Consider the following 71,236-nt stretch of genomic DNA (forward strand, 5'->3'; position numbering starts at 1 on the left):
ATTGGACATTGATTGGGCTAACGGTCGACAAAGCCAGATGAGGGAGAATCGGCTGAATCAGCATACAGGGCATCGGCAAAGTCAAAAGAAGTTTTCATTGATAATAAAATTTCTTACAAGGAGAAGCCGATTGTTCAACAAAAGGGGACGGATTACTACTGCCAACCCTATGCTAGCAAATCCCTACTCTAAGGGCTGTTGCTGTCGGTGCCATCGCTGAGGTAGCTGCAGCCATTGCTGCTGTCGGCGAGGTCTTCGTTGCTGCTACTATGACCTTCAGCAGAGGCCTCCTCCTCGTCATCATCATCGTCCTCGTCTGACCAAGCCCAGCCCCGGATACGCTTTGGTGGTGGTTCGTCGGAGGAGGTGTCGTCCTCCTGTTCCTTCTTCGGGTCGGAGGAGACGTCTTCTTCTTCTTCGTCGTCCTCCTCTTCTTTGGTAACTGAGGTAAATTTACCCCGGAAGGGAGGGTCGTTGTCATCGCTCTCCGCCTCCAGTGCTCCGTCAACCAGGTACCGGAGGTCATCTTCCCCGTCGGTTAGGGGCATGGCTCCATCTGACCAGACAAGGTCCTCACCCTCCGGCACGAAGTCGAAGTCCCACTCCCGCTTGTCCCAATGTTTGGGAGCCCGGCGGTTGTACGCCTCCATCTGGTCGTGCTCTGGAACCAACTCGCTTGAGGAAGAGGATTGGAGAGAGACGGAAGAGGAGGAAGAAGACGACATGGCTATGGAAGAAGAGGGTTTTTTGGGTGCCGGTAGCTAGAACAGAGGAAGGGGATGAAGAGGGCTAATCGGTCGGCACGGATAAATAATGAGAGATCTGGTGGAAATTTAATGCCATTGCAGTTTCCGAGGAAGTGATGCCAAGGCTATCGAATTTTGCAGAGAAGCTGGAAAGACAGGGCGTCATGATGAAGAATACTGCGACAGGTCTGCTCTGCCACGACATGACCCTTCGAAGGAAAAACAGAGTGGTTTTGAAATTATCATTGCCAAAACAAGGGGGGCATGTGTTATCACCAGATTTTGGCCAAATCAGGAGGTGGGCCGTAAGGGAGATGGGCTTGGAAGATTACATGTGGAAGATCTCTGAAGCGGCTTCGCACGAAGAGTTTGGGCTATATTGCCCGTGTATCTTTAATTATAGTAGATTGCATCATAGATTAAAAGTTAGAATTTGTCTCGTGCACGGTTGGGATTATTCCCACGTTAGAAAGTCCGCCGGACTATAAATATGTATCTAGGGTTTATGGAATAAACAACAACCAACGTTCAACCAACCAAATCAATCTCGGCGCATCGCCAACTCCTTCGTCTCGAGGGTTTCTACCGGTAAGCGACATGCTGCCTAGATCGCATCTTGCGATCTAGGCAGCACAAGCTCCACGTTGTTCATGCGTTGCTCGTACTGAAGCCTTTTTGATGGCGAGCAACGTAGTTATCATAGATGTGTTAGGGTTAGCATAGTTCTTCGCGTAACATGCTATCGTAGTGCAACCCTTGCATGTCTAGCCGCCCTTACACCTATCTTAGGTGTAGGGGCGGCACCCCGCTTGATCATTATTTAGTAGATCTAATCCGTTACGGTTGCTCCTTGTTCACCAAGGATTAGTTTAATATCTGCAATAGTTAGGCCTTACAAAGGGCTGGAGGATCCAGCGGCACGTAGGGTGTCGTTTGCTAGTCCTAGACAGGATGTTCCGGGGATCAACCTCGTGTTGGTTTTTAGGCCTTGTCTAGGATCGGCTTACGATCACCGTGCGTGGCCGCGAGGCCCAATCCTGAGTAGGATGATCCGATTATGCGGTGAAAACCCTAAATCGTCGTAGATCTCATTAGCTTTATCTTGATCAAGCAGGACCACCATATATTCGTGCACCCCGTACGAATCATGGGTGGATCGGCTCCTTGAGCCGATTTACAGGATAACCTGAGAGCCGATCGAGGCTCGTATTTAATGTTTACGTGTATGCCATGCAGGAAACTAAGCGAGGCATCTCCATCACCTTCCTGACCAGGTATAGGTCAGGTGGCACGCCCTTGCAATCAGCATCGGACGTGTGACCAGAAGGCTTTGCGGGCCGTCGCTCGGAGGGACCTCGGCCAGCCGCAGCCCTAGGTTGTTCCCGGCTCTACGGTGTTGCCCGTCGCTGCCCGCCGGTGGGTTTCGGACGTCAACACATTCTGGCACGCCCGGTGGGACCTGATCTGGCTGTGAAAGTTCAGCGAACCCTGGATGAAGAGGGTCGTCCACAGAAAATGGAGTGGCGTCCCAAGCAAAGGAAAGCCGACGATGAAACATCGGCTGGTACAAACATGGTGCTCGTCCTTCCGACGGAGCTTAGTGCTCCACGATTCTACGACGCACTCAAGGTGGACGACAGCAGGCGCATCAAGTCAGAGGTTGGGCTGGTTTTATCCACCAGCCTGACCGAGTAGCAAGAACAAACCGATGAGCAAACGGGGCGAGGCTGATCCTTGTGATCGGCCCCAAAAATTATGAAGGAGCATTGCAGAACCTTCAGTCAGCACTTCAATGGATATGGAGGCCGATTCCAGCAATCGGCCAAAATTATCTTCACCACATGTTCTGCCTGTGTTCAGCATCGATCTACTGGGCAGCGGCCACGTCGGCGGATGAAAGTCAGCACGAATCCTCGCGGAGCCGACGTGCAACTACAGTGCCTTGGCTAACCAAAAAGCCGATATCTGCAGTCACCTGGCAGATTCGGCTCGGGGGGCATATAGTCAGATGAACGTATAGGCAGATAAACATGTGTAAACATATGCGTAGTGAAACATTGGGGGCCGATTAGGAAAAATCGGCTAATAAAAAAAAAATTCATAACATACAGCCGATGCGCAGCCATCGACTCTAGTACAGTCACACAAGACCAAGACCTACTGGCTATGTGCTCAGGGCTCACATTGTCGCCAAGTCAGTTAAGGATGGGGGCAAGTCTGGCTGATTCTTCATGGTGGCTGATTCGCCAAGTCAGCCCTTTTGTTTGATCTGTGCATCCATGCCGGTATTCTCGCCTTGATTGAGGCTCGGGGGGCAGCTCGCCCTAAAATTCTTTGTTTTGGAAAGCCGATTTCGTTGGAATCGGCTGGTTCCATATTAATAACTTGGAAGCCAATGGTAACGTGTTCGGCTGATTCGTCACTATTCTCGCCTTGGGTGAGGCTTGGGGGGCAACTCGCCTGAAAGTTTCTTGGCTCTAGAGAGCATATTTGGTTGGAATCGGCTGGCTCTACATCGCAATTGTTCTGAAAAGGGGTGCTTTTGCTACAGAGGTATCAGCTTTAGCATCCAAGCTGATTCAGCGACAGTTCCAGGGTCCTTATAAAGGCACTTGCTCAAGACTAAACCCACGGCTTACTGCGATCGGCAGTGCTATCATCATCGGTAAGACTGGCTAATTTGGAGGGATGATTGAATTGACCTGTCTCGCAGAATATCGTGAGAGACCGGTGCGTTGCCATCAGTCATTGGACATTGATTGGGCTAACGATCGACAAAGCCAGATGAGGGAGAATCGGCTGAATCAGCATACAGGGCATCGGCAAAGTCAAAAGAAGTTTTCATTGATAATAAAATTTCTTACAAGGAGAAGCCGATTGTTCAACAAAAGGGGACGGATTACTACTGCCAACCCTATGCTAGCAAATCCCTACTCTAAGGGCTGTTGCTGTCGGTGCCATCGCTGAGGTAGCTGCAGCCATTGCTGTTGTCGGCGAGGTCTTCGTTGCTGCTACTGTGACCTTCAGCAGAGGCCTCCTCCTCGTCATCATCATCGTCCTCGTCTGACCAAGCCCAGCCCCGGATACGCTTTGGTGGTGGTTCGTCGGAGGAGGTGTCATCCTCCTGTTCCTTCTTCGGGTCGGAGGAGACGTCTTCTTCTTCTTCGTCGTCCTCCTCTTCTTTGGTAACGGAGGTAAATTTACCCCGGAAGGGAGGGTCGTTGTCATCGCTCTCCGCCTCCAGTGCTCCGTCAACCAGGTACCGGAGGTCATCTTCCCCGCCGGTTAGGGGCATGGCTCCATCTGACCAGACAAGGTCCTCACCCTCCGGCATGAAGTCGAAGTCCCACTCCCGCTTGTCCCAATGTTTGGGAGCCCGGCGGTTGTACGCCTCCATCTGGTCGTGCTCTGGAACTAACTCGCTTGAGGAAGAGGATTGGAGAGAGACGGAAGAGGAGGAAGAAGACGACATGGCTATGGAAGAAGAGGGTTTTTTGGGTGCCGGTAGCTAGAACAGAGGAAGGGGATGAAGAGGGCTAATCGGTCGGCACGGATAAATAATGAGAGATCTGGTGGAAATTTAATGCCATTGCAGTTTCCGAGGAAGTGATGCCAAGGCTATCGAATTTTGCAGAGAAGCTGGAAAGACAGGGCGTCATGATGAAGAATACTGCGACAGGTCTGCTCTGCCACGACATGACCCTTCGAAGGAAAAACAGAGTGGTTTTGAAATTATCATTGCCAAAACCAGGGGGGCATGTGTTATCACCAGATTTTGGCCAAATCAGGAGGTGGGCCGTAAGGGAGATGGGCTTGGAAGATTACACGTGGAAGATCTCTGAAGCGGCTTCGCACGAAGAGTTTGGGCTATATTGCCCGTGTATCTTTAATTATAGTAGATTGCATCATAGATTAAAAGTTAGAATTTGTCTCGTGCACGGTTGGGATTATTCCCACGTTAGAAAGTCCGCCGGACTATAAATATGTATCTAGGGTTTATGGAATAAACAACAACCAACGTTCAACCAACCAAATCAATCTCGGCGCATCGCCAACTCCTTCGTCTCGAGGGTTTCTACCGGTAAGCAACATGCTGCCTAGATCGCATCTTGCGATCTAGGCAGCACAAGCTCCACGTTGTTCATGCGTTGCTCGTACTGAAGCCTTTTTGATGGCGAGCAACGTAGTTATCATAGATGTGTTAGGGTTAGCATAGTTCTTCGCGTAACATGCTATCGTAGTGCAACCCTTGCATGTCTAGCCGCCCTTACACCTATCTTAGGTGTAGGGGCGGCACCCCGCTTGATCATTATTTAGTAGATCTGATCCGTTACGGTTGCTCCTTGTTCATCAAGGATTAGTTTAATATCTGCAATAGTTAGGCCTTACAAAGGGCTGGAGGATCCAGCGGCACGTAGGGTGTCGTTTGCTAGTCCTAGACAGGATGTTCCGGGGATCAACCTCGTGTTGGTTTTTAGGCCTTGTCTAGGATCGGCTTACGATCACCGTGCGTGGCCGCGAGGCCCAATCCTGAGTAGGATGATCCGATTATGCGGTGAAAACCCTAAATCGTCGTAGATCTCATTAGCTTTATCTTGATCAAGCAGGACCACCATATATTCGTGCACCCCGTACGAATCATGGGTGGATCGGCTCCTTGAGCCGATTCACAGGATAACCTGAGAGCCGATCGAGGCTCGTATTTAATGTTTACGTGTATGCCATGCAGGAAACTAAGCGAGGCATCTCCATCACCTTCCTGACCAGGTATAGGTCAGGTGGCACGCCCTTGCAATCAGCATCGGACGTGTGACCAGAAGGCTTTGCGGGCCGTCGCTCGGAGGGACCTCGGCCAGCCGCAGCCCTAGGTTGTTCTCGGCTCTATGGTGTTGCCCGTCGCTGCCCGCCGGTGGGTTTCGGACGTCAACACCGGCCACCCTCCCTCAAGGAAAGGTGGGAATCCCACCTAGAGTGGGACTCCCATCTTGAGTAGGTTTCCCACCAAAGGTAGGTTTTGGTGTTGGGGTCTTATTCGAAGACTTGGGATACAACTCTTGGGGCTTCCACCTATATAATGAGGGGCATAGGGGAGGGGCCGGCCACACCCTTGCCACCCTTGGCCGCAGCCCTAGTTGGCCGGCGCCCAAGCCCCCTCTCCCCAAACCCTAGCTACCTCTCCTCCACATACAACTCCCGCATACGCTTAGGCGAAGCCCTGCCGGAGTTCTCCACCATCACCGCCACCATGCCGTCGTGCTGCCAGGATTCCGAGGAGGATCTACTACTTCCGCTGCCCGCTGGAACAGGGAGAAGGACGTCGTCTTCATCAACACCGAACGTGTGACCGAGTACGGAGGTGCTGCCCAATTGTGGCACCGTCAAGATCTTCTACGCGCTTTTGAAAGCGGCAAGTGATCGTCTACCGCAGCAACGAGAGCCTCCTCTTGTAGGCTTTGGAAAATCTTCAAGGGTTAGTCTCGTTCATCCCCTCGTTGCTCCCATCTTCTAGATTGCATCTTGGCTTGGATTGCGTTCTCGCGGTAGGAAATTTTTTGTTTTCTATGCTACGAATCCCTACAGTGGTATAAGAGCCAGGTCTATGCATAGATGGTTGCACGAGTAGAACACAATTGTTTTGTGGGTGTTGATGCTTATGTTGTCTTTAGTTTGAGTACTTTGCATCTTTGTGGCATAGTGGGATGAAGCGGCTCGGGCTAACTTTACATGACCGCGTTCATGAGACTTGCTCCACGTTCGACATGCAACTTGTATTGCATAAGTGGCTTTGCGGGTGTCTGTCTCTCCTACTATAGTGAAGATTCAATTTACTCTTCTATTGACAACACTAGTATCACCGTTGTGGTTCATGTTCGTAGGTAGATTAGATCTCACTCGAAAACCCTAAACCACGTAAAATATGCAAACCAAATTAGAGACGTCTAACTTGTTTTTGTAGGGTTTGGTGATGTGATATGGCCATAATGTGATGATGAATATGTATGAAATGATCATTATTGTATTGTGGCAACCGGCAGGAGCCTTATGGTTGTCTTTAAATTTCATGTTGAGTAGTATTTCAAAGTAGTTGTAATAGTTGCTACATGAGGTGAACAACCATGAAGACGGCGCCATGGACCTTGACGCTACGCCGACAATGATGGGGATCATGCCCATTAATGATGGAGATCATGTCCGTGCTTTGGAGATGAAGATCGAAGGCGCAAAGACTAAAGGGCCATATCATATCACATATGAATTGCATGTGATGTTAATCCTTTATGCATCTTATTTTGCTTAGAACGCGACGGTAGCATTATAATATGATCCCTCACATTAATATCAAGATAATAAAGTGTTCTCCCCTCGTATGCACCGTTGCTAGAGTTCATCGTTTCAAAGCATCTCGTGATGATCGGATGTGATAGACTCAACGTTCACATACAACGGGTGTAAGCCATGTTGCACACGCGGAATACTTGGGTTTGCTTGATGAGCCTAGCATGTACATACATGGCCTCGGGACAACGGAAACCGAAAGGTTGAACACGAGTCATATGGATGATATGATCAACATGTTGATGTTCACCATTGAAGCTACATCATCTCACGTGATGATTGGTTTTAGTGTAGTGGATTTGGATCGTGTACCACTTAACAACTATGAGGGATGTTGTATTAAGTGGGAGTTCATTAGTAATTAGATTAAAACATGAACTAATTATCATAAACATAGTCTGAGTAGTATTTTGAATTAATTTTGTAGTATTGGCATCCGTTTTTTCTACCATGCGCTAGTCTTGTAATTGAGATAGAAATACTGTTAAAATCTGACAAGAAACTTTACGGACTGGTACCGTGTTGTTAAAGAATCAAGAAATGATTAAGTCCTATTGCAAACTTTTAGTAAACCTCACATTGTTGATTCAAAGAGCTATGGTTTCAATTAGTACCTAAAGTCATCTTGTCTCCGTGAAACTTGAAGTTCAAATCTGTTTGAAAAGTAAGGAGCTGAAAATTTTGTTTTCAGAAATAAGCGAGGTATAAGATATATGTGATATCTAAGACCTTGTTGCAAGGTGATAGAATATAATTTGGTGAGACTACATAAACTCATAAGTTTTATGGGAATGTATGAAGGTTGAAGACGCCAGGCGTCCCAATCCTCCAACTAATGGGGCACTAACGATATTCGCATATCCATGAAGTGATCGTCCTTAGTATGCACCGTTGCTAAGACTCGTAGTTTCAAAGCAGCACGTGATGATCGGGTGTTATAGATTCTACGTGTGCATACAATGGGTGCAAGCCAGATTTGCACATGCGAATACTGAGGTTAAACTTTACAAGCCTAGCATGTACAGACATGGTCTCGAAAAGTCGTCATGATATGATGGATAAAGTTATGAGTGAAATTGTTCATCATATTAAAAGGTTACTAATAGTGAAATCTGGAACACTTGTCATATGATGATCAACTTCAAAAGTAAGAACCTCAAGGTTATTGGTATTTGACCAACAAATCTAGAAGTTATTGATGTTGAAGTGTTTTTCTGAATAATGAGGAAAGCTAAAAGAGAAACTACAAAAGATTATTGGCAGAAAGAAAGAAAATACTAGAAAGTCTAGCTCAGGTGTATATAAATGATATACATGTTATGGATGTATTCCTTATTTGGTCACATAATGAAATTCTTGGGTATTTGTACCAGGTTGGTTGGTATGAGATGTCATACAATACAACGCAATACAAGAATATAATGGCCTAAGTGACTAATAAGGAATATGGTAATAATGCACGTCTGAACATAATAAAGTGTTATCATGTTTGTCGTTGGCATTCTACCTAGCCCTTAGAATTTATAATAAAGAACTTAATAATTATTATTTTGCTCTGGTCAAATGAAAACAATGAGTTGTTCAAATTATGACATTACTCCATGTACGATGGATAAGTTATTATAAATCTTAAGGGTGAAACACACACACATAATACTGACGCTAAAATGCCATAAGGCAAATGATTTGAATTCCACTTATTTGTGGAACCGCCATTTAGGTCATGTTAGAAAGGAACGCATGAAGGAACTCCATGCAAATGGATTTTTGGAGTCATTTGATTTTTGAATAGTTTGGCGCTTGCAAATCTTTTCTAAAGAGAATGACTAAAATACTGTTCATAGGCCAAGAGTTGAACGGGCAACTAACTTTGTGAAAACATACATGATGATATATGTGGTTCACTGGGCATAGTTGTGTGCGGGAGATTCTTCTACTTCATGAAAACTTCCAACAATGAATTGAGTATATATATGTGGATATATTCGATAAGGAAGAAGTTTGAAACATTTGAATGGATTCAAATAAATTTCAGCATGAAGTGGAAATCATCGTAATAGAAAAGTCAAATATCTATGATTGGATCATTGGGAAAATATTTGAATTACGAGTTTTAGCAAACATCTAAGAGAGTTATGAAATTGTTCTACAACTCACATTTCTTGGAGTATCATAGTGATGATATAGTATCCGAGAGATGTATCCAAACCTTGTTGGGTTAATGATGAGATAAAAATAAAATGATGCCATTATATTTTTGTGGATTATGCTTTAGTGACTACCGCTTTTACACTAAATAGAGCATCATCATGATCCGTTGAAATGACACCATACGAGTTATGGCATGGGTATAAACCCTAATAGTCCTTTCTTTAAATTTTGGTCTAAGAGTTTACAACCAAAATCGGATGAATGTCTTTGTTGGTTATCCCAAAGTATTGATTGGAAATTCTTTCCACTATGGATACAAAGACAAAAGTGTTTGTCGATGTTTCTTATTTATTTCCAAGAAATTGTTTCTAGCGAAGTATTAGAGTGGGAGGACAATAGAATTTGATAAGGTTTATGAACCTGAGCATAATGATCAAAGTAGCACAGCATCGAAATTGGTTCCGGAAGCAGCCACGACGATCATGGCTCCCATGACTACAAAGTGTTTTAGCCATGGAGATCGAAGTACATATTGAAGCTTGTAGGTATGGTTTACTTTGTGATCAAATAAATGATTTGTGGACAAAGGATTGATTTTGAACAATGATAAACCAACTACAAACAAAGAAGTTATGATGGGCCCTGACTCTGTTAAAATGGCTATACGCCATGAAATCCAAGACAGATGAATACTTATTGAAAGTAAATGGATCTATAAAATTGATGAAGCTTGACTTGTCGAAAAATTGTTTACGACAAAGTTCAAAGAGTTGACTACGATAAGATTAGATCTTCCGTAGAAATGCTTATAGTCTATGTGGATTATTCTAGTAATCACTACATATTTATTATATGAGATGTGCTAGTAGGATGGCAAAATACATTACTTAACAGACGTGTGTATTAAAGGTGTATACAAGATACAACCAAGAGTTTTTGCTAGTCCGTGAAATACTAGATAGGTATACGAACTTCAATTGGATGAAATGAGCATCGCAGAGTTGGAATCTTCACCGGATGAAATAGTCAAACAGTTTTTGATTTCATCAGAGACAATGAAGAGACTTGCATTTGCAAGAAATTAAGTGGGAGCTCTGAGACATATTTATAATACTTATGTAGATGACATATAGTTGGTTATAAATGATGTAATTATATACTTGATTAAAAGGTTTCATTGAGAATTAACTTTAATGAAAGGATATGGACTGAAACAAATTTAGTGTCAAGATCTATAAAGATAGATTGAAACACATAATAAGTTTAAGTCAAAGTACATAGAATGGATATTGGAATAGTTCAATATAGAAATATTAAGAAAATGTTCTTGTCATGTGAAGGTTTAACAAGACTTGAGTGTATCTGACACTCAATGAGTAAAAACACATGAGTGATTATAGATCACGAATAATATGTAAAAAATCAGATGTCCTATGCTCTAAAATGTTAGGAGCATATACCAGAATGATTCATGTGATGATCATTGGACAAACAGTAAGAATATCCATGTGTACTTTAGAAGAACCAAGGATATATATTTTTTTGTATGGAGAAATGACAAACAAATCGCTGTAAGGTGTTGCACCGATATTAGTTTTGTCACATATAAAAATAAAAATTTCAATCTCAAATTAGGCTAAGTGTTGTTTGAAAGGTAGCACAATGATCTAGAAGTTGTCTATGCTAGATTTAGATGAGTTCTAAATGTTGTGATGGATTCTACAAACAAAGGCAGAGTATGTCATTGTTTTGACAATGACTGAGGATGTTAAGTCAAGAAGTTCTTTGAGAACTTGGTGTAGTTCCGATAGTGTCAGAACTTTGAAGCTATATTGTGTGTGACAATATTAGTGACATATTTCAGACCACGAAATTAAGGTTCCACCAGAAGACTAAACATATTTTATGCCGACTCATTTGGAAAATGAATGATGCGTTAAGACGCAAATGAATTGCAAATACATACGTTTCTGAGCATGTCAGATCCGTTGACTAAAACAACTCCCGTGAGCAAAACATGATAAAACACCGGAAGGCCAAGGTGTTATATCTTTACAAATGTAAACTAGATTATTGACTCTAGTGCAAGTGGGAGACTGTTGGAGATATGCCCAAGAGGCAATAATAAATGGTTATTATAATATATCTTTGAGTTTATGATAATGTTTACATACCATGCTATAATTGTATTAACCGAAACATTGATACATGTGTGTTATGTGAACAACAAGGAGTCCCTAGTAAAGCCTCTTGTATAACTAGCTTGTTGATTAATAGATGATCATCGTTTCATGATCATGAACATTGGATGTTATTAATAACAAGGTTATGTCATTATGTGAATGATATAATGGACACACCCAATTAAGCGTAGCATAAGATCACGTCATTAAGTTATTTGCTATAAGCTTTCGATACATAGTTACCTAGTCCTTCGATCATGAGATCATGTAAATCACTTATACCAGAAGGGTACTTTGATTACATCAAACGCCACTGCGTAAATGGGTGGTTATAAAGGTGGGATTAAGTATCTGGAAAGTATGAGTTGAGGCATATGGATCAACAGTGAGATTTGTCCATCCCGATGACGGATAGATATACTCTGGGCCCTCTCGGTGGAATGTCGTCTAATTAGCTTGCAAGCATATGAATGGTTCATAAGAGACCACATACCACAATACGAGTAAAGAGTACTTGTCAGGAGACGAGGTTGAACGAGGTATAGAGATACCGATGATCAAACCTCGGACAAGTAAAATATCGCGTGTCAAAGGGAATCGATATCGTATGTGAATGGTTCAGTCGATCACTAAAGTCATCGTTGAATATGTGGGAGCCATTATGGATCTCCAGATCCCGCTATTGGTTATTGGTCGGAGAGAAGTCTCAACCATGTCTACATAGTTCGCGTACCGTAGGGTGACACACTTAAGGTTTCCACCGCCGTCTCCACCGCCATCTTCACCGCCATCGCTGTCTCCATGATGAGGATGGAGTAATTCACCCCCGGGGCTGAGGGCTCCGCTATAGCTATGTGGTTCATCTCTCTCTCTATGTGATCTAGTTGAATATCATCTATGTGCTACTCTAGTGATGTTATTAAAGTACTCTATTCCTCCTGCACGGTGTAATGGTGAAAGTGTGTGCATCGTGTAGTACTTGGCGTAGGCTATGATTGTGATCTCTTGTAGATTATGAAGTTAACTATTACTATGATGGTATTGATGCAATTTATTCCTCCTTTCATAGTGTGATGGTAATGGTGTGCTTGCTATGTTAGTACTTGGTTTGGTTGTGTTGATCTATCTTGCACTCTAAGGTTATTTAAATACGAATATCGAATATTGTGGAGCTTGTTAACTCCGGCATTGAGGGTTCGTGTAATCCTACACAATTAGTGGTGTTCATCATCCAACAAGAGGGTGTAGAGTAGTCCTATTATGTGATCATTGTTGAGAGTGTCCACTAGTGAAAGCAGGATCCCTGGGCCTTGCTTCCAAGAATCGAATCTCCGTTTGTTTACTGTTTTGTTGCATGTTTACTCGCTGCCATATTTTATTCAGATTGCTATTACCACTCATACTCATCCATATTACTTGCATCTCACTATCTCTTCGCCGAACTAGTGCACCTATACATCTGACAAGTGTATTAGGTGTGTTGGGGACACAAGAGACTTCTTGCTTTGTGGTTGCAGGGTTGCTTGAGAGGGATATCTTTGACCTCTTCCTCCCTGAGATCGATAAACCTTGGGTGACCCACTTAAGGGAAACTTGCTGCTGTTCTACAACCCTCTGCTCTTGGAGGCCCAACACTGTCTACAAGAATAGAAGCTCCCGTAGACATCAAGCACTTTTCTGGCGCCGTTGCCGGGGAGGAAAGGTAAAAGGCACTCATACTCCGGTTCCAGGTAACTGAGTACTTTTCTGGCGCCATTGTGTGTGTGTTCGAAGCTATTTCCTTTAGATCCTGCAATTGCATCTTTTTGTTTCTTGTTTACACTAGTAAGGCATAATGGACAACAATGAGCTTCTTATTCTATTTCCTGATTTAAGACATGAATTGTGTGATGCGAAAATTAAAGAACCTATGGAACCTCATTTGCATGCTAGTAGCAATGTTATTGGTATGAACGCAATCACTGCTAATGCTATGGATAAGTCTAAGCTTGGGGAAGCTAGTTTATATAAAAATAATCTTTTTTGCTCCTCAGCTTTGGAAGAAATATTTTGCTTTGATAATACTTTATCTCCCATATGCGATAACTCTAATGATGCTTCTGATATTTTAAATCCACCTGCTGAAAGTATTCCGTATAAAATACCTATGAAAATTATTGAACGTGTTATGGATAACCGCTATGAAGGGGATGGAACTGTCCATCCTGGAGATCATTTACTGTTTTTGCATGAATTATGCGGGTTATTCAAGTGTGCAGGTATCTCTATGGATGAAGTGAGGAAGAAGCTATTCTCTGTTTCATGCCCTGGGTAAAGCGGCGCATTGGTATAAATTGTTGAAGAATAGTCATTCTCTTGGTTGGGAGGAAATTTTACCTCTCTTTTATTCTAAATTTTATCCTCCTCATGAAGTGCATATTGATAGGAATTATATTTATAACTTTTATCCTCGTGATGGAGAGAGTATTTCTCAAGCGTGGGGGAGATTGAAGTCACTAATGCTCAAATGTCCCATTCATGAGCTCCCCCGTAATGTTACTGTTAACAATTTTTATGCGAGGCTTTCAGGACAACACAAGGATTATCTAGACGCCTGTTCGGAGGGATCTTTCACAAGCAAGGAGGTTGAAGCTAAGTGGGATCTTCTTGATCGGATTGAGGAGAACGATGAAGGATGGGAGAACAACAAAGGTGAAGAGTCAGGTATAAATTATGATTATGAATGCATTGAAGCTTTTGTGGATACTGATAAATTTTGAGATATGAGTGCTACTTATGGTCTTGACTCTCAAGTTGCTGCAAATCTTTATAAAGCCTTTGCTTCTCATTTTGAATTGCCTAAGAAGAATTTTGATAAGTATCATGAACCTTTTAAAGAGGCTTGCATGATGAATGAAATTGTTGTTAATGATTGCAATAAGCATGCTCAAACTCCTAAGAATGTTATTTCCTATAAGCATGTTAATTTTTGTGGAATGCATAGACCTTGTGGAATTAATCAAATCAAAGATGAATATTGTATCCATCATATTAATGAAAAAACTAGAAAGTGGTTTAGGGCTCTAGATGATCTTGGAAAAAAAGTGTGTGCCCTCTATCCTTTTATTTGTGAACTTTGCCATGGAGTGGGTCATTTTAATTTTCAATGCTCCTCCAATGATAATTTGAACCCCATGAGTGCTACAAATTGGTATTGTGATGATGAAATTACTCCTAATCAACATGATGAACTTACTTTATTTTTGTGGTGTGAAGAGCTCTCAAGAAAAATCTCTTTGTTACATATGAGTGATCTCGATATTGATGACGTCCTGCATGGGTGTTTTTCTTATTGCATTGATAATAGCCATACAAATACTTACATACAAAATATTTTAGAAGATGACACCTTGCCAAAATATGATAGGACCACTGTGTGTTTTGAACTAATCAATGAAAAGGAGGAATCCTCCCAAGTTTCTTCTATTGTTTCTGAAAGTAAATCAGGTTATGCGGACAAGCGACCCTTCAAGCCTCTTCCTCCTAAAGAAGGGAACGAGGAGAAGGAAGATAAGAAGAAGAAGAAGGGAACGAAGAAGAAGAAGAAGAAGAAGAAGAAGAATAAGAAGAAGAAGAAGAAGAAGGAGAATAAAGAGAAAGAGGTAACGGCATATCCCCGCGTGAATGAGATAACGCTAGGTAACCGTAAGTATGTTGCTCCTAATGATTATTATGATAATGAATCTGAATACAATGATCTTCCTATGCCCTTTACATACATTAGTGATCATGATTTGAATGAGCACACTACTTTTGATATTGCAAATCTCTGGGAAACTAATTCTGAAAATGATGATGATAATAATTGCCATAGTATCAGTGCTATCCATGCTTCCTCCCATAATGATATAGAAAGCTCTAAGCTTGGGGAAGAGGTGTTTGAAAATCCTTTTGCTACTGATCATTATGTGTTTGATACATCTCCTTCTAATAACAATGATGGTATGGTCACAGATAAACCGACTGTGAAAGATAACTATTCTATTTCTTATGATGACACTGTGCCTCCGACCTTTGATGATTATTATAAAGAATGCTATGATATAGGTTATAACTATCCTTATGAAACTTGTCATAGTCATGATTGGATTACCAAAAACAATTCCCTTAATATGCAACTTGTTTACCATGTTCAAATTCTTGATAATAATCTTGCTCCAATTACTATTAATGAGAAGAACTCTTCTTATGCCAAAATTAATGATACTTCTATGCATATGAACCATGATAAGAATGTTTTAAGTGATGGGTATATTGTGGATTTCATCAATGATGCTACTGAAAGTTATTATGAGAGAGGGAAACATGGTTATATGCATCTTAATAATATTAATTTTCCCCTCTTTATGTTGAGAATCTTGAAGTTACTCATGTTTTATCCTCTTATGCTTGTCACTTTGTTCGTCATGAATTCATTTGTGTACAAGATTCCTTTGCATAGGAAGTGGGTTAGACTTAAATGTGTTTTGAATTTGCTTCTTGATGCTTTCTTTTGCTTCAAATACTATTTCTTGCGAGTGCATCATTTAAACTGCTGAGCCCATCTTAACGGCTATAAAGAAAGAACTTCTTGGGAGATAACCCATGTGTTTATTTTGCTACAGTACTCTTGTTTTATATTTGAGTCTTGGAAGTTGTTACTACTGTAGCAACCTCTCCTTATCTTAGTTTTGTTGCATTGTTGTGCCAAGTAAAGTCTTTGATAGTAAGGTTCATACTAGATTTGGATTACTGCGCAGAAACAGATTTCTGTCTGTCACGAATCTGGGCCTAATTCCCTGTAGGTAACTCAGAAAATTCTGCCAATTTACGTGAGTGATCCTCAGATATGTACGAAACTTTCATTCAATTTGAGCATTTTCATTTGAGCAAGTCTGGTGCCTCAATAAAATTCGTCTTTACGGACTGTTCTGTTTTGACAGATTCTGCCTTTTATTTCGCATTGCTTCTTTGGCTATATGGGATGGATTTCTTTGTTCCATTAACTTCCAGTAGCTTTGAGCAATGTCCAGAAGTGTTAAGAATGATTGTGTCACCTCTGAACATGTGAATTTTTATTGTGCACTAAATCTCTAATGAGTTGTTTTGAGTTTGGTGTGGAGGAAGTTTTCAAGGGTCAAGAGAGGGAGATGATACAATATGATCAAGGAGAGTGAAAGCTCTAAGCTTGGGGATGCCCCGGTGGTTCATCCCTGCATATTTCAAGAAGACTCAAGCATCTAAGCTTGGGGATGCCCAAGGAATCCCCTTCTTCATTGACAAATTATCAGGTTCCTTCTCTTGAAACTATATTTTTATTCGGACACATCTTATGTACTTTGCTTGGAGCGTCTGTGTGCTTTTGTTTTTGTTTTTGTTTGAATAAATGCTTGTGTGGGAGAGAGACACGCTCCGCTGGTTCATATGAACACATGTGTTCTTAGCTTTTAATTTTCATGGCGAAGGTTGAAACTGCTTCGTTAATTGTTATATGGTTGGAAACGGAAAATGCTACATGTAGTAATTGGTACGATGTCTTGAATAACCTGATACTTGGCAATTGTTGTGCTCATGTTTAAGCTCTTGCATCATATACTTTGCACCTATTAATGAATAAATACGTAGAGCTTGCTAAAATTTGGTTTGCATAATTGGTCTCTCTAAAGGTCTAGATAATTTCTAGTATTGGGTTGAACAACAAGGAAGACGGTGTAGAGTCTTATAATGTTTACAATATGTCTTTTATGTAAGTTTTGCTGCACCGGTTCATCCTTGTGTTTGTTTCAAATAACCTTGCTAGCCTAAGCCTTGTATCGAGAGGGAATACTTCTCATGCATCCAAAATCCTTGAGCCAACCACTATGCCATTTGTGTCCACCATACCTACCTACTACATGGTATTTCTCCGCCATTCCAAAGTAAATTGCTTGAGTGCTACCTTTAAATTTCTATCCTTCACCTTTACAATATATAGCTCATGGGACAAATAGCCTAAAAACTATTGTGGTATTGAATATGTACTTATGCACTTTATCTCTTATTAAGTTGCTTGTTGTGCGATAACCATGTTCCTGGGGACGCCATCAACTACTCTTTGTTGAATTTCATGTGAGTTGCTATGCATGTCCGTCTTGTCTGAAGTAAGGGAGATTTACCGCTAGAATGGTTAGAGCATGCATAATGTTAGAGAAGAACATTGGGCCGCTAACTAAAGCCATGATCCATGGTGGAAGCTTCATTTTTGGACAAATATCCTCAATCTCATATGAGAAAATTAATTGTTGTTGAATGCTTATGCATTAAAAAGGAGTCCATTATCTGTTGTCTATGTTGTCCCGGTATGGATGTCTAAGTTGAGAATAATCAATAGCGAGAAATCCAATGCGAGCTTTCTCCTTAGACCTTTGTACAGGCGGCATAGAGGTACCCCTTTGTGACACTTGGTTAAAACATATGCATTGCGATGATAATCCAGGTAATCCGAGCAAATTAGGACAAGGTGCGGGCACTATTAGTATACTATGCATGAGGCTTGCAACTTGTAGGATATAATTTACATAACACATATGCTTTATTACTACCGTTGACAAAATTGTTTCTTGTTTTCAAAACCAAAGCTCTAGCACAAATATAGCAATCGATGCTTCCCTCTGGGAAGGGCCATTCTTCTACTTTTATGTTGAGTCAGTTCACCTATTTCTCTCTATCTCAAGAAGCAAACACTTGTGTGAACTGTTCATTGATTCTTACATACTTGCATATTGCACTTATTATATTACTCTATGTTGACAATATCCATGAGATATACATGTTATAAGTTTAAAGCAACCGCTGAAACTTAATCTTCCGTTGTGTTGCTTCAATGCCTTTACTTTGAATTATTGCTTTATGAGTTAACTCTTATGCAAGACTTATTGATGCTTGTCTTGAAGTACTATTCATGAAAAGTCTTTGCTATATGATTCAGTTGTTTACTCATGTCATTTACATTGTTTTGATCGCCGCATTCATTACATATGCATACAATAGTATGATCAAGGTTATGATGGCATGTCACTCCAGAAATTATCTTTGTTATCGTTTACCTGCTCGGGACGAGCAGAAACTAAGCTTGGGGATGCTGATACGTCTCCGACGTATCGATAATTTCTTATGTTCCATGCCACATTATTGATGATATCTACATGTTTTATGCACACTTTATATCGTTTTTATACGTTTTCCGGAACTAACCTGTTGACGAGATGCCGAAGGGCCAGTTGCGGTTTTCTGCTGTTTTTGGTTTCAGAAATCCTAGTAAGGAAATATTCTCGGAATCGGACGAAATCAACACCGAAGATCTTAGAATTCCCGGAAGCTTCCAGAGCACCGAAGAAGGGCCAGAGGGGAGCCAGGGGGGCCCACCCCACAGGGCGGCGTGGCCAAGGGGGGGGCGCCCCCCTAGTGTGTGGGCCCCCTGTGGCCCCTCCGACTCTGACTCTTCGCCTATTTAGTCGTCTGATGCGCGTGGTTGACGTATTGTCTTTCCGTTCGACACGCGTCCGTTGGGAACCCCAAGAGGAAGGTGTGATGCGCACAGCGGCAAGTTTCCCTCAGTAAGAAACCAAGGTTTATCGAACCAGTAGGAGTCAAGAAGCACGTGAAGGTTGATCGCGGCGAGATTTAGTGCGGCGCAACACCAGGGATTCTGGCGCCAACGTGGAACCTGCACAACACAAACCAAGTACTTTGCCCCAACGAAACAACGAGGTTGCCAATCTCACCGGCTTGCTGTAACAAAGGATTAGATGTATAGTGTGGAAGATGATTGTTTGCAGAAAGAAGTAGAACAAGTATTGCAGTAGATTGTATTTCAGTATAGAGAATTCGACCGGGGTCCACAGTTCACTAGAGGTGTCTCTCCCATAAGATAAATAGCATGTTGGGTGAACAAATTATAGTTGGGCAATTGACAAATAGAGAGGGCATGACCATGCACATACATATTATGATGAGTATTGTGAGATTTAATTGGGCATTACGACAAAGTACATAGACCGCTATCCAGCATGCATCTATGCCTAAAAAGTCCACCTTCAGGTTATCATCCGAACCCCTTCCAGTATTAAGTTGCTAACAACAGACAATTGCATTAAGTATTGCACGTAATGTAATCAATAACTACATCCTCGGACATAGCATCAATGTTTTATCCCTAGTGGCAACAGCACATCCATAACCTTAGAGGTTTCTGTCACTCCCCCAGATTCACAGAGACATGAACCCACTATCGAGCATAAATACTCCCTCTTGGAGTTACTAGCAAAAACTTGGCCAGAGCCTCTACTAATAACGGAGAGCATGCAAGATCATAAACAACACATAGACATGAATTGATAATCAACATAACATAGTATTCTCTATCCATCGGATCCCAACAAACACAACATATAGCATTACAGATAGATGATCTTGATCATGTTAGGTAGCTCACAAGATCCGACAATTAAGCACAATGAGGAGAAGACAACCATCTAGCTACTGCTATGGACCCATAGTCCAGGGGTGAACTACTCACACATCACTCCGGAGGCGACCATGGCGGCGTAGAGTCCTCCGGGAGATGATTCCCCTCTCCGGCAGGGTGCCGGAGGCGATCTCCTGAATCCCCCGAGATGGGATTGGCGGCGGCGGCGTCTCTGGAAGGTTTTCCGTATCGTGGCTCTCGGTACTGGGGGTTTCGCGACGAAGGCTATTTGTAGGCGGAAGGGCAGGTCAGGGGGCCACACGAGGGGCCCAGGAAACAGGGTGGCGCGGCCAGGACCTGGGCCGCGCCGCCCTATCATCTGGCCGCCTCGTGGCCCCACTTCGTTGACTCTCCGGTCTTCTGGAAGCTTCGTGGCAAAATAGGCCCCTGGGTGTTGATTTCGTCCAATTCCGAGAATATTTCCTTACTAGGATTTCTGAAACCAAAAACAGCAGAAAATAGCAACTGGCTCTTCGGCATCTTGTTAATAGGTTAGTTCCAGAAAATGCATAAATATGATGTAAAGTATGCATAAAACATGTAGATTTCATCAATAATGTGGCATGGAACATAAGAAATTATCGATACGTCAGAGACGTATCATCGTCCCTGACCTAAAACCTCGACCCCGTTCGACGAAACCAGAGAAAACCATCCAGAGCCGCCGCCATCGCGAAACTCCAATTTGGGGGACAGAAGTCTCTGTTCCGGCACGCTGCCGGGATGGGGAATTGCCCCCGGAGTCATCTCCACCGCCGTCTCCACCGCCATCTTCACCGCCATCGCTGTCTCCATGATGAGGAGGGAGTAATTCACCCCCGGGGCTGAGGGCTCCGCTGTAGCTATGTGGTTCATCTCTCTCTCTATGTGATCTAGTTGAATATCATCTATGTGCTACTCTAGTGATGTTATTAAAGTACTCTATTCCTCCTGCACGGTGTAACGGTGAAAGTGTGTGCATCGTGTAGTACTTGGCGTAGGATATGATTGTGATCTCTTGTAGATTATGAAGTTAACTATTACTATGATGGTATTGATGCAATTTATTCCTCCTTTCATAGTGTGATGGTAACGGTGTGCATGCTATGTTAGTACTTGGTTTGGTTGTGTTGATCTATCTTGCACTCTAAGGTTATTTAAATACGAATATCGAATATTGTGGAGCTTGTTAACTCCGGCATTGAGGGTTCGTGTAATCCTACACAATTAGTGGTGTTCATCATCCAACAAGAGGGTGTAGAGTAGTCCTATTATGTGATCATTGTTGAGAGTGTCCACTAGTGAAAGCAGGATCCCTGGGCCTTGCTTCCAAGCATCGAATCTCCATTTGTTTACTGTTTTGTTGCATGTTTACTCGCTGCCATATTTTATTCAGATTGCTATTACCACTCATACTCATCCATATTACTTGCATCTCACTATCTCTTCGCCGAACTAGTGCACCTATACATCTGACAAATGTATTAGGTGTGTTGGGGACACAAGAGACTTCTTGCTTTGTGGTTGCAGGGTTGCTTGAGACGGATATCTTTGACCTCTTCCTCCCTGAGATCGATAAACCTTGGGTGATTCACTTAAGGGAAACTTGCTGCTTTTCTACAACCCTCTGCTCTTGGAGGCCCAACACTGTCTACAAGAATAGAAGCTCCCGTAGACATCACTGCACATCGTCACCGCCATAACAATTCGGGTTGGATCTTGATTGTTTGATAGGGGAAACTCTCCCGGTGTTGATTTCTACTTGTTATTGATGCTATTGAGTGAAACCATTGAACCAAGGTTTATGTTCAGATTGTTATTCATCATCATATCACCTCTGATCATGTTCCATATGATGTCTCATGAGTAGTTCGTTTAGTTCTTGAGGACATGGGTGAAGTCTAAATGTTAGTAGTGAATTATGGTTGAGTAATATTCAATGTTATGATATTTAAGTTGTGGTGTTATTCTTCTAGTGGTGTCATGTGAACGTCGACTACATGACACTTCACCTTTATGGGCCTAGGGGAGTGCATCTTGTATTCGTTTGCCAATTGCGGGGTTGCCGGAGTGACAGAAACCTGAACCCCCGTTGGTATATCGGTGTAGGAGGGATAGCAGGATCTTAGAGTTTAAGGCTGTGGTTAGATTTATCTTAATTACTTTCTTGTAGTTGCGGATGCTTGCAAGGGGTATAATCACAAGTATGTATTAGTCCTAGGAAGGGCGGTACATTAGCATAGGTTCACCCACACAACACTTATCAAAACAATGAAGATTAATTAGCCATATGTAGCGAAAGCACTAGACTAAAATCCCGTGTGTCCTCAAGAACGTTTGGTCATTATAAGTAAACAAACCGGTTTGTCCTTTGTGCTAAAAAGGATTGGGCCACTCGCTGCAATTATTACTCTCGCACTTTACTTACTCGTACTTTATTCATCTGCTACATCAAAACCCCCTGAATACTTGTCTGTGAGCATTTACAGTGAATCCTTCATCGAAACTGCTTGTCAACACCTTCTGCTCCTCGTTGGGATCGACATTCTTACTTATCGAAAATACTACGATACACCCCCTATAATTGTGGGTCATCAAGACTATTTTCTGGCGCCGTTGCCGGGGAGTGAAGCGCTATTGGTAAGTGGAATTGGTAAGGGAAACTTTTACTGTTTGTGCTGATTTTATTTCTGCCTGCTGCCATAATTCATTATGGAGAGATCTTCTCTTGAATTTTTATTTGGAAAATCTACTACTACTGCAAAGGTAGTGGATGAGGCACCAGGTGAGGAAGAAATACCATACAAAATACCTATGAAAATTATTGAACGTGTTGTGGATAACCGTTATACAGGGGATGGAACTGTCCACCCTGGAGATCATTTACTGTTCTTACATGAATTATGCGGTTTATTCAAGTGTGCAGGTATTGCTATGGATGAAGTGAGTAAGAAACTATTCTCTATATCGCTGTCTGGTAAAGCGGCGCATTGGTATAAATTACTGGATAATGGGGATTCTCTTGAATGGAATGATATTGTGCCCCGGTTTTATTCTAAGTTCTATCCTCCAAGTGAAATTCACAAGGATCGGAACCGCATATATAATTTTTGGCCTCATGATGGAGAGAGTATTGCCCAAGCGTGGGGGAGATTGAAGTCTTTAATGCTCAAATGCCCCATTCATGAGCTTCCTGGTAATATTATTATTGATAATTTCTATGCAAGACTTTCTCTTCAAGACAAGACCTTGCTGGATACTTCTTGTTCTGGATCATTTACACACAACAAAGAAGAGTTTAAAAGGGACCTTCTTAATCGGATCCAGGAGAATACTGAAGGATGGGAGAATGACAAAGGTAGAGAATCAGGTATAAATTATGATTATAAATGCATTGAAGCTTTTATGGATACTGATAAATTTCGTAATATTAGTGCTACTTATGGTCTTGATTCTCAAGTTGTTGCAAATCTTAATAAAGCTTTTGCCTCTCATTATGAATTGCCTAAGAAGAATTTTGATAAGTATCATGAACCGTATAAAGATAAAATTGATTCATCTATAAATAAATGTGTTGTAGTTGAAACTGTTGATCATGTTATTTGATACGTCTCCAACGTATCGATAATTTCTTATGTTCCATGCCACATTATTGATGTTATCTACATGTTTTATGCACACTTTATGTCATATTCGTGCATTTTCTAGAACTAACCTATTAACAAGATGCCGAAGTGCGATTCTTTGTTCTGCTGTTTTTGGTTTCAGAAATCCTAGTAACGAAATATTCTCGGAATTGGACGAAATCAACGCCCAGGGTCCTATTTTGCCACGAAGCTTCCAGAAGACCGAAGAGGAGACGAAGTGGGGCCACAAGGTGGCCAGACTACAGGGCGGCGCGGCCCAAGCCCTGGCCGCGCCGGCCTGTAGTGTGGGCCCCTCGTGCCGCCTCCTGACCTGCCCTTCCGCCTACTTAAAGCCTCCGTCGCGAAACCCCCAGTACCGAGAGCCACGATACGGAAAACCTTCCAGAGACGCCACCGCCGCCGATCCCATCTCGGGGGATTCAGGAGATCGCCTCCGGCACCCTGCCGGAGAGGGGAGTCATCTCCCGGAGGACTCTACGCCGCCATGGTCGCCTCCGGAGTGATGTGTGAGTAGTCTACCCCTGGACTATGGGTCCATAGCAGTAGCTAGATGGTTGTCTTCTCCCCATTGTGCTTCATTGTCGGATCTTGTGAGCTGCCTAACATGATCAAGATCATCTATCTGTAATTCTATATGTTGCGTTTGTTGGGATCCGATGAATAGAGAATACTTGTTATGTTGATTATCAAAGTTATGTCTATGTGTTGTTTATGATCTTGCATGCTCTCCGTTACTAGTAGATGCTCTGGCCAAGTAGATGCTTGTAACTCCAAGAGGGAGTATTTATGCTCGATAGTGGGTTCATGTCTCCGTGAATGCAGGGAAGTGACAGAAATCTCTAAGATTATGGATGTCTTTGTTGCCACTAGGGATAAAACATTAGTGCTATGTTCAAGGATATAGTCACTGATTACATTACGCGCAATACTTAATGCAATTGTCTGTTGTTAGCAACTTAATACTGGAGGGGGTTCGGATGATAACCTGAAGGTGGACTTTTTAGGCATAGATGCATGCTGGATAGCGGTCTATGTACTTTGTCGTAATGCCCAATTAAATCTCACAATACTCATCATAATATGTATGTGCATGGTCATGCCCTCTTTATTTGTCAATTGCCCAACTGTAATTTGTTCACCCAACATGTTGTTTATCTTATGGGAGAGACACCTCTAGTGAACTGTGGACCCCGGTCCAATTCTCTATCTTGAAATACAATCATCTTGCAATACTGTTCTCTTTTTTTCTCGCAAACAATCATCTTCCACACAATACGGTTAATCCTTTGTTACAGCAAGCCGGTGAGATTGACAACCTCACTGTTTCGTTGGGGCAAAGTACTTTGGTTGTGTTGTGCAGGTTCCACGTTGGCGCCGGAATCCCTGGTGTTGCGCCGCACTACATCCCGCCGCCATCAACCTTCAACGTGCTTCTTGGCTCCTCCTGGTTCGATAAACCTTGGTTTCTTTCTGAGGGAAAACTTGCTGCTGTGCGCATCATACCTTCCTCTTGGGGTTCCCAACGAACGTGTGAGTTACACGCCATCATTATTCCTGAAGCGTATATTGAAAAAACTCCTTTTCCTGCTAAAATGAAGGAGTACTCTGTTATAAATAGTGCGGTTAATAAAAGTGAAAAGAAACCTATAGAACCTGAAGAACAAATAAAGGTTGAACCTGCTGTTGCAATAGTTAAAGATCTTGTGACTGAAAATGTGGAGGATGGTCATATTATTTTTTGTGAAGATGCTTCTAATATTGTTTCACATCCTAATAAGTCCAAGAAAACTAGTGTTCCTATGCTATCTGTTAGAATTGGTGATCATTGTTATTATGGTTTATGTGATATTGGTGCAAGTATTAGTGCTATTCCTTATGAGCTTTACACGGAGATTATGCACGAAATTGGTTCTTGTGAACTTGAAGATATTGATGTGGTTATTCGGCTGGCTAATAGAGAAACTATCTCTCCAATTGGTATTGTTCGAGATGTGGAAGTTCTATGCGGTAAGATTAAATATCCTGCTGACTTTTTGGTACTTGGTTCTGCTGCTAGTAAATATTGTCCTATCATTTTTGGTAGACCTTTTCTAAATACTTGTGGAGCTGTTATAGATTGCAAGAAATAGAAAATTTTGACTAAATTTGCTGGTGAATCTTATGAGTTTAACTTCTCTAAATTTGCCAAAACTCCTTATAAAGCTGATTCGCCTAATAATGATTTTAGAGTTGAACAGTATGCATCTATTGCTCTTGCTCCTAATAATCCTTTGCAGCAACATTTGGAGAATAGTGAGAGTGAAGTTTTTAGGGAAGAAAGAAATGAGCTTGATGAAATTTTCCTTCGTCAACCTATTCTTAAGCATGATTTACCGGTAGAAGATCTGGGTACAACGCCACCACCAAAGGAAGATCCTGTCTTTGATTTAAAACCATTGCCTGATAATCTTAAATATGCTCATGTTGATGATAAGAAAATATATCCTGTTATTATTAGTTCTAAGCTTTCAGAGTTTGAAGAAGAAAGGTTATTGGAAATATTGAAGAAACACCGAGGAGCTATTGGCTACACTCTTGATGACTTGAAGGGGATTTCTCCCTCTATTTGCCAACATGCCATTAATATGGAAGATGATGCAAAGCCTGTTGTTGAACATCAACGTCGTCTAATTCCTAAGATGAAGGATGTGGTAAGAAATGAGGTATTAAGACTTCTTGAAGCTGGTATTATATATCCTATTGCTGATAGTAGATGGGTTAGTCCTGTGCATTGTCTTCCTAAGAAAGGAGGAATGACTGTTGTGCCTAATGATAATGATGAGCTCATACCTCAAAGAGTAGTTGTAGGGTATAGAATGTGCAATGATTATCGAAAAATTAATAAGGTTACTAAGAAAGATCATTACCCTTTGCCTTTTATTGATCAAATGTTAGAAAGGTTATCCAAAAATACTCATTTTTGCTTTCTTGATGGTTATTCTGGGTTTTCACAAATTGCTGTTAAAACTAAGGATCAAGAGAAAACCACTTTCACTTGTCCCTATGGAACTTATGCTTATAGACGCATGCCTTTTGGTTTATGTAATGCCCCTGCTACTTTTCAAAGATGCATGTCTGCTATTTTTCATGGCTTTTGCGAGAATATTGTGGAGGTATTCATGGACGATTTTTCCATCTATGGGAATTCTTTTGATAATTGCTTGCGAAACCTTGATAAAGTTTTGCAGAGATGTGAAGAAACTAACCTTGTTCTTAATTGGGAGAAATGCCACTTTATGGTTAATAAAGGAATTGTATTGGGACATAAAATTTCTGAGAGAGGTATTGAAGTTGATAGAGCTAAAGTTGAAGCAATTGAGAAGATGCCCTATCCTAGGGATGTTAAAGGTATTCGTAGTGTTCTTGGTCATGCTGGGTTTTATAGGAGGTTTATTAAAGACTTCTCCAAAATTTCAAAACCTCTTACTAATCTTCTTCAAAAAGATGTACCTTTTGTTTTTGATGATGATTGTAAGGAAGCTTTTAAAACTCTAAAGAAAGCCCTAACAACTGCTCCTATAGTTGAACCTCCTGATTGGAACTTACCATTTGAAATTATGTGTGATGCTAGTGATTTTGCTGTAGGCGCTGTTCTTGGACAGCGAGTAAATAAAAAATTGAATGTTATTCATTATGCTAGTAAAACCCTTGATGCTGCTCAAAGAAATTATGCTACTACTGAAAAACATTTGTTAGCTGTAGTCTTTGCTTGTGATAAGTTTAGATCTTATATTGTTGATTCAAAAGTTACAATTCATACTGATCATGCTGCAATTAGATACCTTATGCAAAAGAAAGATGCTAAGCCAAGGCTTATTAGATGGGTACTTCTGTTGCAAGAATTTGATTTACATATTGTAGATAGGAAAGGTGCTGGTAATCCTGTTGCTGATAATTTGTCTAGATTGGAAAATATTGCTTATGATCCTGTTCCTGTTAATGATAGTTTTCCAAATGAACAATTGGCTGTAATAAAGGTGAGCTCGCGAGACAGTCCTTGGTACGCTGATTATGCTAACTTTATTGTTTCCAAGTACTTGCCTCCAACCTTTTCAGCCCAGCAAAGGAGGAAATTCTTTTATGACTTGAGGCATTATTTCTGGGATGACCCACACTTATATAAAGAAGGAGTGGATGGTATTCTGCGAAGATGTGTTCCCGAATATGAACAGCAAGAGATATTAAGTAAATGTCATGGTAGTGCTTATGGAGGACATCACGCCGGAGATAGAACCGCGCAAAAGGTTCTACAATCATGTTTTTATTGGCCAACTCTCTTCAAAGATGCAAGGAAGTTTATTTTATCTTGTGATGAATGTCAAAGGGTTGGTAATATCTCCAGACGCAATGAAATGCCTATGAATTATACTCTTGTTATTGAACCGTTTGATTGTTGGGGATTTGACTTCATGGGACCCTTTCCCTCTTCAGAAGGTAACACTCATATACTTGTTGTTGTTGATTATGTTACTAAATGGGTGGAAGCCATACCTACAAAAAGTGATGATGGTGAGACCTCTTTAAGAATGCTTTTAGATATTATTTTTCCTCGATTTGGAGTTCCTAGATATATTATGACTGATGGAGGTTCTCATTTTATTCATGGTGGTTTTAGGAAAACTCTTGCTAAATATGGTATTAATCATAGAATTGCTTCCGCTTATCATCCTCAAACTAGTGGGCAAGTAGAATTATCAAATAGAGAGATTAAAGCTATCTTGCAAAAGACTGTTAATAAAACTAGAAAGAATTGGGCTAGTAAATTGAAGGAAGCACTATGGGAACTGCTTATAAAAATCCCATGGGTATGTCACCTTATAAAATGGTTTATGGAAAAGCTTGTCATTTACCTTTAGAACTAGAGCACAAAGCTTATTGGGCTGTAAGAGAACTAAATAAAGATCCTAAACTAGCCGGTAAGAAGAGATTGCTACAATTGAGTTCTCTAGATGAATGGAGAAGTGAAGCTTATGAAAATGCTAAACTCTTTAAAGAGAAAGTTAAGAAATGGCATGATAGAAGGATTATCAAAAGAGAATTTAATATTGGGGATAAAGTCCTATTGTATCGGTCTCGTCTCAGATTCTTTGTAGGGAAATTACTCTCGAAATGGGAAGGACCATATGTTGTTGAGGAGGTGTATCGTTCAGGAGCAATTAAAATTAGCTCTCTCCAAGGCAATGCCACACAAGTGGTGAATGGACAAAGACTCAAGCATTATATCTCAGGTGATTCTTATAATGAAGATGTTGATGTTATTCAAGTGGAAACACCGGAGGCTTTCATCAAAGGTCAAATTGACAGTCCGCCAGAACTCGACTTTGAATAGGTAACAGTACTGGTAATAAAAAGTTTGCGATTTACTTTCCGAACAATGTTTTTGCTGTTTTTGGAAAATATGAAGAATTACGAGATCGAAACGGAGTGGAGGAGACGCACGAGGGCGTGCCCCCATAGGCCGGCGCGGGCCCCAGCCTGGCCGCGCCGCCCTATGAGGTGGCCACCTCGTCGCCCCTCTCCGACTCTGGTTCGACCTGGTACTTTCCTTTTGTCGTGAAAATTCCTGCTATATAATCCCCCGGACCCCTGGAGGTCCGTATATCGTTTTCTCGACGTGTTTTGTTTCGAGCTGTTTCTGCCAGGATCTGTTTTCAATCTAGAAGCACCATGGTCTCCAAGAACAAGGGCAAGGGGCTTCCGGATGAGGATATTCAAGATCCCGAGTGGGAAGAGGTGGACGAGAGCGTCAAGGAAGAAGATGAAGAAGAAGTGGAGGAAGACTCGCGCGCATACCCGCGTGCTACCATCGCAAGCATCGAGGTGGTGGATAACCCTCTTAGTGCAAAGAGGAGCGCAAGAATTCACACCGGAGGAAGGGTTCCACGTCATTACCTAGCTCCAAAGACTTCTTCTTCAGGCACTTACCACCCCTTCCGCAATCTAATTTACAATAGTCAAATTGAAAGGACTCCCAAGGCAGCATTGCCTAGCAATTGGGATATAGATCGTTCTAACACTGCAGGAAGGATGAAGCCTGAGGTTGAAGAGTGGGGAAATAACTCCAAGAGTTGGGACTCGCCATCGGACATACTTCTTAACCGCGTTGAGCACAATTCGGAGATGATCCGCAACCTCATATACAAGATTGATGAGCTTCAGGAGCTTGTTGAGAAGCTTGTCAAGAATTCATCACCACCATCGCCGAAGGAGTAATTCATCATCGGTATTGGCATCCCCTTGGTTTGTTCCAAGCTTGGGGGAGTGCCGCGGTATCACATCATCACTATCTTTTACTTTTTACTATCAAGTAGTGTCATATCATGAGTAGGGAAGTTATCAAATAAGATGGGTTGCAGTGTGGAAGTATCTCTCCTTTAGTTGGTTGTCTATGTATCCCTTGGTGTGAGTTATCGTTATGGAATATTAATGAGAAGTCTTATCATTTACATATTGCACATCTTATTTTAGTTTCCAATTCCTATTATATGATTGATCTTGTTATTAGTATTGGTGTCACTTTGGGAGCATTGAATAAATCTATTTGGTTTTGGCAAACTTAGCATTGGTCAATAGCAATAACACTTTGAGGTTTAAGTAGAAAAGAGAAATACATGTAGTTGTTTCATTGTCTTTCTTTCTTGTTAGCTCCTTAGCTTATTATTCTGAAGTTAAAATTGTTTGTGCTTACAAGGAAGATGCATGATTGTTTCTATCACATGTATATTTGTTTGTTTCCCTGAACTCTTGTGCTTGCTAATTAACCTTGCTAGCCAAAAACCTGTACTGAGAGGGAATGCTTCTCGTGCATCCAAACCTTAACCCGAACCTATGCCATTTGTGTCCACCATAACTACCTACTATATGGTATTTCCTGCCATTCCAAGTAAATACTTCGTGTGCTACCTTTAAACAATTCAAAATTTACTATCTCTTATTTGTGTCAATGTTTTATAGCTCATGAGGAAGTATGTGGTGTTTTATCTTTCAATCTTGTTGGGCAACTTTCACCAATGTACTAGTGGCTTCATCCGCTTATCCAATAATTTTGCAAAAAGAGCTGGCAATGGGATTCCCAGTCCCAAGTTAATTAACCATCATAATGTTACAAAAATAGACACTCCTCCATGGTATGTGATTGTTGGACGGCACCCGAGGATTCGGTTAGCCATGGCTTGAGAAAGCAAAGGTGGGGAGGAGTGTCATCTAAATAAAACTAAAAGAAAAAGGCACTCCTTCATGGTATGAGGTTGTTGGCAGGCACCCGAGGATTCGGTTAGCCATGGTTTGTGAAAGAAAGGTTGGAAGGAGTGTCAACCAAAAATAAAACTTTGTGGGAGCCGCTCTTTGAGAGTTTGTCTGGCAAGGGGGTTAGAGTACCCGCTACCAGTCGTTGACAACAACAAACACCTCTCAAAATGTTACTTTTATTCTCTTTATATGATTTCAAAACTGAAAAAGCTCTAGCACATGATTTAATCCCTGCTTCCCTCTGCGAAGGGCCTGTCTTTTACTTTATGTTGAGTCAGTAAACCTATTTCCCTCCATCTTAAGCAAGCATTTGAGTTGTTGTGATCAAACCATCTATATTGTGATTTACTTCATCATGTCTCTTACTCTTCCTTGTTTAGTACAAGTTTTATCCGAATGAATATAGCTTTGAAAGTTATCAATGATTATGAGGAGATTATTATGATTGAGTATGCAAGTTGTGCCATATAAACTTTAACATGAGAGCGCTGCTCGATAGATAAATATAACCTGTTAAATGTTCTTTGACCAAGAACGAAGTTTGCCATCACCAATTATGATTTCTTATGCACCTTTATTTGTGATTACCTTCTACTTGTTTCAAGTTGAATTATATGAGGAAGTTGTTTACTAGAATGTCTTGTGTGAATGAATATGATGCTTCTTGTCCGTATTTTATTTATCGACTCTTCACTCCATAAACATGTGGTCTTGTTGACCGAGTTCAGTTTCGCTTGGGGACAAGCGAAGTCTAAGCTTGGGGGGAGTTGATACGTCCAATTTGCATCACTATTTTATATCATAATTTGCTGTTATTCATTGATATATTTCATATTTGGAGATGATGCTTATGTTATTTCATCTATTTTGCATGTTTCATGATTATTGGAGGATCGCGCACCGGAGTCAGGTTTCTGCTGGAAAAAGCACCGTCATAATGCAATATTTCGGAAGATCAACAATTGACGGAAATTATATGAAAATTCCTATTTTTCCAGAAGACGAAGGGAGCCATAAGGGGGAGCTGAGGAGGGCCGCCATGGGCCCACCCCACAGGCCGGCGCGGGCCAAGGCCTGGCCGCGCCGCCCTGTGAGGAGGGGGCCCACAGCCCCCTCTGGCCTCCTCTCCTTCGCGTATTTCTTCATCCCGAAAACCTAAGCTCCAGGGGGACAGTCGCGAAGAGTCACAGCCGCCTCTGCGGGGCGGAGAACACCAGAGAGAAAAGAGCTCTCCTGCAGGCTGAGATCCGCCGGGGAAATTCCCTCCCGGAGGGGGAAATCGACGCCATCGTCACCGTCATCGAGCTGGACATCATCTCCATCACCATCGTCATCATCTACATCATCATCACCGTCGTCTCCACCGCTGCACATCGTCACCGCCATAACAATTCGGGTTGGATCTTGATTGTTTGATAGGGGAAACTCTCCCGGTGTTGATTTCTACTTGTTATTGATGCTATTGAGTGAAACCATTGAACCAAGGTTTATGTTCAGATTGTTATTCATCATCATATCACCTCTGATCATGTTCCATATGATGTCTCGTGAGTAGTTCGTTTAGTTCTTGAGGACATGGGTGAAGTCTAAATGTTAGTAGTGAATTATGGTTGAGTAATATTCAATGTTATGATATTTAAGTTGTGGTGTTATTCTTCTAGTGGTGTCATGTGAACGTCGACTACATGACACTTCACCTTTATGGGCCTAGGGGAGTGCATCTTGTATTCGTTTGCCAATTGCGGGGTTGCCGGAGTGACAGAAACCTGAACCCCCGTTGGTATATCGGTGCAGGAGGGATAGCAGGATCTCAGAGTTTAAGGCTGTGGTTAGATTTATCTTAATTACTTTCTTGTAGTTGCGAATGCTTGCAAGGGGTATAATCACAAGTATGTATTAGTCCTAGGAAGGGCGGTACATTAGCATAGGTTCACCCACACAACACTTATCAAAACAATGAAGATTAATTAGCCATATGTAGCGAAAGCACTAGACTAAAATCCCGTGTGTCCTCAAGAACGTTTGGTCATTATAAGTAAACAAACCGGCTTGTCCTTTGTGCTAAAAAGGATTGGGCCACTCGCTGCAATTATTACTCTCGCACTTTACTTACTCGTACTTTATTCATCTGCTACATCAAAACCCCCTGAATACTTGTCTGTGAGCATTTACAGTGAATCCTTCATCGAAACTGCTTGTCAACACCTTCTGCTCCTCGTTGGGATCGACATTCTTACTTATCGAAAATACTACGATACACCCCCTATACTTGTGGGTCATCAGCCGGCCAAACCCTAAGGGAGGAGTCCCAGGTGGGCTCCACCTGAGGTGGCCGGCCACCCTCCCTCAAGGAAAGGTGGGAATCCCACCTAGAGTGGGACTCCCACCTAGAGTGGAACTCCCATCTTGAGTAGGTTTCCCACCAAAGGTAGGTTTTGGTGTTGGGGTCTTATTCGAAGACTTAGGATACAACTCTTGGGGCTTCCACCTATATAATGAGGGGCATAGGGGAGGGGCCGGCCACACCCTTGCCACCCTTGGCCGCAGCCCTAGTTGGCCGGCGCCCAAGCCCCCTCTCCCAAACCCTAGCTACCTCTCCTCCACATACAACTCCCGCATACGCTTAGGCGAAGCCCTACCGGAGTTCTCCACCATCACCGCCACCACGCCGTCGTGCTGCCGGGATTCCGAGGAGGATCTACTACTTCCGCAGCCCGCTAGAACGGGGAGAAGGACGCCGTCTTCATCAACACCGAACGTGTGACCGAGTACGGAGGTGCTGCCCGATTGTGGCACCGTCAAGATCTTCTACGCGCTTTTGAAAGCGGCAAGTGATCGTCTACCGCAGCAACGAGAGCCTCCTCTTGTAGGCTTTGGAAAATCTTCAAGGGTTAGTCTCGTTCATCCCCTCGTTGCTCCCATCTTCTAGATTGCATCTTGGCTTGGATTGCGTTCTCGCGGTAGGAAAATTTTTGTTTTCTATGCTACGAATCCCTACATACACATAGTTCTTCAAATGTTGAGACGATCAACATGGCTATTGTAGCCAACTAGCTTCCAATAACTCCTAGCCATCTCGAAGCCCAGACGAGGGTCCAGGACGGCATAGCGCACTTCTCGTAGCTCAATGGAACATTGGCCCACCCAAATATCAGTTCCTCTTCTTTTTCTTCCGCGACGTCCTTCTTCTTGTACTTCTTCCTCTTATTCTTCTCAAGATTTGTCCTAATGATAGAATTCGCCAGATCATATAGACTCAGAATTGGATTGTTGGTGGAATTCTGGAGTATCTTCTGGAGGTCGAACACAGAAGTAATATGAATATCGTGGTGACTCAGCATTTCCACATCCTTGCCGATAGCCGCGCCAAAGAATTTTATGGTCTCGTCCTGCAAGAACTCCTTGAGAACTTGTGGCACTTCATCAACCCGACAAATCTGGAATACCAAATTCTCGGACGTCACCGAGAGTTGAAGGACGGAGGCGCGCTGATTACCTTCGCGAGGGTCGGTGAACTCGTAGCCCAAGCCGACGCACTTCTTTGGTGCGTTGTTGAGGTAGTCCCTCTTCACGGTGCGGATCCACTTCTCCACCCTTCTTGCACGAAGGGCGACCGTGATCTTGAAAGACATCCCTTCATCCATGAGGTTGTATACCCGAGTTCGAGGAGCCGGGTCGCGCGGTAGGTACTCCATTGAGTCCTAAACGTCGACGGAGAGGAGAGCTATTTGGTAGAGGAGATGAGATGGAGATGTGAAAAATGTGTGTGGCAATGGTGGAGAAGATGTGAGGCATATAAAGGAGAGGAAGATGAAATTGAACGGGCATCCACCGGGTGATCAATTCCCATGGTTGGCCGCCGGCGCCAGCGACCCAGATTCTGTCGTGCGACGCTTGATTTCGAGCCTAGTGATGGCGACGCGACGATCGGCGTCCGCTCGGGGAAAGAACTGTTTGACTTTAAGTCCCGGTTCCTGCCACCAGCCGGGACTAAAGGGGGTGCGAGGAGGCGCAGCGGCCGCAAAACCCTTTAGTCCCGATTTGGGATACAAACCGGGACAAATGGTTCCTAACAAACCGGGACCGATGGGTGCCATACGATTGGACGGATTTGGGACGACGTGGCCAGACCTTTAGTCCCGGCCCATGACACGGCCGGGACCAAAGGGGCCTGACGAAAGGGTTGTTTCTACTAGTGCGATTTGCCTGTGCTCTTACTCACGATTTTGTATAGTATGGTCAAATTAATATCGTTTGAGTACTTTTTTTTTGTATTTTTTAGTCTTTCAAGCATAACCAACTATAAAAGTTGTATTTGACAAAATAAATATGTAGTTTTATATTTCTATTGTTGATTTTTTTAACTTGACCTCTTTTTGACCATTTTGTTTTTGAAAATTACAACGCAACGTGAGCCGATGCAACTTTGAATTTTCGCCTTGCCACTCGTCAGCACCGGGAAATCGTCGCATGCCACCGATCTTCTTTGTTTTATGTGTTTTTCATAATTCTTAAATGATCGTTTATCGGACTATTGGATTGTGTGCTAATTTGTGGTTCTCGTGATTTTTAGTTGCATGTGGGTTGCAACTAACATTTTTTCTGCTACACATAGGTTGCAACTTGGATTTTCTCAATTGTACATGGGTTAGAATTTCACAGTTGCAACTGTGGTGTAGCACATACACATGGGTTGTAAGTAGGATTTTTCTTTTGCACATAGGTTGCAGTTGAGTTTTTTTTTCAGCTGGAAGTAATGTTGCAACTGAGAGTTTCTAGTTACAAGTGGGGTTGCAACTGATATTTTCCAAATTGCAAGTGCAGTTATAACTAATATCTTGAGATTTTTTTAATTGCAAGTGGAGTTACAACTGCGTTTTGTCAGTTGCAAGTGGGGTTGCAACTGATATTTTCTCAATTGCAAGTAGAGTTCCAACTAAGTTTTTTTCAGTTGCAGTCGACTTTTATCAGTTACAAGTGAAGTTGCAACTAAGGGTTGCAAGTGCAATTTTAACTAAATATTTTTTAGTTGTAAGTAGAGTTGCAACTAATTTATTTTTCCACCATTTCTATTATGTCCACCGTAGATGAAGATGCAAGTAAGAAATATACTACAACTGTCTATAAAAGGATGTCGTAAATATATGTAAATTTAGGTACATCTGACACTTTTTAGTATGTAGATATATCCAAATTTAGAAAAATCTTTGACAACTTTTTGTAGACGGATGGAGTAGATAATCGTGTGCCTCTTGTTCTTTCCTTTTTTGTGACAATGGGCATGTCACTCTGGACGTCTAGGCAAAGAATTGTTTGTGCTCAACCAGCGCAGCGCGGTAGAGAAAACCTAGCACATACCTACAAAACATGAAGAAGCTATATGTGCTGGCCAATCGAACCAACCTATCACATGGGCGGACACACGGGGTGGGCCTGGTGTGCCGTGGCCCACCCCAAAATTTGAGGATTTTTTGTACTAACCCCAAGAAAAAGAGCGTGGCCCAACTGGCTAAGTGAGTTTTTTTTTTACTACCCCCAAGAAAAAGAGCGTGGTCCAACTGCCTAAGTGACTTTTTTTTTTGTTTGCATGGAAAGCAAAACTCCTAAGAGCATCTCCACCCGTAGCCCCAAATAGACGTCGGCAGGGGCGCCGACACCTCCGTTTGGGGGGCACCAGCGCTGCATCCTCTATTTGGGGGAGCTGTTTCCACACCGGCGCCCCCAAAATGGCGGTCCGGATAGATATTTTGAATTAAATTCGTAAGTAAATGCATAGAAAATTAAATAAGAAATATTTTATTCCATAAACTAATACATAATTGGGAACCGTGGTTTACATGAAGATATAGTTTGGAACATGGTTTTCCACAAACTAATACATAGAAATGGTTGACACAAATATAAAACATTGCAAAAAAAAAACTAAACCTAACTAGGTCGGTCATCGCAGGTTTCGTGTGTTCGCTGCCAAGAAAGAACACTCGAGGGCACATCCAGTCACCCAAACTGAAAAATCCAGCTGGCGAGGGTGCCCCTGTTGGTTCTTTCGATGAAGAACATCCGAAAACATGCGAGCCAATATTCGCTGCGAAGAAACAACAGTTGTCAGTCGTCCTCCTTGGTGCTGTCGACGTGGTAGTTCCAGCGGCAACGCGTGTCGTTGAACACCTTGACGCTCATGTCCCTGTCGCCGAAGTAGGAGAACACGAGCACGAAGCCGGCTTGGAGGCTATGGTGGCGTGCGAACTTCTCCCAGCCGATGTGGAGGTACATCTTGTTGCGTGCATCGTAGATCACGTCCACGATCCACCGGTAGTAGCCGCACGAATCCTCTCGCAGATGCAGCGTGCCCGGGCGGCCGTCACCGGCGACGAAGTCGGAGAAGGTGTTCAGCAGCCTCTGGATGCCGCGTGGGTCACCCTTGAGGACGAGGACGAACTCGAATAGCACGGGCCCCTCCTCGTCCATCTCCGACGATGAAGACAACAGCGTCGCAGGCGACGGAGTGTGTGCACCACTATCGCGGCCACGACCACGGCCGCGACCTCGGCCTCGACCAGACATGACGTCGTATTTTCAGATGGCGACGGCTAGGGTTGGGGAGAGAGACGCTAGGGTTTGTGTGTGAGAGGCACGATGAGAGGCGGCCCTTTTATAGGCCGGAGGGAGGCGGGGGAGCGGTGGCGCTCATTAACGGCGGCACGAAGAGAAAGGCGCGTCCGACGGGACGGTTCGTTGCGCGTCTGCGGAAACTGCACCGCCGCTGCGCCCCAATTAACTCCCGTCGCGAGGTAGGCGACGGTTAGGTTAAAATTGAATGAGCCGCTGACGCGTCGGCCCCGCCACTCTCGCTGGCGTCGACTTTTGGGATGTGTGGCTGACAGGCGGCTCCCATGCCCAAAACATTCAGCATCGCGAGGCGCTGGCGCGCCCGATTCACGCCCTTGGCGAAGGGGCCGGCACGGGGTTGCCGTCGATTCTATTGGGCTCCAAAATTGTCCGGCGCCGTATAGAGCCGCCGGTGCGAGCCTATCTTCGCTCCCGGTTCCCAAAATGCTATCGGGACCGGTATGGAGGGCCCTGGTGAATATGCTCTAAGTAGCCTTTTCCGTGAGTGAAGACGGCGCCCAATCCACACCAACTGACTATGTCCAAAGAGTGTGCTAAACTATTGGCAGGGGTAGAAACTGCTGCGGTTAAGAAATTACAACCTTCCAAATAGGAACTAGCCAATCCATGGGTATACCAAGAAGTTACAAAAGTTGTCCCTGTAAACCAACCCCCTAAAGCGAAATAAGCGATACAGTTGCTTGTTCTCTGATCTAATAAGAATACAGAAGAAAGATAAATGAGGTTCCTCCATGGTGATCTAAAAAAAATCCTGAAGATTGGTCATCATAAAGGAAGGGGGTTGTAAGAAAAAAAAACTAGAATTTTATTAGCTCAATGTATTTCTATTTAAATAAGCATGTGAAAAATTACCAGTACCAAGATCTGACCTCCGTTCTGGTTTTACAAGTATTGGCTATATATACTGTATTACTCATTGCAAACTTTTAACACTGTTAGGGGAGCGCAAAAAAATTAAAGGTGTGCCACCCTCTAGTTTTTTTCTGTGTCCCCCACTGACCTATCGATTAAACTAACGAAAAAGGATTGTATGTAACACGCTGATGTCAGCTGATTAACTTTCTTAGTCAGCTAAGCCTAGTCGAACACTCGGACCTTTGGCTGAACTGCCTAGACTTCTTGATTCTAGTGGCTAATGCCATTTGAGAATTTGAGATTGATCCGGTCCTTTGGCTGAACTGTCTGCTCAGAATTAGGAACCTGCTTTCTAATACTCCCTTCGACCCATAATACTTGCCATTAAAATAGATGTATTTAAAATTAAAATATATATAGATACATCAATATTAGTGTCATGTAACATGAATCGGAGTACCATTTCATACTTGTTAGAAATAGAATATATTTGATACTAAGCTAACTAGGCAGTTATTAAGATTAGCTTAGATCCTAAGCTATGTAAGCAATTAATTTTGTCTGTAATACCCAAGAGTTGCCTTTGTAACCCTCTTATTGGCGGATAATATACACAAGAGATTTTCAAGAGACGGCGTTGTCCAAGGAAAGTGTTAGAAATAGGATAGTTTTGATACTAAGCTAACTAGACAATTATTAAGATTAGCTTAGGTTCTAAGCTAAGTAGGTAGCTAGTTTTATCCAAATGTTGTAATATCTAAGAGATGTCTTTGTAACCGCTTTATTGATGTCTCTTCGGTAAATATGTATGTACATCAATGAAACATCACTTGATCATTCTTTCTCAAACAAACAAGACTTTTGAGAGATTGATCGATGCGCTACAGAATAGGAACAGATGTACACTAGGCACCAGCCGCACCACCACACGTACCATGCCCAAAAGCAAATACAGACACCCTCGCACACTCTGCCGGGTTTGTCAGACCAAAAAACCAACGGATTTGTAGCGCAACGAGAAAATCAACGGATTTGTATAGCACGAACTCTGGCGGCAAGCGAACGCTTTTCTTGCGTGGCCATCGGTCCATGGCGCTCCGTTGACTGTTCCATGTCCTTGTGTTTCTGGTCATGGTTATGGCCGGCCGGTCGGCGGCTCACGCGGACTGGGCGGGAGCGAACGTGAACCCCGTACCTTGCAGCGCGTCCTCGACGATCTTGTCCAGACGCTTCGCCATGGCCGGCGTCATGTGGTTGCTCCAGTCCCCGGAGACCCCCTTCCGGAAGAAGGATTCATTCTTGACGTATTCCTGAGCTCCATTCTTGTTCACCTCCATGGCTCCATGTTCTTCAGGGCGTCGATGCTGCACAGCTCCACACGATGTTCTCCACCACCCCTGCCGCCTCGTCCTCGCCGGAGAACGCGCACCCCATGAACTCCGCGAGCTTCCTCACGTTGCCCACGGGGTCCTGGAGCATCTCCTCGTACCGGAGGAAGAGCACCTTGTCGGGGAGCTTCTGGCTGCCCTCCCAGTAGCCGGCGACGTGGCGCATGTGATCGACGTGGAGCAAAGATGCATCAATACTCATACAAATGAAACCTGCGGGTGGTGGAGACCAGGATGAAGCATGAGAACTGGAATCACACATATAACTTATGCTAGTTAACAGCAGCGCAACAGCCCACGCCACATGATTCATGACGGGGAATGACAAGGTTGAGCAGATGGCCAGAACGATGCAGAGGAGAGGAGAGTGTACCACACGTGGTTGTTGCCAACGAGATTCAAATAGCTTGATCTAACGGTGGGTGGCTGGGGTACTTGTTCTCTTTTCTGAGACTCAACAGTGGTATCTACCCAGTTATAGAACTCTGGTAGAATTCACATCGATCCCTTTTGTGAAATGGGTTGCACATTTCCCCATTTATTAACGAAGGGAATACAGTTCAAAAGAAGTTACATCACCCACAAGCGCAAGCCGGGATCTGTCAAGAGATATACAAGGAGATACATGTCTGAAAGCGTAGTGGACTTATTGTACATGCTCTCCAGCTGAGAGGCTTGAACCTCTGTAAAACAGCCTTTTCTGTTGAGAACCTTGCCCTGCTATATATATGCACTCCATCCAACCTTTTCATTTATTTGAACCGCATGTAAAATCTGGGTCTTCTACTAAGTTGATAGTATGCTCAGGATTTGGACCGTGCAGTTCAAATATAACCTGCCAAGATAATAAAGCATAAGGGCGTAACACTTGACAAACAACAAATCATAAGCATCCCTTTAGACATATCTCCGAATAATAATAAGAAGATGCCGTATATGAATTCTAAGCTTAGTAGTTAAACCTTCTTCTCCGCCGTATAAGAAACGGAGAAAGCACATACCACAACGTTGTCGCCAGCTCTGAGAATTGGCGCAGGAACATAAAGAGCACATTGTGGTCCCATCGCCTACCAAAACAGTCCATTTTCAGCTTTACTTGAGAAAAACAAAAGTATTTATAGAACTGGAATTGGTAAATAATTTGTCATGTGGGAGTGGAGGTCTCAGTATTTTACCGGCCAGAACCTTCCAATGTTGAAGTTGTTCACAAAAGCAACCCCTTTGTTCCAACCACGAAATGATATGAATGTATCCTTTACTTCACTATCGGAGTCAATGTGGAAATGGCCTTCATAAAATTCTGGCCCTTCCGAAAGGCCTTACATAGCATGCAAGGATCAGTGAGTTTTGGGAGAAGGAATAGCTCTACTATTAGACTTCCCTAGTCTAAGCATCCAGACAATACACAGATTTAACAAGGAGTATGCAGCATATTTGTTCAAAACAGCAACCGGATATGAAATGCAAGTACAAATGCAACAAGGGAACATGTACGTTGCCAATTATGAAAAGCTACAGTTCAGAGAGCCAAGTGCTAGCTTGGTGGCTTGTGCTCTGGTGGTGAGCCGAGCCACCCGGTTCGAATCCCCTCCATAGCGTAATTCACTGGATGGGCGGACTAAACGGGTTATCATCTGTAGCGGCAATTCGCTGGACAGTCATCCTACCTAACAACGTATAGCCAAGGGAGGGATCATTCCCCTGTTGGTCAACATTTTAAAAGGTACAGTTCAGTTGGAAGCAACGAAATAACTTGATATTTGAGAAGGTTCGGCCATCTTTTGAAGCCTGCAGAGCAGTGTTCAAAAAGGATCTCGTTCTGATCACTCACAAAGTTAAACCAAAGCACAAGGAAGACTGAGGTGGATTGAGTTCTTTTGATTTATAGTCCCGACTTACATCTTTTCGCTTTTTTTTCTCTGTAACCCCTCCCCCTGTTTGTTTTGCTTTGCTACCTGTGTACATTCTACCTCACCCTCTAGGGCCTAGTCTTGTACATTGTTTTCCCTTATAATTAAAAATACTGTAGAGGCCAGTTTATTGTTCCCAGTTCATGCATAATTCATCAAGAATGAAACTCAAGATACATGCAAAGGAGAAAAAGCATAATAGTACATATCTTCAAGAATAAAGAAGATATCATCACTAAAAACCAATTCGGTTTTATGCCCCGGAGATCAACTATAGAGGCGATTTATTACTTCGCCAACATATGGGGATATATAGGGAGCAGAAGAAGGACCTACATATGGTCTTCATCGACTTGGAGAAGGCATATGACAAGATACCAAGGACGGTCATGTGGTCGGCACCGGAGAAACACAAAGTACATTACTCTCATAAGAGATATGTACGATAATGTTGTGACAAGTGTTTGCGCAGGCAATAGTGAGACCGATACCTTTCCAATCACGATAGGACTACATCAAGGGTCAACCTTGAGCCCATACTTGTTTTCCTTAGTGATGGATGAGGTGATGAAGGAAATAGAAGGAGATATTCCTAGGTGTATGCTCTTTGCTAATGATGTGGTGCTAGTGGATGAAACCAGGGTTGGCGCAAATATGAAGTTAGAGCTATGAAGGGAGACTTTGGAATCAAATGGGTTTAGACTTAGTAGGGCCAAGACCAAGTACTTGTGATGCGACTTTAGTGGTATTAGGTGTGAAGACGGAGATGTTAGTTTAGAAGGACAAATAGTACCTAAGAGGGTCACCTTCCGATACTTGGGATCAATGCAGCAAAGCAATGGTCATATCAATGAACAAGTTTGCTATAGGATCAAGGTAGGATGGATGAAGTGGCGATAAGCATCTGGCATCCTATGTGACAAAAAAAAGTCCCACAAAAGCTAAAAGGTAAGTTCTATAAGAAGGCAATCAAACCAACGATGCTATATGGAGTAGAATGTCGGCCCATTAAAAGACAACACATCTAACAAATGATTGTTGCGGAGATGCGCATGCTACGGTGGATGTGTGGCCATACAAGAAAGTACCGGATTAGGAATGAGGTAATAAGTGATCGGCTAGAGGTGGCACCGGTTGACGAGAAGCTAGTCCAACACCGACTAAGGTGGTTTGGTCATATCCAACAGAGGCCTCCAGAAGCACTAGTTAATAGTGGAATTCTAAGGAGCATGGAAAATACAAGGAGGGGCATAGGACGACCAAAGTTGACATTGGCGGAGGCGGTAAAAAGAGGCTTGCGGGCCTGGAATGTCCCTAAAGATTTGGCTTGATAGGACTGCATGGAAATCACCGATACATGTGTTGGAATCTTAGTTTACTTGTTCTTTTCTCTCTCCTTGTTTTGGTTTTCTTATGTTTCCGTTGGGTTTCATATCTAGCTTACCCCAACTAGCTGCAAACATTCAGTTACAACATGTTCAAAGTTTTCAACTACACCGCTTATTGGTACAAGAGCCGGCAATGATTGGCTAAATTTTCCTTTCTGTTTGTGATGATCGACTTTTTTTTTCTGACCTAGCATTAACAACAAAGATTAAGAAGTATGATTTTCACAGAACCGAGCATTTCTTCTATTTACATTACTTGGTACGAAACTATATATGATACTCATGTTATCACAGCTCAATAGGATCAACCAGAAATATCCTAGAAGGAAGGTCTTGAGTTATGCTATTTAACCATGACTGCATGGGAATTATTTATGCCTGACTATTTATCACAAGTGCGTCATGGGCTTACCATTTCGATAGAATGACGAAGCACGTAACTTATTTTTTGCATCGCCATGAATGAGAACTTTATTATTCCTGCCATTTGTGATTTGCTGGATTGGTTGGAATTTTGAAAGGACGCCCAGTGCATCAAATGACAGAGGATACATTTTCCAGTGAAGGAGAGTAATGCCATCCATTTCAACAGAAGATAGTATTCCCTGCATTTGGAAATTGGGTACTGATCAGTATAAGAAGTTCACAACCATGGTCCATGTGGATGCTACAATGTGAGAGAGGTTACGTGGGACTTGCCTTCTTGTCAAAAATATATTGACCGTAATTTACGCGGCCCATATTTTCTACCTGTAGAAAAATTGCAAATATATGCAGGTAAGGCACAAAATATGAAGGTCTATTTGATTATGTAAAAAGAAAGTCGTCGAACTAATTGCTAATAGTACTCTGATACTGTGTATAGATATACCAAATAAAGTAGTTTAATGTGTTCTCTCTTTTTGCCAGGCTAGTACTTTCACATGGACAGATTGCTAAATAAGCTATACAGAGAAAAATTATCTAGTCATGGATGTATACAAGGTTTGAATTTGATCTCAAGGTAGTCTTCTTTTACCAAGTTCTTGTCATGCCAATTGTTGTGAGGCTATAATAACTAAATGGCACAGACAATGTCGGTCTTCTATCAATAAGGTTTAGGAGTCTCTTCCAATCTATTACAACATCTTCACATTTACTCAGTTTTATTTCTACTAAGTAGAGTACCATTAATAGATTTTGCAGACATATTCTCAAGAGTTTATGAATAGTAGCAGGGCTATAAAATTGCAATGTCATTAACTCATATCAGTTAGCATCAATTTTTACATATGTGGAAACAAGAAGATTTCCTATTTCATACTTTACAGAAGTAAAATGCATGGATATTACCAGGATATATAAGCTAGTGTTAGATGAGCAGCTTAAGCTTGGTATCTGAAGGGGTTTATTAGACCATCTCTCAATAGTTCCAGCATATCTTCGATTTCTGACACCATCAAGTGAGCAGGACACAAAAACCTGGGCTCTGTCATGTACCTGCAGCATAATTTACATCTTAAGAGTAATGAACTTAAATTCATGCCAACTAAAGAAATAATGGGTGTAAGAACCTTTGGAATTGATAGAATGTTGTAAGGACCTATTCCTTGGTATTCCGAGAAGTACAGTAGAAACCCAAACATCTGGAACAAAAGAAACATAACCATGGATATACAAACAACTTCTGTAATGGAAAAGGAACCGGAAATTATTATACTTGGACAAGTTCCTACCTGCCCCGACTGTTCCATAGAAAGTGGCTGCTCTGAAACAGCCACTTTCGGTGGATCACAGATCTTATCAAGTATGTCAAACAAAGAAGCAACCTTTTGCAACTTCACAAGACCATAATTTCCTCTTTCAATGTTGTCAGGGAGAGGGCGAAGAGGAGTGCCAGTGCATTCATGTATTACTCTTCTCAGTGCTGCTTGATACCACCAGTTGTAACGAGAAACAAAAAAAGTAGTTTAAAAATACATCTCAAGCATAAAATTGCTCTACAAGACTTATGTATACATTCATAGCATAGCTTAAAACTGGTGATCTTATATCTGCTCATCAACGTTGGCATACAGATGATCTAATATTATGGCATTCCAAATCCATTTAGCATTTTTATTTTAAGTAATGGTGATAGCAGAAAAAGCGGAGCTAAAAAATGCATGCAAGATAATTCTATTTTCATATCAGACAAATAAGATTTTTTGAGTGAATACGCATGCTTCAAACAGAAATTTCAAATATAATATAGCATGCCTTTGTATTTAGGATTCTGCACATCTCCATGCTCCTTAATAGGCGCATCCTGATGAAGGATATCACATAAATAAGTACATGTGCAGAAATGGTTCAAGAAATGATAGGTTTTATTTGGAAAAATACTTACATAATCATAAGAAGTGAGGTCAGCCTTGTACTCGGACTCGTCTTGACCCGTATTCGCCCCATTGTAAAACCCAAAATTGGTCCCACCATGAGCCATCTGAAAACATATCTCATGAGAAAAAAAATAAGCTGAGCCAAGTTGCAAATGAAATACACTAATAAAAAGGTTCCAATGACAGACATAAAGTACAGCAGAACCATTGCGGCACAAAATATCTTTCAGTGCTTTAGCTGTGCTCCTAGCATCTGTTGTTGCAATACTTTCACCCCAGTGCGTTAGCCATCCGGTATAAAATTCCCTGAAAAGTATGAGTTCAGTATTAATAGATGTTACAAAAAAAAGTATATGTGACAAAAGGAATATTAATTTACGGAGTATCAAATGTGTGGTGCACAGACCACTTACGCGGTTAACGGGGCTGATTTTCCTGGAAAGTTGTATTGCTTCTGTAATCTGAATATTGGCCATGGGTTATCACCAGTAGAAAAATCAACAGCTGCAATTGAACCATATAATTATTTGCAAAAGTGATGACTGAGGAGCCAAAGGCATATTACAAGTCTATGACAGTTACGAAGCTAGGAAGATCAAATTATTTCTGACTCAAATGAACCATACTGAGGTTGGTATCGAATATTCTTCAGTTTAAGTACAATGAATGTTGTTTAAGTAGAATCCCCACAAAATAGTCATCAAAGAGTCTAGTGTAACACCATGCATAGAGAAACTAAAAGAAGATCATGCAACTTTATGTGAGGTATCCAGAAGATAGGATTTATTCATTGCTATAAGAAACATGTCTGTAACACCCTAACCCGACATTTAGCGCCACATTGCCAGTTTATGTTGCATTATATTAGCATAATCATGTTGTCCCAAATCATGGCACATCCGGATTGACCTTTTTAAGCAAAGTGAGACAAAAGCCCAAGTGATGACTGTCAAACATGAGGGTAACACATGACATCCTTTTCACAGAAAGAGCATCCAAATCATCAGACAAGTTCGTTTGATAGTCTACCAGCAAAAACATCATCTTGAGGAATAGAGCCATTCTTTAAGGTACCAATGGTGCCCCCATCAGTTGTATACCTGAAAGATGATTTTTTAGAAATCATAAAGGCTTTCATAACCACTGTTTACAAACAGACAGACACGTCGATTGTAATATATTGACGTAACTTTTGGTCTGAACCATTATTAAATTAAATAATTACATAAAAATAAATCAACCGAATGGGAGTATCCTGATGATTTTATCATCAACAATGTAACGGTGAAGCTTAAATATCTCTTGACTCTCTTTTCCCCTTTCTGGTTTGTCAATGCAAAACCAGTTGTTCTGGTTGATTGTAAAGTGTCAACAAAGACTAGACATTCTATTGAACAGCTTCATACAAAGTGTTTCATGACATGCAATGTGTAACCATATATATCTGATTTTCCCTATGTTACGTGAAAGCACAAAGAGAGTATTAGCCTGCTCCTGGACATGAAATTCAAACAGCACAAAAGTCTAATATGAAAACAAATACACTGCTGATAAGTGATATTTGTGCACCGACAACAAGGCCAGTTCTAGTTGTGGTTATACTATGCTGATGCCTATCTCTATGCTGCTGCACCAAACTTAAATACCATCCATACGACCATACCTAGTCAGTATGCAAAGTTCCAATTATACCCTAAGATGGCCATATGAATAATCTGTAAAATCAGTTATAAATTGCAGCAGGTTATACTAAAAGTGAACTGCACACATTTCAACAGTGAAAATTATGAGCACAGAAACTGCATACAGAATAACGTCATTCCCCAGATATCGTCTGGCCAGTAGGACAAGGTTATGAAGGTATCTCTTATCATTTCCAAATGAACCAAATTCATTTTCAATCTGCAATATCATTCGTAATATTAGTTTTGTTGTTAGCTGCATAAACTAGAAGGTACGAATTAGTAAAACAATTTAAACAGTGACGAACTTGCCTGCACCATGATAATTGGACCTCCATTGACGTATAATAGTGGTGCTACTTTTGGGAGTAATACACTCCACCATCTCTCCACCTTGAGAATTGATGAAAACTTTGGTCAACATATCTCCAGAAAATATCAAAGTAATGAGTTGGGAATCATACATAAAACCATAAAATTGGTGAAAGTTTTGGGCAGCATACCAAGGAAAGATAGGCTGAATCTGATGATCGCAGTTTAAGGGCCGGTTCTATACTGAGCAACCAAGGTGGAAATCCCCCTAGATCCCATTCTGCAATGCACAGCTTACAGATTTATAGACGTATAGGAAGCCAGCACAACTGAAATGCATACACTACCAAAGTCTATCACAACCCAATCAGCTCCGAAGTCTGAAACCATAATGACATGTACTAAGAAAACGAACTTCTGAACTGAGTATGGTATTAATTGTAAAATTTACAAGATAACATAAATTGTAGCATAAGAAAACTATGTCATACTATGTTTATAAAGTTAAGGCATTCTACTCTATGAAAAGTCATCAGGGAAGAACGATTGAATACATCCTACAAAGGATGACATGGTGACTCTTTCAGCTAATGTAGTTATCAGAATTCTGTAGATTCATCTTTAATCCTACTTTCTCTCTTCTTTATATAGAAATATTCCTTGGTTAGTCACAGCAGGCATGCTAGAGTAAAATTTCAACACAAAATGAAATTACCTCCACAAATATATGGACCAACACGAAGCATGACCAGCATTTCTAATTCATGAGCAAGTCTTAGATACGATTCAATGTCAGCAAATCCCCTGAATTCCCAGCTCCGCGGTTCCGGCTCATGCAAATTCCAAGGAACATATGTTTGAATTGTGTTCAAGCCTAGTGCCTTAGCCCTTAAGAGGCGGTCTTTCCAATACTGCAGGCATAATAATACAATGTAGATGTAAGGTTTCGGTAAGAATATGTAGAAGGCGTACCATCATAAACTAATACATGGGCCATGATCAATAGATACAGACCTAATCAGATAGATATGCAATTAGTACTTTTACCAACAACAGAAATTCGTTTGCAGAGCCTCTTTAGTCAATGTGTAAACTGGATGCAGCACAAAACAGTCCGTGGGTATGACAAAATGCTAAAAATTTGATATTTATAGTAGGAATCAAAATTTTATCAATCTAGAAGAGGCATGCTCAAGGCACCCCAATTTGTTGAATACAGACAAATTTCAGATAGTAACATCTTACAAAATCGTAGGCCTGAAATATGTGCAGAACTGACTGAATCTGTGATTACTAATATTTTCGAATGTGCCAAAACCACTTTCTTTTAGATGGATACTCTACAGCCTTTCCACATACACAAGTCTACCTCATTATCACAAATTTACAGAGTCAACCACTCCACTCCAGAAGAACCAAATGCTGCAATGTCACGTAAACTAGTCGGAAAAGGATTCACCTCTGGGATAATGCGGAAGTAGTGCACGTCGCCGCCGACGATCTGGAACTGCTCCCCGTCCTTCCAGAACGCATCGTTCTCGATCCAGAACCTTCTCGAGGTCTCGCCGTCCACCTACCACACACGCACGCACGCCGACACAGACGAATCAGTGCCAGTAAATCAAGCCCGGACAACCGACCCGGAATGGCCCGGTCATCGCCTTGCCGAATCAGCGAGAGAGAGAGAGAGAGAGAGAGCGTACGCACTTACCGAGGAGGCGAGCGCGGAGCACAGGGCCAGCGCGAGAAGGAGAGAGAGCTCCCGGAAGCTTCTGGCGGACGCCGCCATTGCTTATCCCCGGGTGGCCGTCTCTCACCCACTTCAGCTGCTTCTAGATTCCTCTCTTTGTACCGCGGGGAGCGTGGCTTACGGGCTACGGCCCCAATTCGAAGCTAGACTGCGTTTGCGGGGGGAGATCGACGCCGTGAGCTGGAGGCCGCCTCTCTGATTGGGTGGGGGAATTCGGGGGGATGGTTGACTACGGAGGCGGCGGGGTTTGACGACGGAAACTCCACCGGAGAGTTGGGCGGCACGGCGGCCGGAGTGCTCTGTGTAGGTGTATCCTTTGCTGGGAGTACTGACGTGCCTGACAGTCACGGTGGTGAGTGTTGACTGGTGGACGAAGACGACGACAGGAGCCAGGTCATTTTGTTCATTCCTTCGGCGTTCTTTTCTTCTCCGGATATGTCCTTTTATTTTTACTAGTTAAAATGCCCGTGCGTTGTCACGGAAAAACAATACATGAAGAGACCTGATTTCATTTTGTTGGGTGCCACAAACAATGATTTGTAGTATTTGATCCAACGCTATGTTGCCATTTTTATCCCTCCTCATGACCCCTTTAAGTACCAGCAACATGTGTTCTATCAGTGTCATTTTACAACTCCTGTCTCTTCTATAATGTGCATTCTACCGATTTGCAACCATGTTAGCCACTTTGCTTAAGTCAATTAGCGAAACTTTCATTTTATAAGCACATCAATAATAAGATTAGTTTTTTTTTCATTTTATAAGCACGTCAATAATAAGATTAGTTTTTTTATCTTAAATCAATTCCAAAAACTGTAACAATCTTAAATCAGAACACAACATGCAAAACAACAAGAAAAAAAGTATAGTGCATCTTATTTTCTATAAAACGACAATATTTTTAATAAGAAAGTATTATATAGATAGTGTATACAAAACTATATCAAAAATTTCATGCAATGCATACAACTGTCTATTATAAAATACCATCATCATTCCTCATTCATATCTCTCGTAAACGGTCCATTCACATGGCATTAGTTAAAATCCATGACCACCTTATCACCTAGCTCCTCATTCTCTACCTCCGCGCACTCTGCTCTCCTCTGTAATCAAGAGTCCGTCCCCTGCCTCCCCACCGCTGCCGACCATACCACCCACACTCCTACCTCCGTGTTGCTGGCCTCAACGAGCGGCCTCTGCCCGCCTCTGCCAGCATTACCTCGCCCCAACAGCATGCCCCTATTCTTCTCCGCCGCTCATCGACAATGCTCACACTCACAGGAAGAGGTTATCGATAGGCCTACGACCAAAGTGGCGGAGTTGTCTCCACTGGATCTGCAGTCACGGCCAGTGTGTTCATTTCCTGCACAATGCAGCCTCCTCCCTGTTGGAGCTAACCCGAGCAGCTCAAGTATTAATATTGTGTAAAATTAGGATTTTGTTACTTCTATATAGTTGGTCTAACTATTGGAACATCTAACATGAAATTTCTATATTGATACTTTGTGCAAGTCTTCAACAATGTGCTTCAAACTAAACCGAGTACCAAATTTCAATATTGTATTATTGCACTTTGGATTTGGTCTACATGTCAGCTCAACATGTTAAATAATTAACACACGTTATCGGAAAAACCATTGGATGCCGAAAGATAAGCCTTAAATAACACATGTTAACAACAATTTCATATATCTCGTCGCAGTATAACCAAGAACCTAGTGGTGCAAACAAGCTGCAATACCAAGGACCCAAAACGGGTTTTATGGTATCAGGCCCAATATACTCAACATATTTTCCTTCACATCTATGTACTCACGCGACCTTCCATGAGATGTCTTATTATTTGCAGTTTCTGAACTTCTCTGTCAGAACTCTGACAGGCACACCCTATGATGCACATTGATTGTTCAGCGTCCATGGCTAGAACAAACTGGGTATACAAACAAATCCTGCACTTTTTGATCGAGTACTCCAAGGATGCTTAGGTTGTTAGAATATCCCAATATAGGTGGAACAGTTTTTGTTGGTCAGCAAGAAGATTTGTCCGAACCACTTCTCCATTGCCATTAGTCAGGTATCTGTCTGAACCATTAGGAAGAATTAGGATCCCATAAACAGCAGTCAATATATCTTTTCTAAACTATCTTTGTCCAAAACCAGCAACATATTATGAATGTACATTTTTCCACATTAAAACACCCCATTTAGCATAGTTAAATACGAATGACTAACACAATGGTTATTCAGGCTAGAGTAATTGATCATTAGGACTATCGAACACTTGCCATGTTTTATAAGGTTCACGCTAAGTATGGTAGACAACAAGTAACCAACTCTCATAGATCATGCAAAGGGTTCAGATAATGTATGCTGTGAAACAAATAACCAACTCTCATAGACAACAAGTAACACAATGATTATGTCGAGGCTCTAGCTCTAGATCTAGTTTGACTAAAAGATTCATCCCGTGAAGCAATGGTGTTCTTTCCCTATAACCACATCTTAACTTGGAGGGCATAGCAAAACTTAAAAGCAACTGAGGTTCAAGGTATTTACTCTGCTACTCCATGTAGCTCAATTTATTGCCAAGAATTCAAAATATGACTCCTGATAATATGTGTTTGCATGAAAGAGGTTGCACAGGAAACATGGTTGATGTTTCAAACTAAATTAAGCTTCTAGTGTTCCAAACTGAATTACTGTATCTGAAAGAAGCTATGGTAGGTTCTGTGATCACTGAATTAATCTTCTAGTGGTGCAATAATATATGATTTGCAGTATCATTACTTGTCAGGTCACTTGTCGCTGGTGAAAATGAAAGAGGACAGAGGAAACTACGATCACAAGTGAAGCAAGTTGGTTGAGGCGGAAAAAACGATGAATTTTGCATATACTGCATAATGATACTCCACGGGATACATCATAATGATACTGCATGGGAAGGCTATAATCTGAGACTTAGTGACACAACACATGGTGTAATAGCAAAAGAAGATTTCATAAAATAAGTAGCATGAACCGGAGAAATTGCTGAAACAAATAAAGTGAGGAGTAAGAGGTACTGTGTTTATACATTCATAAAATTCATTAAACATGGGACTCAAATAATACATGACAAATTCACATGCTTTAATATTAATATAATTTCAATCAGGCACGACCAAGAAATGACATGTATCCAGCGACATCAAGGCGGGCATCAATGAAAAATGTTGAGGAACATAGACACACCAGAGGAGCTTTCATACCGCGGCCGTAGTGCCACTCAGACCAGTCGGCGACGAGCAGGCACAGTCGACCAGCACCACAACAGAGTGCCGCAATTAGAGTATGCATATCTTGGACAAAACCAGGGAATATAAGTCGGATGGCCTAATTAACAACCAAATCAAGTTGTTCTCGCCATGAAAAAAAACCTTCCCACTCAAGGAGTTGTAGGTGGTATGATCCGAGAAACTATCTTTGGTAAATACATGTTATATCTCAGCTCTAAACTAATCTTCACAAAATAGAAGGTTCAGAACTTCTCCGCTGTATTATAACATGGGGTTAGAGTGGGTAATTAATATATGCATGGTTAGGGAGGTAAACAAAAAAGAGTGCTACTTGTGAATATTTACAGAAAACAATATTATACTGTACGGAAGCAAATAACTGCATGGACATATAAAATGCAAAAGCACTTCACTTATCTATATGTACGTCACATTTTATTTAATGTTGAAACTCTTTATTCCATCAGGTGATCTTTAGCTAGCCATCAGGTATCTTGTACCATACATGATTATGGATCCAGCTGCTTTGCTTGCACGATAGATGGAATCACATGGCTAGCTCTTGACCTTGAATGAATATAGTGTATTGCGGGAAGCACTACAGTGTATTGCGGGAAGCATCTCATAAATATAGCTATTTCCTTTGCCAGAACTCCTACTCCACATGTACCAGCCAGGTGAGAAAAGATGAACAGGTTGAAGGCTATGCACTCAAACTTAGTCACAAAATCTCACAAATATTTGTTTGACTTCTTATAACTACCACCTCTCGCACTCACTTTCCAGCACAACATATATACAAAAAAGTTGTATGCAAAAATGCAAAATAGCATCTCGCCCCTCTCAAATGGCTGCTCCCAAACAATCAATAGGACGCAATCAAAGCAACATCAGCTGCAATCTATCCACGCCCACTCTCTTTCTCCTCAAACAAGTTGTACAAATGTAGCAGATTCTCTATGTCATCCCTCACTATCTCTCTGCAGTCCCCTCAAACCTTTGTACACACAATTCTCAAAAATTCTCCCCCACAATTCCATTATCATTTGCATGCAACAATTAACAAAGTAAGAAGATGTGCATAATACAGAATCTATGAAGAAAGTAGTTCATCAACCAAATCTACATGCCATATACTGAGAATTCTATCAATGGAGGATAATTCTTGAAAATTTCAAAGAGATTAGTCAATAACAGTGAGGATAGAAATGTAAAACAAATAGTGTAAATCTACCACAAGAAATTTGATTACACTTTTTTTTATGACAAAAAGAATATTAAAAGGCTTTATGCATGAAATTAGGAAATAACCAGCAAAGATAACTTCTAGTTCAAATCTACAAAACATACTGGAGAATAGCAAAGATAATATGTGGATGCTATTTTACTTCAGACGGCCCAGAGTGTACCAAGGGAAATGTACTTCCATATCTTGTCTCCACACCATAGACAAATGGAATCCATATGGTAAGTCATCAGGTGGAAGGACATCTCCACACCCAAAACTGAAAATTACTTGTCGATCATGATGATATACTTAATGGTGTGCATGACCTCTGATGATAAACGGGAAAACAAGAAATCCATTAGTATGCAAAAAATATTCCTAGATGTTAAGTAAGGCATGTGTTTTATATTTCTGGAAACATATTAAATCTTATATTCCAGTAAGAATATGTAATCAATGTGCCATCTCGATTAATAAATCTACCAGGAAAAAAATATACACAATCAAATAATTCTCATGCTCAGTTTGCTTGGCTTGAAAGTTCAGCGAAATAATTGTTTACAGCCTTTTCTTCATTACCTTCTGATAAATCTGTCATTTTGAGGGAAGCGCATCCATTTCAGCTGAACTGCTTCTGATGGCATAGCCAAGGTGTTGAGAGTATAGGACATTGAAGCTGCACCACACAACGAATTGCCCCCTGACCAAGTTTACACATCATGTTAAAAGGACAAGGTATGCCACTATGTCAGCCATTTTTCTTATAAATATTATACTAAGAAAATATTAGCTTTCACATCTATTATATTTGGTAAGCTCGGCCCATTGATATTGTACTACAAAAGTTTCAGTATAAGTTTCTTGAATGACCAGAATATCAGAGTCAAATAACAACATCCATCCCTATACATGACAATATAACAATATCAGATTTTCTATTCATAATTGCTATTTAGTCTAGGATAATATTTGCTTGTTTCAAGAAGCTAAATACTAATATGAGCATTTTGTAGTTGAAACAAAATGAAACCTAGCTGGCACAAGATAAGAAGTTACAATGCCTTTTCAGATGTATCTGCAGGATCATTAAGTGGAATGTTCTAAATAGTCTTTGATGCCTGACTGTCTGGGGTGGCCTTGGATTCTCCAAGGTCAAAACCTGAATAAGCAGAAGGATCATCCCTTTATTCTTTCAATGACCTCCACCTACCATCCTGCAAAGCATAAATTTAATTTTTCAGCTGAACTGGACCATGTATCTATTTGAATGAACCAATCAATAAAATCCGGGCACCTACTTTTCTGTTGGAGACAAAGGAAAAAAAATCTCTGATTTAATAGGAAATGCCTAGTATTGCCACATATAGTAACAACTCTGCTCCTAACCCACATAAAGGCAATTAAAATGGCGCCACTGGATTTTGTTGACATACTACTCTCTGTAATTATTATTCATGTGAGTTTCATGACTACCAATTCTACTTTTCTTCATACTACCAAAGCCAAGAAGGGACACATCATCGATAGGACAGTTAATTGTGTTACCAATAGCGGCAACTTATTCCTACATGCTGACATATTTCGCCCCGTCCTACGCCGCACTCGTTGTTACCGACCGTGTGCCAAGGCGTCGGCCGGGCCCACGCAGCTGGTCGATTCGCTCCTCGTTGCCACACACGGCATGGACATCCCCAGATTTCTTCGTTTCATTTATCTTCTTCATTTATGCTTCCGCAAATCCACTGAGCTTCATTTCAAAGATATAAAAACACAAATATACATATTTCAACAAAAGAAATTGCATGCATATATATAATATATCTCACAGGCACTCCACTTTATATTTGCTAACAGAAGGAAAGAAGCATTTCAATGATTAATCAGTTGAAGTTTTTTGCTGGTTATTTCTATTGCCGTGAAGCAACTGAATATTAGATAATTTAATGACAGAGCTGCATTTCAAAGATATAAAAAAATAGAAAACCACAAATATACATATTTGAAGAAAAGAAACTGCATGCATATATTTCTCGCAGGCACTCCACTTAATATTTTCTAACAAAAGGAAAGATTAGCAGGTTGTAAAAATTAGCAGTCAAAGCTCTCAAGACAACAACTATCTTGCATATTTGTTTTCTGGTCATTCATAAGCAGTCGATTCAAGCTCCTAGATCATTCTTTGGTATCAACACCCAAAATGCATATATTTATTCAATGCATCATAACAATAAGTGCATGTAGAAAGGGTTTGACTACACACCTTAATACAACCATGACCTTCTTCTGGCAAAGAACACAGTGCAGTTGTGCGAGCCAGGTTCAAGCAACCGGCCTATCCTACTTCTTTTCCTGAGTTACTGGCAATTAAACATAATCAGCGAGTCAACACCCGTAATCCCATTCTTTATGTACAGTGAATACAGTGAATTCGGAGGTTGTGAATACAGTGAATTCGGTGTAGATGCACAACAAATGCTGAAGGTTAATGCTTAGCAACCCAAGAAACCAAGAATGTGTGAACGGATTAGATTATGAATAAAATTGGAATTCTAGTTAGAGTGTTTTTACCATGTCGTTTGGGTGTTGTGGGCAAAGAAATCCACCATTTGATGCTCGTCGATCAGTTGCGTCCAAACCTCACTACCTCACATGCCGGTATTGCCGGCACTTTTCTTGCCGGCAGTTTACAGATATGCCGCTGTACTAGCGATTAGGGGCACTTTTTAATTAGTGCCTCAAATTATCACCTAATTATCGGCATTTTGTTGGAAGCGCCATCGATGTATGATTATTATCGGCAGTTTACCAAAGTGCCAGAACTTTTTCGCGGCAGTTTTCTAAAAACACCGCTGTTGTATACTGGCATTTGGTAAAAAGTGCCGGTAAGCCACCCCCTCCCCGCCCCAAATTGAAGGGCCTAAATGCAAAATTCGAATCGATTTCACTGACCCGAACCAACCCTTCGTTCTCACTCCTCGGTCCCTGATACGCCGCCATCGCTCGCCGCCGTGTCGTCCAACGCCGGCCGCATCCGCCGCCTCCACGCACTGAGCGAGCTTCGTCTTATGCCCCTCCACCGGATCCCTACCCACGCCCGGCCTTTCGGCCCCTGAGCGTGGCGCCGCGGCTAACCCTAAGCGTGGGGTTAGGCACGGTCGCCGCAGCCGTACCGCGCGGCCGCTCCTCCTGCTTCTCCCTGGACGACGCCCTCCTCCCCATCCCGCGCGGGCGGGGCCCCGCGCTGCACCCCGCCGTGGTCGCCCTCGAGGACTGCATCATCGCCAGGGACCACGACATCCAGGGCCTCCTCGTCGACAACCAACGTTTTCCCATCAAGCATCGCCGACCAGACCGCGTGCATGAAGGTCGAGGTGAACACCGTCGCCGGCGAGCGTGGAGGTCGAGCAGATCCTCGCCGACGTGCGGGTGCTGGCTGGCGTGCGCATCACATCGTCGGCGAGCCTCGCTGGTGGAGGCACACGGCGTTGTCCACATGGATCTGCGAATCAGCCCACGAGCGCCGTCCGTTTCCATCGACGATGAAGGGCATGCATCATCTGGTGAGTTCACTCTCCTATTTTTTCGCTAATGTGTTTGGAATTTGATGTTCAGTTGCATTCATGGATTAGTCTTCAAATCTAGCCCCTATCGTGCACTTCATTGTTGATCCATTCAACTCTGATTTCGGGATAATTGTTGCCCACGATATGTTTGTTAAAATGCCCATACCCACCATTGATATGTATTTATGTTCAAATGGTGTGATCTCATTGTCGAATTTGTAGTTGCCATGAATATGATTTTGATATGAGGCACAATCTCATCTCATACCTAGTAATAAGAAGAGAATGGACTGTAGTCTGCAACATCCAATAATTGAGGTGCTTGACCAGGCTTAAGGTAGATGAAGAGGTAATGGACTAATGGATTTCAGAGTTGTAAAGACTTCACGTCTCTGATTTTGAATGAGCATTTACTTGACAGTGTTAAACATTTACTTGACAGGTGCTGGATCATTGATTTAAGTGAACTATAAAAAATAGACCTAACTTTGGATGACCATCATGTTCCTGTCCATTCTGATTAATGCCACGACATTTCTAAACATATCAATTATTCCTTCTTGGCACAGATGCATAAAAGTTACTCAAAGGGAAAATAAACACACAGACCTTGGTCAATATAACTATAACAGACACACTGGAAGTGTCGAATTGCAAAATATCTTCATCACTGATATCAAACTCAGGCTCCCCATCCGTTTCAGCATTCAGGGAAACATTAACTTTTGGAATACCTGTATCACTCAAAGCAAACTACACAGTTAACTGTTTCCTGTTGACTTCTAGTCATCCAGAGTACTGTATATTTTTTCAAGTGTGTTGCATCATTGCTTAAACCGAATATTTGTTTTGATTCTGATGCATTCTTTCTTGAGCAGACGGAGGAGTGGATGGGTTGGACAAGTTCTCGGAGCACTGCAAGTCAGCCTGTATTTCCTTCCCATTTTCAGTTTACTTGTGGCCTTTCCTGTATTTCTAAGCCTATGCTCTTCATGTAAAGTGCTGCTTGTTGCTACATCTCTGTCTGCCTTCGTAGTACCTTGTTACTCATTGATAAATTAAGGTTTGAGGAATTATGCATATCCTCAACATGCCATCTATCTCATGGAACTCATTTGTGTCTGAGTGTTGTTTCAGAATCTAGGAGCGTGCTTACCACAAGACAGAAGTCAGAAGCACATGCATTTCCAATTGAACTTGTCCCACCAAACAATGTAATTTATTCAGTAATAACTTGCCTTCAATACTACAGGTGATCCTTAGCAAGCTATCCATCTTGCCATCATCTGCTCGGGTCCTCTTAGCCCTCTTTGTACTGCTATTTAGCTGAGACCTGGTAGTTAGCTGAACTCTGTTACTATAAGAACGCTTGCTGTTGTACCAAAGCTTCCTCGTTTTTTGTTCTCAGATGTTGCTGCTTTCATATTTGTCTGTGTATCTTCAATTTGCCTCGAAGAAGTTTCTGATGTTACATCCGTAAGTCAAGAGGATTTAACAGGCACGTAATCCTTGAATTGTTTGCCCAGTACAGGTTGTTTGTTTGTCGTCTGAACCACTCAACCAAGATGCTATTATTTGCTCCAACTCGTGTACTGAAGGGTATATAAGCATCAGAGTAAGCTTATTTTGATGAATATATGTGCAACACAGAGGTGCTTGTTTGCTCCCTTTCTTTTTAACATAATTTCATAATATCATAAGTTTAGTGCAAGGATGTTGTCAAATGTTTTTACAGATTGTAAAATTGTTGGAGCTGAGCGTTCTTTTAGCTATATATCTCTCTCCACGCTTTCAATCAGGTGATTTTTTTTGTAAAGAGAGTTTCTCAGCCAACTTTCGTGAGTGGAAGGAGTTGTTTGCTATATCATTGTATTTGTAGAAACTACACTAGAGTGCAATGCATTACTTGGACAACACTTGTTTACATTATATGCAATTGAACTTGATGTTTTGGAGAACATTTGAATGTAATGTTCATAGTTGTGAAAAAGAACTCACTTGAACTAATCTTTGTGCGAAACAGACAAATCAATTTCTTTTGCCGTAACAAATCTGTATTGTAAGTTTGTTTGCCTATAGTTTTCACATATTGAGCGAGTTACTGTATTTCCCAAATTCATATTTGTTTGTTCTTTTGTTATATATTATAATTTATACCAAATACTACTATATGTGTTAACAATAATTTGAACCTATCATTACAGCTGATAATAGTATAATTGCGTATACATTTTAATCTTAATGTTATTACTTCGGACCCTTATACTGAGGTTCCTGTGGTTGCTGCAGATTCAGTAAGTTCAACAACATCTGGTGAGATTGTTACAGATCATCGTTGATGGAAATTGTGATATTGCTGTGAGACAGGTCGCAAGCATTCACTTCAAGAACTTTGTTTCGAAAGCCTGTCACCTATTGATCCTGGTATGTGGATGCTAGTAGCTGAGCACTGACTCTCCTTTTTTCCGATAACTAACATTTTTTCCTTTCTGTATGCAAACAATTCTGGAAGCTGACAAGTCCACGGATCGTGAGAATATACTGGGCTTTGTTACTCAGTTAACGCTACTGTTAAGGTTAATAACTTTTTTGCAATCCACCTTCCATTTTCTTAACAAGTAAACATTTTCCTGTCATAGCTTCTTGATAGAATTGTAGTGCACTGCAGTATGTGTTTGGTTACTCTGGTATATTGATGGTTCTTTTTACTGGATACATGTAGTTTTGAGTAATGTATTCACCATGTTTATTACTGTTGGATTTCACTTATTTTCCTTTACCTCGTCGAGGGAAAATGGGCACCATGTTTGGTTTCTGTCTAATAGTAATAGAAGCAGTTAATTGCAGTTACGAAGGATCTGCAATCATGATTTCCATTTTCCGTGTAATAGAAGCAATATGTAGTAAAATAATATTGACTGTGCCTTCACGAAACACATATAATACAAGCCATTCTAACTAGAATTTCGTTAGTTCTGTAAAAAAATTATGGCCACTTTTCCTTTGTATGAAACCTCCATTTGTTGAGAAGCCTCCTACAAAATGTTTCCTTAGGTTGTAAGGTGGACACACGGCATTATTTTTTTGCAAAACATACCAGCTCACAAAATTTTGCCTTTAGAGTGTTTCACTAATCACTATAGTATGGTATCATTTCTTAATGGTGAAAACACAACATCTGATGCCTTTAGAGTGTTCACTATAGTATGGTATGCTTTCTTAATGGTGAAACACAGCATCCGATGTTTCGCTAGTGTGGCATTTTTCCTTAATGGTGGTAAGCTCACCAGCTATGATGACCCTTCAGGCACTCTTATGAATACAAGGTTTTCAGCAGACGCATTATGTACATTCCGAACTTCTATGCAGTATCCACTTACCTGTGTATCTCTTCTTTCTGTAGATTGTTGTCACACGAATTATTGAGCTCTGTTGTTTTAGTTTTAGGTATGGACTGTTTGGCATCCAGTAGTTATTAGTAGATAATAGATAACTTAGAGATCATATGTTCTTAATGCACAGTAGTACTTCAGTTGATCATCTGAGCAAGTATGAAGAGGAAGAAAAAAAATCAAGGAAGCAAATGCTGACAGTAAGAAGAGGAAGAGGAAGACCAAATCAGATAAGCAGGTACAGGATAGCCAAGTAGAGGATAGTCAATATTTGTCGAAGATCAATGTAACTTAGATGCATGACATTGTGTTTTGCAACGTTGGTTGCAGAACATGTTAAGGTTAAACATTACAGTGTATTGATGGATCATGTTGGATCATGTTTGTTGAATAATATTATATTGTCCTGATTGTTATATTTTGTTGGAGAATTTGGTGCCTCAATTTTCATTTGGAGTCACTATGAATGCGCCTTGAATTTAATTTGCTGGCACTGTGACGAATGCCTTGAATTCATATTCCTGGCACTTTTGAACATGCCTGCAAATTAAATCGTTGGCATCACTCAACTGTGCCTCCAAAAGTAATTTGTGGCACTGCTGAAAAATGCCTGCAAAAATATTTACAGGCATATTTGAAAAGTGCCAGCAATTCCATATGCCGGCACTTTTTAATGTGCATGTAAATATTTTTGCCGGCACTTTTCCTGAAATGCCAGCAATAGTTTTTAACGACTGCAGTAAATGCAACACTTTTTTCTGTGCCTTAAAAACTTTTTTCTGGCACTTTTAGTGGTTTTGCCGGCACTTTTTGGTGCCTCCAGTCTGGGCACGTGACGTAGTGCCTGAAATCCGGAATAATCAATCAGCTACTGCAGGGACGCCAGATTATCCAGAGGCAGAGTAGAACATAGCACATCCCGTTGCACTGGTCCGAGGAGGGCATCGAGGAAACGGTCACAATCCACCGGGCACCACGCTCTCCCTCAGCCCGAGGAGCCGTCCTCACCTTCCCACTTCCCGTCCCTATCTCTCCTCGGTGAAGATCTGGTGGACGTGGACGTGTAGGGGGGGGGGGGGGGGGGGGAACAGGGTTTGCCCTGGAGGTAGCGACGAATGAAGCATCGTGGGCGGATCCGATCTCATCGCAGAGCTTGAGACTACGGAGGTGGCGGCCATGGAACCAATGGAGGAGGAATCGGTGGGAGGAGACGTCGCGGTGTCCACGGATCCTTTGGTGGACGACGCGGCCGAGTGCGGGTCTCGACTCTCGAGCAACCTATGGATATCGCTGCCCACAACCTCATCCAGCTCCGCGGCATGCGTCTCCAGTCTCCACGCCCTTCCCGGATCCGTTCGCGGGATTGGGCATCGCCGTCTCCAGTTCTCCACCTCCATCGTCAGGGGCGAGGGGCATGTGTCCAGGATTTAGGTGGTGGCGGCCGGGAACAGACCTAGGTCTGGGATCAAGTGTGTAGAGGGATGGAGAGGGCAAGGAGGCCAAGGTAATGCGCGTTGACGATGCGGGCGGACGAAGGACGGGAGTGATTGCAAAGCTAGCGAAACTTACAACCGAAGAACTGCAGGTTTCATTGGGCCTGGCCCATGTGGACGATGGACGAGGAAGCGCGACGATGAAGCAAAAAACGTATTCTGGATGGCAGAATAAGGAACCACTTTAGTCTTTTTATTTTATTTTTATTCCGAAACTTTCAGATTCATCAGCGTGTGCATGATCTGATAAGATACGTTTAGATAGGAACCACACGATAATACTCCCAGCCAGAGAGTGACACATTTTAAAATACGAATTTCTAATCCAATTTATGATTTCTCAGTTAGCTGACATCAACCCTGGGGATCACGACGTGGAGGTGGAGTTGTTGTGCGTCACATCGGCAGCGAGCGTGAGGATCTCCGCCTCGCGGGCATTGAAGGAAGTTGGCGCGATAGCGATGGGCTAGGCCGACGACGGGCACGGAGAGAAGTGGTCGAGCGGGATTGTGAGGTGGGGTAGCTGCTGACGCTATCAGACATCGATGCTACTGTCGGTGTCCCACCGCTGCCCATGAGCTAGTCGCTGCCGAAGATGGAGGCCGTGGTGAAGGATCGAAGTCCTAACTCCCCTGGCATCTACCGTCCCTGGAGGCCGCGACAGAGGCAAGAAACCTAGCTCCTGTGAACACCGCTTTTATGCTGCCAACAAAGGGAGGCAGTGCTACCTTCGATGGGAAGGGGTTCTTCCATAGGGTGGTCAGTAGTGGTACTATCGGTTGGTGGCGGTGCTCCTGTTGGTGAGCGGCTATGCTCTCGTAGGTGGGCGGATGTGCTGCAAGGAGAGGATGGCGGTGTTACCGCCGATGAGCGGTTGTGATGTTGGAGGGGGCGAATGTGCTGCAAGGAGTAGACGTCGGTTGCCGGAGGTGATGTAGGCAGTGGTCAGTGAGGTCTCCAGTCGGATCTTCGTCGATGGTGGTAGTGGTGGTGTTATGATGTTAAAATACAATAAATTGTTTGCTACAACCATTGTGCAATGTTACTACAAAAGCATAATTTTTTTGCTACCAGGTCTCCGGCTATGTCTCCAACGAGGTCTCTCTTATGTGGATTTGCAACACATAAATATTTTTTTCTACAAATTTCCGACATTTTGCTACAATTTCACTATATGTTTGCTATAGGATCTCTGACGATGTCTTCGACGATATCGATTTTGCTGCGATAACACAAATTTTGTTATGAGGTCTTCAACAAGGTCTCTACCGAGCTCACTCTTTTCTTTCATTTCGTGTTTGCTACACTAAATCAAAAGTGGTACATGGTGCAAATGCGGAATTTTAAAGTCAGAAAACAAATGGTCAGCACCCCGGCTGGTCCCCCGAGGGACGCCCAGCGCCCAGCACTTGTCCAAAGAAAAATGTCGTTTAGACAAAAATAGCTGGGCCGTGTGGAAGCGAGGAAGCCCATTCCAAGCCCATCGCGGCACTGCACGGAGTGAGGCAAGCAAGCTCAGCGCGGTCCAGCTTGACTCCCGTCTCCGGCTGTGTATCTCGCCGGCGCCCGCCGTCCCCTGCCTATCCATGCCTCCGGAGAAATCCCCGCAGTCCCCAGGTGCAAAGCTCTCTCCTCTCTCTCTCTGGCTAGGGTTTCGGGTGGATCCTTCCTGTATTGGTCACAGTAGCTAGGCTTCTTTCGACCCGGACCGGTGTAGAACGAGATCCGGAAATTCCACACGCCTAGTCCAAAATTCGGAGTTTGGGTGATTAATTATACCTCTTCGGGTTTATATGGATACGTATTTTACTATCTCCGCTAGCATCCGAATGTCTATGTGGTAATTTGGCCAGGTCTCTAGGTTTTAGACAGTAGGGGCTCTTCGAGGAAATGTCAGGTTGTGCAGTGGATTCAGTCTGACCATAATGTGATCTCATCTATGAAAACTAGATATATTTTTAGAATTTTGTGATTTTGTGATGTTTACTCTTAATTAGATGATTTTATGAGGAGCTTTAGGAGGCTGTAGCTCGCCAAGTTGGAGTTCGCGTAGTTGAACATTCGCGTCACTAGTTTGCTGAAGAGCAGAAGAATGTATTTTTCATGACATCCATATTTGTTTCCAGACATGCACATGTGCGTCTTAGTTGACCACCTATAACAGGTTTTTTCAGATTATCTACTGACAATCATGACAAGGATCATATGCATCTGATTGGCTTGCTATTTCACTGTCAAAGAATCAACTTATACTTTGTAATATAGTACTCCCTCTAATCCATAATAAGTGTCGTGGTTTAGTTCAAATATTAAGGATCCCTCTGATCCTATTTGCCGACTATATTTTGTATTCTGAATTTGTTTTGTACTTGGAACGTGGTGTATGGTATACAGTTTTTTGTGGACGAAGAATTCTCATTTCGAACGAAGTTGGGGAGAAGCTTGTTGGTTTATTGCATGAAGCATGTTCGAAGGAGCTCGTGATCCTCTGTCATGGATTCCGAGCTACAAAGGCAAGTCTGTACCGTTTATGTCTTTCATATATTTAATCAGGTATGAACTTGAGCTGTCTAAGATTCTTATTTTCACTTTTTTTGGTTTTCATCTTTATATGACTGTCTTACTCTGTAATGGCTTGCAGGATGACAGTATCTTGGTCGACCTTGCCGCTGCACTAGCAAGCGAAGGAGTTAATGTTTTTCGGTTTGATTTTGCTGGAAATGGGTAAGCTTCTTGTGACAACATTGTAGTAGCTATGGTGTAGCATCATAGCATTCATAATGCAGACTTTCACTATTGGCGTTGAATTAGAATGTTTCTGAGGTGGGGATAGGCATCTTCATGCAGTTTGTACTTCTTCAGCAAGTAGCGGATAGCAACACCCATAATTTTTCACATCAATTTTTATTCATAACACAATGTCCTTTGAGTACTTTGTTGCTGGCTGCTACATTCGATTTGTGTACCATTGTTGAATTAGGTGCTCTTTATCTCTCCCACAGGGAAAGCGAGGGTGTATTCCAATATGGAAACTACCGAAAAGAGGCAGATGACTTGCGCTCTGTAGTATCTTACTTCGCAGAACAGAAGTATGACATAATTGCCCTTGTTGGTCATAGCAAAGGCAGGTAACCCTTCGGTCATATGAAAATGATGTTTATATACATATCAAGCTTTTTTGCTGTATTCCTGTGTGTACATACTGCACACTAGTGATAGCCCTGTTAACATGCATTTGAATTCAATAGTTCGCACGTACTCATACTTTGTTTATTGTCTCCCGTGTTTGCTGCCTTGTGGAAAAACCTCTACAACTTATTCATGCATAAATGAAAGTAATCCCTTACTATTCGATGCATCCTGTATTATATGCTGATATCATGTCTTTCTCGTGTAAATGTACGTGCCTCCCATGCTTTTTAATTTATGTTACTTTCGACAGTTCACTTTCTATACTTCATGCCTTCTATTTCTGGCTTTTAGGAGGAAATGCTGTGCTTTTGTATGCTTCAATGTACCATGATGTTGCCGCCATTGTGAATATTTCTGGCCGCTTTGCCTTAGAGCAAGGTATCGATGGGCGACTGGGGAAGAACTTCATGCAGAGAATAAAGAAAGATGGATACATAGATGTCAGGAATAAAAAAGGTGCAAGTTTGCTACACTTGATATTGGCATTTATTTTCACTAAGTCTCCCATGAAATTTATTTCGTTAAATTAACTACAAATCTTGAGCCTTTGACATGTATATGGATCAATGAAATTTTACCAAGGTTTCCAAGTAAAATAGTCGTGGCAATTCTGGTAGTGTGTCTGCAGACAGGTTTTACCTGGTGAAACCAATTAACAAGATGAAGATATGGCCAAGGCAATCCTTTATTTCTGGTACCCATACTTATTTATGCACCAAATTGCACGGCTTAGCGAGTTACTTGTAAGCACCATCATGCTTATGTGAACCATAGGCTGGATAATTATTCTGTGTCTCTGCTTATGTTCATATACTAAATCTGCAAAATATTGTAGCTGAAAGATTAATTTTGCGGATGACAGTCCCATGCTATGCTTACCTTACTGCAACATTTCCGTTGTTATGCACTTATGCAGGGCAATTTGAGTACCGAGTTACAGATGAGAGTCTACGAGATCGGCTGAGCACCGACACCCTCCTTTCGAGCCGCTCCATCAGCAAAGACTGCAGGTTCTAAGCTAGTACTTTCTTACACCTGACTGAATAAACTGGCATGGACAGCCCGAGCCTTGAGAAAACCATGCACCAAACTGCAGGGTTCTCACAGTCCATGGCTTGAAAGATGAAACGGTCCCAGCAGGAGACGCCCTGATGTTCGCTGCGAACATCACAAACCACGAGCTGCACATAGTTGCGGGAGCCAACCATCGGTACACAGGCAATGAGCGAGAGCTGACTTCACTCGTGCTGAATTTCATCAAGCCCCACTCTCAAACCTCGGCGTCCTTGCGTCCAAAGCTATAGGTGTTTGACCGTTACGGAGTAGTCTCCAATCCGCCAGGACCTGCAGGGCCGGTTTATATACAGTTAGTGTGCTTATATCAGTTAGATCTTGTACTATGCTGTATCTTCTGAATAGAGATGCTTGTTAAATGCAATTGTTGTATCTAAAATACAATCATAGGGATATGCTGGTTATCGTAGAGTTTGTTGGCTCATGGCTGTGTAAAGCCGATCGCTGAGGTGAAAGGATATTGTCTTGCCTGCTGCACTTGCATATTGCATACTGTGACCGTGTGACGTGATGCCAAGAAGCTCAAAACTTTTCCGTGTACAGAGGGGAGTGGCATTCTATTGACAATGGCGAGAGCTGAAAGATGTGCACCTTCATCTTAATGGAAGGTTTGATGTCCCATCTGTTAGCTACTACTCCATTGAAGGTTTGATGTCCCATCTGTTGTGTCATTATTTGAGTTTTCATCTTGCATATTTCTTATTGTAACCTTTAACAAACGCCTGGGTTGCTAGAGAACCCCTGCAAGTTTCCCCAGCTGAAGTACTTGCAGCTGGATATAATTATCGTTGATGAAGATGCTGGCAACATTCTCTCTTTAGCCTCTTATTTTAGAGCTGTGGTACTTACTAAAAAGCTTGAGTTGAATGTAAGGACCTCATGTTCACCTTACCCTACTTTGCTAGTAGCCGTCATCTATTTCATATGTGTGTTATATTCAGACTTTCAAGATTCTATCATTATTCGTTTCAAATTTTGTTGAGCCTCAAATTTATGCTTCTGGTAAAAAAAAACATGATGGCCTGCTTCAGGAACATGTATGTATGCATTTCTCTCTGGCCTTTTCAACGGTTAAGCAAGCAATCATAAACAGTTTTGTTGCTCACATTTAATCATTGATTTTTATTAACTAAACTACCCAATAGCTAAATTGCTGCCAGATAAAGCTTTGTTTATAAGTCATCATTATCATTGTTTTTTTTGCGGGTAGTTATTACCATTGTTAGAAGATGATAAATCTGCTCATCGTTTTGTTTGCCCTATCTGCTGCAGTTTGGTAGTTTCGCCGTTGCTCATAATAGACAGCATCCTATCAGAAGCCTTCCAGGATTTCAGCATATAACAATCTCAAGAATTTATATGTCATGAGATTTATGCGGTCCACGGGCCAACTTGAAATCCTGCTACAGGCCGTGGAAAATGCACCCGCACTCAGGGTTTAACTCTGGATCCATGTTGCAAACTTGATGAGCATAATCAAGGAATACAAACATATTTCACAGGAGTGGTTCGTAGAATTGGCAAAATGCACCTTCGTGAAAGATTATTACCAACTACAAAGCTTTGTGTTCTCTAAAGCGTGGTTTAATATCATGAGACAACATGCCGAGCGATTCATGTAAATATAGAATTTTATCAAAACAACGTCTCCCTCTAGGTAAACGAGACAATCAAGTACAGTCTTGAGGTTGTGTTTAAAGAATTTGCAGCTGCTTTTGTCAAATGTTTTCCTCCTCATAGTGTACACAGCCACGCACCAATTGAAACAAACAGTAAATTAACCAGTACAATGTGATGCCCTCAGTTGCAACTATTGAGCTTTAGGCCTGTGGAGATGGAATTGACGAGTATCAGACATTTTAACTGAAAAGTGAAAATGAGGGCCTTGTTTCTAAATTAAAATTTGAAGATAATGTAACATTCAGGTAACAAAATGTGGAGACAAAATCGATACCACATACTAGTAAGGAATAGAGAAACTGACCACAGATGATGCAGCACTTACCAATTCATCAGAAGCATTCTATCACGGGGAAAACCAAAAGATAATGACTACACAACAGGCAAGTCCAATAAAGATTCAGCAAATTCACAAACACAATTTGAACCGGTAGATAACAACTGGAATGTAAAGATATGAACACTAAGGCGCAAGCATGGCAATCAACTCCTTCATAACAGAGGGGCAGCTCGTGATCAGATGATCAAATCCATCAGTGGTCGCGACAGCCTTCAGCTTTCCCGGAGCACCCAGAAAATCGTAGCATGCCTTCTTCAGCCCGTTGCAACTGTGGCGCTCAGCTAGAGCCAGGATGGACGTCGTGGTGTTCACATCGATGAACCTGCACAGCTTATCTTCACATATGAGCTTCAGCCGTTGGAGATCATACCTATCCGCTGCACTCAGCAGGTGCTGCCACATCACACCTTCATCATCCTCCTTCCCCAGCTCTGGCTCCAAGTCACTGTAAATGAACGCAAGCATTGCCCTGAAAACTCGAGCATCCATGTCGTCTACAGTTATGGCTTCCGCAGTCGCCGTGCTGCCCTCTTTCATCGGGCCGAACAGCTCAGCCTTGAAGACTCTAGACCGGGCCGCGAGGATGCATCGGTGCGCGGCGAAGGGCTCGGTACCGACCTTGAATTTGACGTCCGTGCCTTCCTTGGCCATCAGGAGATCGGTGAAGTGACGGTGCATGTCCGGTGGTGGCACCGTGATGAACGGTGAAGTGGTGCCCTTGGCGTCACCACCCTCGATGACGAGGACATCGCACCTGATGGTGAAACTATCATTCTTGAGGTGCTTTGAATTCTCCAGGGCTTCCGTCTTTATAAATTCTGTTGAGCACAAACCACCATATTTGACACGGAAGTCATATGCTCCGCGCTTGCGAATGTGTGATGGCCCCTGTTTCTCGGCCTGGTCGATGAAACTGAACTCGTACTTCACCTTTACGGGCATTGTAACATGCTGAGCAAGGATTAAAGACACGGAGATGAAGCCGGCGTTGCCCGACGAGCCATTCGGGTAGTACCGGAGAAGCCAGAGATAGTCTCCAACTCTGAAGGAGCGAGATTCGATGTCATAGCCGTTGAGAAAGTCGGCCTTGGTGCGCGAGTAGCCTTCGACTACAAGCAGGTGGTACCCACTGGCAGAGCCGGCGTCGCTGATGGCCGACGTGGAAGGCCATAGCTTGCCGTCTTGGATCAGGGACACGCCTGCGAATGACATGGCGAGATGAACAAACGAGCAGGTGAGAAATGAGAGTGCACTTGGACGGGGAATGTAGGCGGAGCGGCGCTGGGCTGGGACGGAGGCGGCGCTGGAAGGGGGACGGAGGCGGCGCTGAACGCGGAAGGGGAAAGGAAGCGGCACTTGACGGGGTGAGACGGGCGGCACTCGACGGGGAATGGAGGCGACGCTGCACGGGGGTGAGACGGTCGGCGGCGCTTGACGGGGGTGAGACGGGCGGGCGGGCGGCGGCGCTGGACGGGGAATGGAAGGGAGGCGGCGCTGGACCTGGTGAGACGGGCGGCGCTGGACGGGGTCGAGGTAGAGAAGTCTATGGACCAAACGGCCTGTTTTCCTGATGCTGGGCCCGGTTCACATCGGGAAAGCCCAATATTTGGCGCTAAAGGGCCCATCAGATATATATCATTTGGTTAGTACTATCTGTTCAGTAAGAGTCATGCTATTTCGCCGAGGTTTTATCACTTTACACTACAAGTTGCGGAATTTTTATCACAGAACCACAACCCTCCGATTTTTTTTTCACAAAACACCAACTTTTGGGGTAATTATTTACATAAAACACATAATCTATAATTAGCTGGTTTGATAGCCCATGAGAAACATATAGTTGTGGATAAAGTGACATATAATGGCTCATTGCGGCAACCAAGCAATTGCTAGAGTGTAAAAGGATCAAGTGCATCGTTTGTGATTTTCTTACGACGATGAGCATAGGAGAAATGATGTTTTGATTCTTGCTATGTGGGTCGAGATTGTTTAGAATCAGTCTTTCAGAATCCTGAACAAGAAAACGGATGAAACCCGGTGATCAGGGGGTACGTGAGCACCCCCTGGCTACTCGACACGTGTCTAACGGCATCCAATATTCCGTTAACACTCTCCAAAGCCGCTTGCCCCTGCAGCGCGGACGCGCATCTCCAAATAGACTCAACCGGAGCTGGAGGAGCAGCCATGGCGGGCCCAAATCGAGTGAACGAGGCAGTGCCCTGCCGTCCCACGCCGGAGCGGCATAAATCGGGGCGGAGCTCCCTCGCCAGCCAAATCCAGCCGAGGCGAGGAGACATAGGGTCGGGGCTCGCGGCGCACGGCGCGCGTACGGTAGTTGCAGCATGCCGTCGCCGCATCGCAGCAGCAGGCGCACCATCCACCACCTGGTGCTGCCGCTGCCTCATCGATGGGAATCCCGCAGCGGCCAAGTTATACATCGCTGGGGGCCAAGCGGCGGCGCCGCCATCCAATTTGGCCGTCACCCGCGCGCCATGGTCGGCTCGGGTAGGGCGTCATGTACCCCCATGATCACCAAATCCAGAGGGAGTATGTTGTAGAAATTTTCTTAAATGAAAAAGGCAGGTGAGCCTACTTTTAATTGTGTTAGAGAGAGTTACAGAGCTAGTTACAGAGCTAGTTACAGAGCTGCACAACTATAAGTCAGCTTACCAAACTTGAGATTCAAGCAGTAAATAAAAACGACAGCGAGCACACACAACATTTCCATGGGGAAAAATAATAGTAGTTCAACTTCTACCAGTATCCCTCCACATGCCCTTCTTTCTCGCTGGCGTCTAACGAACTAAATACTTGTCAACCCGGCTAATGTCGGGGGGATGACCCCCGGTATGCCAAAGGCATACCAAA

General features: G+C 42.5%; 5 protein-coding genes and 1 pseudogene across 10 annotated transcripts; 2 read left to right on the plus strand and 4 right to left on the minus strand.

The window, feature by feature from the left end:
* Positions 1-33,903: 33,903 nt before the first annotated feature.
* Positions 33,904-34,548, minus strand: LOC127337308 (uncharacterized). The gene has a single exon (XM_051364237.1). It carries the CDS (start codon positions 34,546-34,548, stop codon positions 33,904-33,906), a length of 645 nt encoding a protein of 214 aa, XP_051220197.1.
* Positions 34,549-39,101: 4,553 nt separating this feature from the next.
* LOC127325074 (cytosolic sulfotransferase 18-like) lies at positions 39,102-40,233 on the minus strand (annotated as a pseudogene).
* Position 40,234: 1 nt separating this feature from the next.
* Positions 40,235-49,483, minus strand: LOC127325058 (beta-galactosidase 8). Its single transcript, XM_051352277.2, has 19 exons — positions 49,090-49,483; positions 48,838-48,951; positions 48,094-48,289; positions 47,570-47,658; positions 47,379-47,459; positions 47,192-47,286; positions 46,414-46,484; positions 45,798-45,888; positions 45,573-45,690; positions 45,393-45,488; positions 45,263-45,311; positions 44,740-44,930; positions 44,578-44,649; positions 44,357-44,503; positions 43,724-43,774; positions 43,437-43,629; positions 40,902-41,044; positions 40,728-40,793; positions 40,235-40,561 (listed from the first exon to the last, which is right to left on the minus strand). The coding sequence occupies exons 1-19, from the start codon at positions 49,165-49,167 to the stop codon at positions 40,475-40,477; spliced, it is 2,028 nt and encodes a 675-aa protein (XP_051208237.1). The 5' UTR covers positions 49,168-49,483; the 3' UTR covers positions 40,235-40,474.
* A 7,112-nt stretch (positions 49,484-56,595) lies between these two features.
* LOC127325041 (uncharacterized) lies at positions 56,596-61,005 on the plus strand. Of its 5 annotated transcripts, none has more exons than XM_071824960.1 (7): positions 56,596-57,194; positions 58,076-58,118; positions 58,335-58,449; positions 58,729-59,621; positions 59,710-59,773; positions 60,601-60,644; positions 60,720-61,005. In XM_071824960.1, exons 1-4 carry the CDS (start codon positions 56,994-56,996, stop codon positions 58,802-58,804), a joined length of 435 nt encoding a protein of 144 aa, XP_071681061.1. In that variant the 5' UTR covers positions 56,596-56,993; the 3' UTR covers positions 58,805-59,621; positions 59,710-59,773; positions 60,601-60,644; positions 60,720-61,005. The 5 variants fall into 5 exon arrangements, with proteins under 5 accessions (XP_071681061.1, XP_071681058.1, XP_071681057.1 ...); XM_071824957.1 differs by having other exon boundaries at positions 58,729-58,996; positions 59,487-59,621; positions 60,601-61,005; XM_071824956.1 differs by having other exon boundaries at positions 60,601-61,005.
* A 2,544-nt stretch (positions 61,006-63,549) lies between these two features.
* Positions 63,550-67,174, plus strand: LOC127325015 (uncharacterized). 2 transcript variants are annotated; one of them, XM_051352276.2, is made up of 7 exons: positions 63,550-63,699; positions 64,477-64,635; positions 64,724-64,806; positions 65,085-65,206; positions 65,566-65,730; positions 66,191-66,284; positions 66,371-67,174. In XM_051352276.2, the coding sequence occupies exons 2-7, from the start codon at positions 64,576-64,578 to the stop codon at positions 66,576-66,578; spliced, it is 732 nt and encodes a 243-aa protein (XP_051208236.1). In that variant the 5' UTR covers positions 63,550-63,699; positions 64,477-64,575; the 3' UTR covers positions 66,579-67,174. The 2 variants fall into 2 exon arrangements, with proteins under 2 accessions (XP_051208236.1, XP_051208235.1); XM_051352275.1 differs by having other exon boundaries at positions 64,477-64,595.
* A 1,057-nt stretch (positions 67,175-68,231) lies between these two features.
* Positions 68,232-70,773, minus strand: LOC127324998 (BTB/POZ and MATH domain-containing protein 2-like). Its single transcript, XM_051352274.2, has 2 exons — positions 70,421-70,773; positions 68,232-69,941 (listed from the first exon to the last, which is right to left on the minus strand). The coding sequence occupies exons 1-2, from the start codon at positions 70,771-70,773 to the stop codon at positions 68,492-68,494; spliced, it is 1,803 nt and encodes a 600-aa protein (XP_051208234.2). The 3' UTR covers positions 68,232-68,491.
* Positions 70,774-71,236: the final 463 nt, after the last annotated feature.

This window comes from Lolium perenne, chromosome 1 (assembly GCF_019359855.2).
Source record: "Lolium perenne isolate Kyuss_39 chromosome 1, Kyuss_2.0, whole genome shotgun sequence".
Classification (NCBI taxonomy): Eukaryota; Viridiplantae; Streptophyta; class Magnoliopsida; order Poales; family Poaceae; genus Lolium; species Lolium perenne.

Bases quoted from the DNA above. Each gene is read 5' to 3' on its own strand.
- LOC127337308 (XM_051364237.1), bottom strand. From the start codon at position 34,548: ATGGAGTACCTACCGCGCGACCCGGCTCCTCGAACTCGGGTATACAAC.
- LOC127325058 (XM_051352277.2), bottom strand. From the start codon at position 49,167: ATGGCGGCGTCCGCCAGAAGCTTCCGGGAGCTCTCTCTCCTTCTCGCG. The intron at 47,460-47,569 runs GTATGCTGCCCA...TCAATTCTCAAG, and splicing joins ATTCAGCCTATCTTTCCTTG to GTGGAGAGATGGTGGAGTGT. The intron at 45,489-45,572 runs GTCTGTCATTGG...ATATGTTTTCAG, and splicing joins ATGGTTCTGCTGTACTTTAT to ATGGCTCATGGTGGGACCAA.
- LOC127325041 (XM_071824956.1), top strand. From the start codon at position 56,994: ATGAAGGTCGAGGTGAACACCGTCGCCGGCGAGCGTGGAGGTCGAGCA. The intron at 58,119-58,334 runs GTCAGCCTGTAT...GTGTTGTTTCAG, and splicing joins AAGTTCTCGGAGCACTGCAA to AATCTAGGAGCGTGCTTACC. The intron at 58,450-58,728 runs GTGATCCTTAGC...TGCCCAGTACAG, and splicing joins ACTTGCCTTCAATACTACAG to GTTGTTTGTTTGTCGTCTGA.
- LOC127325015 (XM_051352275.1), top strand. From the start codon at position 63,669: ATGCCTCCGGAGAAATCCCCGCAGTCCCCAG. The intron at 64,596-64,723 runs GCAAGTCTGTAC...AATGGCTTGCAG, and splicing joins ATGGATTCCGAGCTACAAAG to GATGACAGTATCTTGGTCGA. The intron at 64,807-65,084 runs GTAAGCTTCTTG...TCTCTCCCACAG, and splicing joins TTTGATTTTGCTGGAAATGG to GGAAAGCGAGGGTGTATTCC.
- LOC127324998 (XM_051352274.2), bottom strand. From the start codon at position 70,773: ATGAGGCAGCGGCAGCACCAGGTGGTGGATGGTGCGCCTGCTGCTGCG. The intron at 69,942-70,420 runs GTACCCCCTGAT...AACCGGGCCCAG, and splicing joins AGTAGCCAGGGGGTGCTCAC to CATCAGGAAAACAGGCCGTT.